Genomic DNA, 57,295 nt, shown 5'->3' with positions numbered 1-57,295 from the left:
AATAATGGATTGGATTTATATGGCGCTTACATCACATTATTGTATCACATAATTATATGGATCTTAATTAAGTTTCTGTGGATTTTGCTGCCGTCTGCTGGTGATTTTAAGTATCGACACAAAACCACCGCCATTCAGTTAGCAACGAACCGAGAAAGCTGTCTGTAGCGGTCACTTGTTTAAATGTGATGACATCTCTCTAATGTTGGATTGAAACTCATATACATTGTTTATTATAAAGTATTGATGATTGACTTCGAGGCCAAGTGGATGTAAGTTAATAAAGCAAGTTATTAAATTGTATAACTCCCGTTATAGTATTAGCTAATTGGTTTTAGTATTAAAATAGTCAACAGTGTTTATAAGTAACATATTGCAATTAATGTATTACTATGATTTAACCTGTTAACTTATTAGATTAAGTGTTTATGTTTCGATCTAATTAAAGAGACAAGTTATGATAATTCATGGCAGCAATTACATACTGAACTTAAATATTACATAAATATAAAATCTCAACACAAATACTGGAATTCAAAGTTTATAATGATTTGAATCTGTTGACACAGTGTTTTAGAGACTTACAAAAATAAAAGTGTACACTTTATTGTTTGATCATAGTCATTTAGGAAAAATCTGTAAAATAACAGTGTCTCTCTACAAAACTTTGAATGGCAATGTATTGTTTTTCAGATTATTAAATTAATTTTATTTGTTTACAGTGATGGCAGCAGTTTGATCCTTAACTTTACATTACTTTACCTAAATTCAATTAATGTCAAAACGTATTTGTTAGTCCAAATCCATTCTTAGGGGCTACATGCAGTCTGGAAAGGTTTCATTGTGTTTTTCACATCAGATAGTCTGTTTAAAGTGACCACATACCAAACAGCTGATCAATGCTGATACTGAATGCTGACATAGCAGCCTTTATTTGCAGCTGCTGCGTTCAAAGCTGACCAGATGATCATCACAACCAGGACTTGAGCCTTGACTTGTGAGCCGCTCTGTCTTCAGGCGTTGTCAGAAGACAGATGACCTCGCTGCAGACGGAGAACTGAGCACAAACATCTTCTCTAACTCTGTGGACGGTTACACTCATCAGAAGTTTCTTTTACTCTCTGCTGTCTGAATTCTCCTAACTCTCTATATATCAGTCCTCTATCTGTCCTCTATATCTGTCACCTCTATCAGTCCTCTATCTGTCCTCTATATCTGTCACCTCTATCAGTCCTCTATCAGTCCTCTATCTGTCCTCTATATCTGTCACCTCTATCAGTCCTCTATCAGTCCTCTGTATCTGTCCTCTTCTGCTCTTGTGCCTTCAAATGCATCTTCCCTCTTTATATTCTCGACGTCCTGCCTCCACGTATCCTCGATCAATCTCCATCTTCTTCTGCCTGCAGTTAAACAAAGACGGTAAACCTATTTGCTTTCCAGTCACAGATGATTGTGATTTGTGTTCTTGTTCTTCTTCTATAGTGTGTATTTATAAATACTGTATGGTCGTTGTTTTATCTCAGAAAATGTAGCAACAAAGCAGAGACTTTGTGGACTAACAAGTAATCAGTAATAAAAGTAGATCAAAATAAATATATAAAAAAAGGAAACTATTTATCTGTGTCTTGATTCGGTTGATGGATTGTATGTTAGTTGATTGAGCTGATTTGACAAAAATTTTAATAACAGGTTATTATACTGGGCTGCACTGTGGTGTAGTGGGTAGCACTGTCGCCTCACAGAGAGAGGATCCCGGGTTCAATTCCCGGGTCGGCCCGGGTTCCTTCTGTGTGGAGTTTGCATGTTCTCCCCGTGTAAGCGTGGGTTCTCTCTGGGTTCTCCAGCTTCCTCCCACAGTCCAAAGACATGCAGGATGGGGATAGGTTAATTGATGACTCTAAATTGCCTGTAGGTGTGAATGTGAGCGTGAATGGTTGTCTGTCTCTACATGTCAGCCCTGTGATAGACTGGTTACCTGTCTGTCTCTACATGTCAGCCCTGTGATAGACTGGTTACCTGTCTGTCTCTACATGTCAGCCCTGTGATAGACCGGTTACCTGTCTGTCTCTACATGTCGGCCCTATGATAGACCGGTTACCTGTCTGTCTCTACATGTCGGCCCTGTGATAGACTGGTTACCTGTCTGTCTCTACATGTCAGCCCTGTGATAGACCGGTTACCTGTCTGTCTCTACATGTCGGCCCTATGATAGACCGGTTACCTGTCTGTCTCTACATGTCAGCCCTGTGATAGACCGGTTACCTGTCTGTCTCTACATGTCAGCCCTGTGATAGACCGGTTACCTGTCTGTCTCTACATGTCTCCCTGTGATAGACTGGTTACCTGTCTGTCTCTACATGTCAGCCCTGTGATAGACTGGTTACCTGTCTGTCTCTACATGTCAGCCCTGTGATAGACTGGTTACCTGTCTGTCTCTACATGTCAGCCCTGTGATAGACTGGTTACCTGTCTGTCTCTACATGTCAGCCCTGTGATAGACTGGTTACCTGTCTGTCTCTACATGTCAGCCCTGTGATAGACTGGTTACCTGTCTGTCTCTACATGTCGGCCCTGTGATAGACTGGTTACCTGTCTGTCTCTACATGTCGGCCCTGTGATAGACTGGTTACCTGTCTGTCTCTACATGTCAGCCCTGTGATAGACTGGTTACCTGTCTGTCTCTACATGTCAGCCCTGTGATAGACTGGTTACCTGTCTGTCTCTACATGTCGGCCCTATGATAGACCGGTTACCTGTCTGTCTCTACATGTCAGCCCTGTGATAGACCGGTTACCTGTCTGTCTCTACATGTCTCCCTGTGATAGACTGGTTACCTGTCTGTCTCTACATGTCAGCCCTGTGATAGACTGGTTACCTGTCTGTCTCTACATGTCAGCCCTGTGATAGACTGGTTACCTGTCTGTCTCTACATGTCTCCCTGTGATAGACTGGTTACCTGTCTGTCTCTACATGTCATCCCTGTGATAGACTGGTTACCTGTCTGTCTCTACATGTCAGCCCTGTGATAGACTGGTTTCCTGTCTGTCTCTACATGTCAGCCCTGTGATAGACTGGTTACCTGTCTGTCTCTACATGTCAGCCCTGTGATAGACTGGTTACCTGTCTGTCTCTACATGTCTCCCTGTGATAGACTGGTTACCTGTCTGTCTCTACATGTCAGCCCTGTGATAGACTGGTTACCTGTCTGTCTCTACGTGTCAACCCTGTGATAGACTGGTTACCTGTCTGTCTCTAAATGTCTCCCTGTGATAGACTGGTTACCTGTCTGTCTCTACATGTCCGCCCTGTGATAGACTGGTTACCTGTCTGTCTCTACATGTCCGCCCTGTGATAGACTGGTTACCTGTCTGTCTCTACATGTCAGCCCTGTGATAGACTGGTTACCCGTCTGTCTCTACATGTCTCCCTGTGATAGACTGGTTACCTGTCTGTCTCTACATGTCAACCCTGTGATAGACTGGTTACCTGTCTGTCTCTACATGTCTCCCTGTGATAGACTGGTTACCTGTCTGTCTCTACATGTCGGCCCTGTGATAGACTGGTTACCTGTCTGTCTCTACATGTCAGCCCTGTGATAGACTGGTTACCTGTCTGTCTCTACATGTCTCCCTGTGATAGACTGGTTACCTGTCTGTCTCTACATGTCAACCCTGTGATAGACAGCGAGAGGGGTCACATGTCTCCCTGTGATAGACTAGTTACCTGTCCAGGGTGTACCCTGCCTTCGCCCAATGTCAGCTGGGATCGGCTCCAGCCCCCCCCCCCCCCTACGACCCTGAACAGGATAAGTCGTAGACGATGGATGGATGGATGGATGGATGGATGGATGGCTATTATACTGTAAAGCTAAAATGTGTCTTAATTTAACAAGGTTAAAAAATAATTAAGGTAATAATTAAGGTGGTCATATAACATATAATATAACAGTAAAAGAAAGTTGAAACAGCAAAAGAAATATCGAAGTATTGAATTAAAAAGTTCTCAAAGAGGTCGAACCAATTCTGTGTTTCAGATCGTTTCGATTTTTAAACGAGTATACTACTTTCAAGGAAACGGCCTAATTATGGTCAAATACTTTCAGTATTTATGGCTGTGGCGTCACCAGATGAAAGTGTTAGGGAATGTATTGTGACCAGGTTAACATGGAGAATTCACACCTCTGTGAGTAAGACCAGCTTCCCAACGAGAGGACAGGATCATTCTGACATGCTGGACACTGTAGGAGACAGCTACCTCCAAAAGATGGCAGTAGTGCAACATCAAGGAGGCAAGCTGCCGTTGAAGAAGAAGAACTACTGTGACGTCATCAAACGGCGCCCGTGTTGTGTCAACAAGAACTGATGCTAACAGCGAAAAGTGAACTTTGGACTCCAACTCCTCCTGCCGCTGATGTTGTTGAGTAATTGGTAGGAAACTCAGGCTTATTTCGACCCATAACACGTTAGGGCATTGATATAAGTATATTTATATGTCTCCTCTGTAGTGTCTTTTTTATTTTAATTATTGTTTATGTGCAAAGTGACGCTGTTCCTCTTTAGCAAACTGCTGATGCCAAGATTAGCAAGTGGTGTTTGAATATTGAGGTTTGTTGGTGGATTGTATCTCAAATTATGTATGTTTAATATGTTTTAAAAACTAAAGTAATGCTACTGTTTACCACAGTGACGTGAAAATATTAGCTTCACAGTTACTGCTCAGTTGGACGTTTATACATAATGCTAAGTTGGGCTGCAGCTCCTGCGAGTATCTTGTCCTGCATTTTGGTTGTTTAGCTGCGTTTCCATTAACGATTAAATCCTAAATCGTGTTTAGGAGATTAGCAGAGATGTTGTAAACTGTGAGTTAGCTGCTAATTATCTGATGTGACATGATGCGTTTGTTCAAGTTAACGGCAGTTAGCTAACCAGCACGGTTGCTCTTTCACATCAGTTAGCACCTGACTAGCAAACGTTAGCTTAGAGATAAAACGATTAGTCAATCATAGAAACATACGATTATTATTATTATTTATTTATTTTCAAGTAGAAATAAAGAAACCATTTTGGCTATTTAGCTTTTGATCGAGCTAAATAGGACCTTTTGAAGACGTCAGGTTTTCTTAAGTTGTGATTGAAATTTTATTTTATTTGTTGCCGTTTTATAGACCAAATTAAAAATGAAATATAGCCCTAACTCAGTTTAGCACGGGTTCAATGCAACCGTTGCCTTGGCTTAATTCAGTGTGATTGTACTGTGGAAACTAGCAGGTTGAGATGAACTGAACCCACTAGATCAGGAAATACTTTGCTCTAGCCATAAACTGTGAGCTATGACAACAATCACACTGTGTGATTTTTGGTCTGGGGCTGGTTTCCAAGGGTATGGCCGGACCCCTTAGCTCCAATTAGAAATCTTAAAGCTGTCAGGTATACAATCTTTACAGCATGACATCCTCTGTCCTTAGATTTCTGATTCTACAAGGAAAACGAAAGGAAGACATTGTAAGTTAACGTTTTAAGAACTTTATTAGCCCGCACTTTGGGATTAACTATGGCATGAACAGGAATGCAGACTTTGAGCCAAGTCTCATCACCATTCATATACACTTAAATGAATGGGAGCAAATCCCTGCATCCCCTCCAACAACTCATCATAGTGTTTAATCAATTTACTCAGCAACATAATCAGTTTGTGTTATGTAATCTGAAATGCAGTGCTTTTACAGTTTCCAGACTCTAGCCATGAAATGTGTTTCGTAAATACAGTGTTTTGCTTGTTTTGAGCTTCATCATGGAGTGCTGCAGGCCAATCCAGAAGTAAGATTGGTTCCCTTTACAAACAGCCAATGAGATTTCTATTGGAAAATAAACTATGTGGCAAACACGTGTCTCTACTCGCACGTTTTGATCAGTAAGATCATCTTCACAAATGACCTCTACTGATAGGATTTTTGAATTTGACATTTTGTTATCAACGGACTATGGACCACGGTGGTATGACTTCAACTTCACCATCACTAAGCGAAAGGTGGGGTCGTGTTTGGTGTGATGACATTTTTAGGACTACAAAATACTTATTATTCAGCCACTTGTTAGCAACTGCGTTTTTTAAAGACAACTGATAGCTTCAGAATTCATCAGAGGGGTATTTAATAACATTAGACATTGAACAAAAAACCTGTTTACCATGAGACGAGGGAACCAGAAGTGCAGGGATACTTATTTTGTGGTTTGTGGGACTCTCTCTGCAGCACTCTGTTGACTTTGATCATCTTATCCCCTTTCAGTGACAGCATTGTTGTTTCCTGTAGTTTCATTTTGATTTGGCATGGACGATCTCTTATCTATTATCTGACTGTAGCTTGTAGCTTGCTCTCAAAACGTATTTTAGCAGTCAGGTGTTTAGGATCTGACAGCATCTAGTGGTGAGTTTGCAGATTGCAACCAACTGAAATTTCTCCCGTGTGGGAGAAACTACTGTGGCCAATACAAAAACGCATAATGGCCCCTTTCTAGAGCCAGTGTTTGCTTTGTCGGTTCTGGGCTACTGTAGAAACATGACGGCAGGCTCTGTGAAAAGGACCTGCTCCTTAAATGAACGGCTCATTCTGAAGTAATGAAAACGCAAGAGTTCTTATTTTCAAGTGATTATACACACAAAAAAACCTACTGATTAACATTATATTTGGTTTCTTCCAAAATTTACCTAAACTCTACACACTGTACCCTTGTAAACAAGGAGTCTAAAAGAAATTGTGTACACAGGGAACTACATCAATACACATAGAAGGGTTTTGACTGTTAAATGCGTGTATGTATCTGCTAAATAATATAACTAAAGCCTTGAGCGTACAATGTACCAAACAATCTAATACTTTCTCTTAGTACATGGGCCCGTTGAGTCAGTATTTTCTTCATGAAAGACGAGGGCAGTGTGAAGTTATTTCAGGCAGAAATATGACATATTCCCCTCAATATTCCACCTGGACTCATTGTAGTTGAGTCATTCTGCAGTTTAATTTGAATGCGAACACACTGTTAAATCTCCATAAGGGCCAACTCAGGTCTCTGATGTGTCATATTCAATGTCCTGGCTCTGTTTTGAACACTTCATTCTTTATGTAAATTAACAGTATGTAATACATCTACACTGTTTTGCTCCTTTGTGCTACTGTTGCTGCTTTATTGTCTACAATGTTTTTTTTAATCTGTTACATCACAGCTATAACCGAACCTCACCTACATCAGAAAATGGTGAGATAAAAAATCGGTTTTGGTTTAGCAAATTTGTTTTCCAGTTTACCATCCTAATTTAGTAAGAAACTCACAACTGTTAATATCAGGATGACACTTCATACTTGCTGTTCAATAACAAACTCTAGCCTGATTTTGAATAAACCTCTGTCAAGGCAGCAACAGTGTTTAGACTAGCTAGACACAGCTTCTGATGAGAGAGCAGTCAGATTCAAGATACTTTGTTGAAATGTATATCGTTCCTAGCCTGGTTTCGGACCTTTCGATCACATCTCAGATGTTTTCAGTGATCCGAATAAAATGATGAACGAGTAAAGGCTAAATTGTCATGATATAGACTGTCGCATATAAGCAGAAAACAAACATTTAACTGTTTAATTCCCACCAGGCTCTGCAGAACTGAATGAGGTGCAGCCTTCTGCCGGTGCAGTTTTGTAAGTGCAGCTGCTGCCAGGATGGGCCAGCAGCTCTCAGGTCAGGCGGTGATGACCCATCTGCCTGAGAAGCTGGTGAAACACGCGGCACTGGTGCGTGACAGTGGCTACCTAACCTACGAGGAGTTTCTGGCAAGGGTGGCAGAACTTAACGATGTGTAAGTTACAATCTGTTCCGGACAAATAATAATTTGAATTATTCAAAACAAAGTCACAAAGTGCTTCACATGGTTGAACCAAAAATAAACATTACAAATTAAAGCTGGCAAATAAAAAAATAATTAACTACTAAAATGATCAAACGGCCTTTTTGAAAAGATATGTTTTTAGAAGCGATTTAAAAGCTGTCACCGTTTTAACAAGCCTCAGACCCTCAGGCAGTGAATTCTAGAGCTGAGGGGCATTGACTGAAAAGCCCGGTCATCTTTGGTCTTGAGCTGGGACTCAGGAGCACAAGAAGAGTCCTGGTCTGAGTATCCCAGGCTGTGTGGCGGCTCATAGAGGACCGGCAATTCAGCAATGTCGCCCTGAAGTGCTTTAATAGTGATCAGTAAAATCTTAAATCCAATTGTCAAATGTACCGAGTAACCAGTGAAGTGTGACGAACACAAGGCTGATGGGATCTCGTCTTCAAGTGTTCATTAAAAGCTGAGCAGCTGCAGTTACCAGCTGGAGGCTCAGATAGCTACATAGTGAAGTGAGTTACAAAAATGTAAATGAGTAGCGGTAAAGCATGGATGAGAGAGAAAAGACCGGATCTTTGAGATGCTCCTTGATTGATTAAGAATAAACAGGATTAATAGATGTTCAATTGTGCGAACATAAAGCGGTTTCCCAGTTGCTTTAATGTTGTTAACGGACAGTTGAAAGTCAAATTGTTGAAACAAACAACTGAGGAATGTCGACTTCATCTCAATACCTGGAACTAAACCCTGTCTAGTCTCAGTACTAGTCTACCATCGAGTATCTTATTCCCCTCAGACTAGGCCCAGGTTCTGCCAGTTTCATTTGAGCTCACTAACTCTCAGAGACTGTAACTGTAATTTTGAGGAATGTGTACTGACTCCAGAAAGCCCAGTTCACAGCAAACGGCACCTAAACTGAGGAGTGCCCCATAAAAAAGAAAGACAGAAACACTATTTAAATTTAGGTAAAACACCCAGCTAAACACAGCAATGTTTAAATAATTTGGCATTACTTTGTGTGGGTTTGAATGTGTAGCTGTGTTCGTAGCAAACAGCAGGACAAATGTTGCATAACGGTTTATTGAGTTTGACATTCTCTCCCTCCCTCTCCCCCTGCTGGATCTCCATCAGTACGGCCCGGCTAGCTTCTGGACAGCAGAAGCACCTGCTGTTTGAGGTGCAGCCAGGATCTGATGCCACGGCCTTGTGGAAGGTAGCTGTCAGGGTCCTCTGTACCAAGGTGAGACCAAAGAAGCTTTTCAGACGCATCACACGCCAACTAGAGCATCTACCCACACCTGGGATGATGTGTAAGAGAAAGACAAGTGTGGGAGATGTTTATGTGTGTCTATTTATTATGGTTACACCAGTTTATCAGTGTGGAGATGGACCTGTACCATGCAGCTATTTGCTCTTGAAGGCCCCGACACTCTAAGACGATTATCGGCCGTCGAACAGTCTGCCGACGTCGGTAACACAAGTCTGTTCGGTGTCTTCTGTGTCGTCATCAAAGCTGTCGGCATTCTTTTCACCCGATTCCACATGTCCAATCAGCCACGAGCAAGTCGTTCAGTCTGACCGATCTGATTGGTGGAGTACTTGACTAGCCAATCAGTGAACGAGAAGACCGGATGTGACGATGGCAAACAAACCAGATAAAGCGTAGACGATGGCGACACATGTGCATGCATGCTCTGTGTTTTGGTCTCGAGATGTTCCGTCATTTCCAGGGGTTTTTTTGGGCGACAATTCAGATTAACGCCGCCTGCTGGAGACATTATGTCTCACACAAGTGCAGAACGTACGCTCACGTCGGTAGTCGTTCAGGTGTGTGCGAGACGCTTTTTGACCATGTCAGGGAGACACTGCCCGCCTGCCTCTTCTGACGACGATCGGCCGTCCAATTGGTGTGTCAGGGCCTTTAGAGTCATTATCAGAAGCATTATGTATTTTAAATACATTATTTTGTTTGTTTTGAACTTGTATTATGACCTTTTTTGTTTGCCGTTGTTTATTTTTTGTTGTACCTCATTCTCAAAACTTGTTATAAACAAGGCATATACAGTATAAAAGTGTGTACAGGGAAATGCAGCAATAAACCTATCCAGTAGGATTTTTTTTTGCCTGTTAAAGTGTGAACGCGTATGGATTCTAAAGTATATAAGTCTTTGGGGTAATAAAAGATGAGCAGCCCTATCTAATACTTTCAGGATGTAGTATTTCTCCTCTTGGAGCACAAGGGGGTTTGAAGTTAAAATCATATTTCTCTCATTGTGGCTGAGTCATTTTTCTATTTAATGTTAATGAGAACACACTAGTGAGTTGTGGAGCACTTGAGTAATAACTTGTATGGCAGCTATAACTAAACCAAACTGTACTCAACAGAACCAGAAACTGAGCTATGATTTTTTTAAACACAACTACTTCAAAACAGTGTGTGTTGGTGACTGCATGTTGATGATGAGCCCAGATTGTCCCTGTTCAAAGCTAACGGCAGTGCAAACAAATATTAGTGTGTTTTTTTGGCCAGGCAGTGAACATACAGTATACACTACCAGTGCATTGTGTGCGTCATGTGACTGACTTTGCCTCCCGCCCAGATCAACAAGGAGGTCGGTACGATGGAAGCGTCGCGCATCATGAACCTGTACCAGTTCATCCAGCTGTACCGTGACATCACCAGCCAGGCTGCTGAGGTGCTGACTGCAGAGGGCGCCACCGAGGGCCCGTCTGCCCAGCTGCCCTCCACAGACTCCTGCCAGGCCAGCATGTGGATGGGCAGGTGGGTGCACACAAAGTGGTCCCTCAAATGCTTACTTTTAAAGTTGTGAAATGGTGTTATAAATGATATACAGGTGTATATTTAACTCTGATGGCTCGTTTCAGGGCACGGTTTCTGAAAATGTTTGCAGTACTACAACACTTGGATCTGCTTTAGAATAAAAAAATACATAAAAATCACTTTTTACAATACCTTTATTGCCTTTTGTATTATTGTATTTGATTATACATTACATTTTCCAGTCTCCTGGCGTTGAGGTTCACACTACTCCTGTCTTAGTAGGACCAGTTTCTTCAACCATGACATTGTGATTCCAAAAAGAGCTGCACTAATCAGTATTTTTATTGATAAGAATGTTTCTTGCTGAAGTCCGAACCAAAGTTTGTGTTTTTCTGATTTGATTTGATCTGGTTAGTTTTTGTTTCACATAGTTATTATGCGAGCGACAAACTGAAACCTACAGTGTTATATTTATTTATTTATTACCCAACGACAACAGTTGATTTATACTGTGCTGCCATCTGCCAACAGCTGTCTGTCTGTCTCTCTCTCTCTCTCTCTCTACCCCCCTCTCTCTACCACACACCTGCTCACCAAAGCCAGACAGTACTTCCAGTAATTGATCCGACAGTCAGAACCATCCAAAAAATGCTACAAAAATAGGACAAACGAACCGAACCTTTGAGTAATGGCCCCACATTTCCGTCAGGAGTTGGTGGAGACCAACTCCTGTGGGTAATGGGGGCGGGACTAGATAAGCCTCGGCTTCTCCCGCTTTCACTTTCGGCCATGTGTATTCATGTTTACTGTGTGAGCAAGATGTGCGATGATGACTTAACGTACATGCCCGAAACAAACAAATAAATAGATAAATAAATAAATACAGAGCTGTCATTCATCAGGTGGCCAGAAACAGAACTCCAAATGAATGCTAATTTAGCTCCATGTCTGCTGGACACATCTGCCATAACATATTCATAGCCTAAGTGGCCAACGACATAAAATGATGGATTTAAGAACTTATTTTGCAGCAGACTGACTGTTTATCCCCCTGGATGAATTCCCATCCATAGGCTTACATTTTCATGCATTTTTACTGAAATACTGAAATATGTTTTTGTCAGACAAATCCTTTGAAATGAATCCATCAAAATGCATCCAACATTTAATCCCCAAATAAGATGTATGTTCTGCTTGTGTGCCCATGCAGAGTGAAGCAGCTGACTGATGAGGAGGAGTGCTGCATCTGCATGGATGGAAAGGCTGACCTCATTCTGCCCTGTGCACACAGCTTCTGCCAGAAGTGCATTGATAAATGGTAAAATGGCAGATTTAAATGTGTAATGTTGTCACTGTTTTAGTCACCCATGATATGACAAACAAAAACTGAGAGTGATGATTACACACTTCTGTTTCTGCAGGAGCGGGCAGAGCCGAAACTGTCCCATATGTCGCCTGCAGGTGACTGCTGCCAACGACTCGTGGGTAATGTCTGATTTCCCCACGGAGGACGACATAGCCGGCTACATCCTAAACTTGGCCGATGAGGCCGGCCACCCACACAGGCCTTAACGCAGAGCACGTTGAGCCAATTAGATGACAAGAGAAATCGACCCGCACGCAGACGAGACTTGTTGCACCACAAAGTGTCACTTTCACCAAGCCCCCGAAAATGACTCCATGTCTCCTTCAAAAAAACAAAAAACATCCCACGATGCTCTTTGTAAGCCTAGTATTGTAGATGTGCAGCTTAATGGGAACTGTGTGTGGTCAAACATCGTCTGAAGTGAAATTCTGTATTTGTCCTATGTTATAATAAATTATAATCTATTTGTTTAACACACAGAATAACCAAAGTTAAAGGTTTTACAGTAATTTCCGAGCTCAATTGAATCAACATGGGAGAGGACGACCTATGTTGGGATTAACCAGGCACTTTATGACAGGAATCCTTTCATGTTAATGTGAATGGGACAAAGCTGTGACAAAGGAGGCGGACGAAGTTTAGCCCTCCTATTCAAAGGAGGGTGACTCAAATATTTGTTGGGAAATTTAAATGAATGCTTGACATTTGGGTAAAATGTGCTTGTGAACTTTCTCAGAGAGAGTTGGATCAGATTGATACCAGAGTGGCATCAATATCCTCTTCTAGCTCTCCTCCAGGAGGTGAACAAGCATTTTTACCAGAATGTCAAGTTTCTGGTCAGAACTGTAAAACCACGTTTATTTTTCACCGATAAAGCTGTCCTGTTGTCTGTGCAATGTAACCCTGCATGTTTATATCCCACATGACACAAGCTTTGTTATGTGAACCCGTTACAAACAGTCCAAACCTGACGTAGGAACTGATTATAGCCTTTTGGATGTACAGAACTAAATAGTTTTATATGATTTTAAACGGCTTTGCTTGCTGTGGTGACTTCTTCACTGTTGGAAATAACCACTATTTATTATCCATCCTATTCTCATCTTTTTACTTTGTGTCTATGTATGTAAATATATATTTTAATTTACCATAATTGATTAAGATTATATTAATCCAATTGCTGTAGAAGTACTATAGTTTACACTCCAACGTGTCTTTGCTTTGCTCTTATGCTCATTATTAAAGACAACTGACGGGTGGCTTGTCAGTTACAATTTAACTCTTGTATAATTAAATTTATGTTGAATTTAAAATCCAAAATAGTTTTATTTTGAAGTAAGTAGTTCTGACCTGGTCTCCAGGTCACATAAATCACAGTCAGCACTTGTAGTTTAAGAGGACGATGGTTGTGATTCATAAGAACTGATTCATGCTGACGTTTTTCAGAAAATGTGAAAATGTATTAACCTCAATGTTCATTTGTGGTCATTTTTTATTTTACTGAAATCTAATGCATTATTAAAAGTTGCAAAGTTATGGAATTTAACATTTTGTTGCGTGACAACAACAAAACTTAATCACATTTGATCATTTAGATCATTTAGCAGATTTTTTACAAATATAACTCAATAACTCAATTATTCAAGACTAATATGATTTTTCTTTCTATTTCCCGAAATTATATTTGATTTGTGTTAATATAATAATATATTATACTTTTTTTGTTTTTACTTTGACCAAAAGTAATGTTTGGTTGTTGATGCTGAAATATGTTATTTTTGAAACCTCACTGTAGCTTTCTCTGTTTGTCACCACGGCAACAGGTGACTTTTATCTCCATCTCTGCGGTGAAATATATGATCTGACACTGTAATAATCCTTTTACAGCAGTGGGAGACTTTCTATGTTACTGTGTGGTTCCTTCAAAATGTTGAAAACAAAGTTGTAAGAATAAGAAAATGTTCAAATGTAATAATAGATTTCTATAAAAAAAATTATCTACATGCATCTATTGTATGTGAATTTGCTGAATGGAAAGAGATGTAAATTGAATTGATTCATACTGTATTGTACTATCCTTAATAAAGATACTCACGTTTTGCACTTTATGACTGATGTACTTTATCTCTTGAATTTGGTCACAAGCAAATTGTATTTCTGATTAAAACTCATATATCCATCATCTCAACCTAATCGAGAAGGTTATGACGAGGTGAGCAAGCTAACGTTCTCCTGCTGTATCCATGGATGAGTCAGTCTAAACAGGTAACATGTCCATGAGCTGTATTTAGCAATTTTACTAGATATTCAAGCAATAATCACTTTTATATCGGGGTGCTTTGTGCTGTCCGATTTGCTAAATACCCAGTTGTGACTTTCAGATTAACACAAAAATATATCATTTTCAGAGTTATTAGTTCAAATAATCGTCAAAATATGAGACAGGATTTCAAAACGATTCGGCCCATTCATGTACATTCAATTGTCCACTTTGTGTCTGTCTGAGAAATGTCTGTCAACTGTGTTACCCATTGAAAAAAGCCCTCTAAATCTGTCAGCTGTGTTTGTTTTGGTGGTCACCTGTCATGTGGTGACAGTGTTACCCGTCAACCCTGTTAGCCATCAGCTGTGACACATTGACATGTAGGAACACAGCTGACAATGTTTGCAGTTTATTGTCATAGTTTATGATGATATTGTTATATTATATGGAGTGAATTGTGTTTTCAGGATTTGGGTTTGTCTCAGCCAGTAGAGGGCTTGGCGTGATGCTGGTCCTGAGAGGAGGGCTGCATGTTTATAGACACCGTGAGATGTGGCAGCTAGAGAAAAAAAAGGGAAGGTGAAGACTGTGAAAGATTTAAGTGGGAGGAAGAAGAGAAGTAAAACAAGCATATTGAAAAAAACCCACTGGGCAGATCATGGCAGCCCTGGTGTCTATAAGGATCTTGGGAAAAAAAGTTTGCTATGCCGTAAACTGCTCAACAAAGTTCTGTCCATCTTGACAAGGCATGAGATAAACAAGGGAAGATTAAAAAAAAACATTGTGAAAAATCTGCAGGATCATATTCTTTGTCCTCATCCATTGCACATGGACCTGCCTTTGCAAGGTACATGAGAGTTTTAATTCTCAGAGTCATTGGGGGGACGGACTGGGAGGAAATGGCAATTCAGTGCAACATAGATTTATGTTGAGAATATATCCATCCTCCAATGACGGCATCCAGAATGTCCATGATGAAACTCAAAATGTATATTTTAAAACCAGTTAGAAAGCAACCTCAAAACTTCATTAGGGGGCTTGAGCTTGAGCCCACCCAAAATTTGCCTTAGCCCATCCTATCGTTTACTCCTCAAATCGTTTTTCCCGCAAACCTGTTTTGTTTGGCCAGTAAAATCAAGCACAACATCTCTTGTCTCTGATTGGTGGGTGGGGGTCTCGTGTTTTACAAAACAAAAAATGCAGCGGGATCCCTGGAGCACAAGACGACGCGGATCCGACCATAGATGGTTCCGAGAGGCAGGGCACTGAGGGCAGATAACCTGCAGTGCAGCTGAATAATACGAGCAGTGTTGTAACACTAATCACCAGGTAATGCTTCTTTTTAGGACCTTGACATAATCTGTCAGATGTCTATTAAGTAAGGGATAATGCCTGACGAGGTGTCCATAATCAGGAGTTAATGTAAATAGGACGGACTTGGCAACGGGAGATACCGGTATTCTAGTCCACTCAGCGATGAGCCAGAAAGCTAACGCTATGCTAGCAAGATCAAAGTCAATAACACTGCGTACGGTTGACAAAGAGTAAATATAATTTGACAGTATGTTTAACAATAAGACCAGCTAGCTACCCAGTCATGTCCCCAAATCAATAGCAAGGTTTTCACGAACAATGAGCGGCCGTGTCTAACGTTACTGTTGAACAGCGAACGGGATGTGAGATTATTCGCGTATCAGTAAATTTAAAGGGGAAGTGTACTTTGTGCAGCTTGTGTGTTACAGTCGCCATCCTGTGGTGTTCAGACACAAATATAAAATACAGACACTTTATGCAAAAGTCATGTAACAGCAGTATTGCATTCAACAAAGTTATTGCACATTGCAAAAAGACCACCTTGGCCGTCCTGTAACATTAAACCCTTTACAAATGCCTGCTTTTCCATCGATGGACATACGTTATTTCTTTAAACAGCCAGGTGCAGGTGAGAGAATGTAATGCCATTGAGTAGTATAGCAACAATACATGTTAATGAGTTAGCATTTATTTATTTGTTGTTTTTGGTGGACAGTACAAAGAGGGGGAGATGAGGATAGAGAGAGAGAAAAGGAGAGGGAACAAGATGAAACAGCTAAGAACATAAACAGGTAGTCAAGAAGGACATAACAATAAGCATCTTTTTGGCCACAGTAATTGCATTTGCCCATATTTATTTACTCAATCTTTTAAAACTGCTCTGTCCCACTGCACATTGACAGGTTATAATGAAGGCCTACATTTGCTGAATTTACCCCAGGAAGTGGCCCACTGGGCTTGTTTGCTTTATGTATTATGTATAATTATAAAGGTTTATAACTACTTCCTTACAAAATGTTTGTATGTAAAGAGGGAGAGAGGAGGATGGAGAGAGGGCAAGAGCAGGATGGAGAGAGAGAGAGGGGAAAGACTGATGGTGCAAGACCTGGAGGAAGCAGGTGAAAAAAGGGCATTTATTGTTAACCACCTCACTAATTACCTATAAAAAGAAAGTACATTATATTTAGTGCTTCTTTAAAGATGAAGTTCTTTTAAATATGTTTTTGAAGTATGAGTGCTTTTCCACTGAATAACTCATCAATAAGTACGACATATACATATCTGTAACCATCTATACGGCCTTAGTAAAGACCTGAGACGGATAAAAACATTGTTCCACATAATCAGCCTCCTAATTCCTTGTCAAGAGCAGATGTCAGCTGCTTCCTGGGGGCTGAGCCCACCCAAAGGTCAGATCCTAGAATCGTCCCTGGTTGACATCGTGGCGGGATCGCTGTCTTTACAGAGCTAGTTCCTCTTGTTGGGTTGTAACCGCCGAGCGTGTAAAATATATTTTCTACAGGATATACATATCTTTGAACACAAACCTTAGCAAGCTAATGTTATGATAGCATTGGCTAGCATTACCTGGTTGCCAGGTTGGCCACTCAATATCTGGCAACACTGGCAACATGGACTTTGGGTATACATATAAACCATTTTTTAGTGAATTGTAATTGAATAGATAAATTCCCTCTGGAAATTATGGAAAAGGCCACGGGGGCTACTGCCGGAGTGTGTAAACATTATGATGAGATTCTACAGAGATTTCAAACGAAGTTGTTTTAGAGGCAAATACAGAGACTGCTTGCTGAAAAACTGTCCCTGAAGGGAACGCTCATCAGCGGTTTTGCATGAATTTACCTCTAAAACGGCTCCGTCTCGTAACGTATTCTTGGTGGCGTTTCAGCTGGAATTCCAGCCTGTGGTCTTTCTGGATGTACGACGAAGGCTTGGCTACATTGAGGTTGTTTTGTGGCTCTCAGCAGGCTTAGGTGTTGTGGAGAAGAAGCCATCGTGATCTGGGATTGGTGGACTTGGTTGGGCAACTTGGTTTCAAGAGACTAACTCTTGAGTTGCGTAGCACTGCCATCTATTGAAATCCTGCGTGTTTTTAGTGAGGCAGTTGCGTAGCACTGCCATCTATTGTTTGCAAACAGCAAACAGCTATTACATAGCTGTAGGGGCCAGTGCTCGGTGCGATTGCCCCGTGGCCCTAACTATGACCACGTTTCAAAGCCCTTATTCTAATGTACTATTTACAAATATCTACTTAATTTATTAACTTATACAAGAATCCTGCTGTGGACCATTTCAGCTAGCAAGTGAATTGCTACAGTTTTACTTCCTGTCCCCTTTATGCCATTCATATATACTGCAAGAGGAAATATTTAGGTTTGCCTGTGAAATGGTTCATAATCACAATACTGAATTTAAATCACACAGAAGAAGTGTCAGACATTTCTAGTATATGAATTATCCATTAGATTTTGAAGTGAACTTTGCCCAATGACAGCTGGGATGGATAGTTTGAAGTGAACTTCTGACAAAAGACTAGTTAGTATTGGTCTAGCTAGTTTTCCGTTCAGTTTGAATAGAATAGGAGTTAGGATGCAGTGAAAAACTGAGATGATGGAATCATTCTTTGCTTGTATTTAGATGCAGTAAGCGCGTGTAATCAAACTAATGATTCACACTCATAAAAAATTACAGGAGAAATTTGTGGATGGAGTTAAACTGTTTCTAATTACAGATGTCTACTCTAATTGTTTTAAAGTTCTGTTTAATTTCAGACTTGCTATTTGTAACCTCATGGAAATACCTAAGTTAGAAAAACAACAGCAGCCTTGCAGCCTTTTATTCACATATGAATATTTATCAGAAATGGCAAACATAAAAAAGTATTTTCATAGTTGTGAGTGTAAAAGCAGTTTATGATACTGATTTCACCAGAATATTACAACATTTATTTTTCAATTCATTTATTACAAAATCAGTTTTAATGCTTGTTCATACTTGAACCTGTCTGTAATATTAGCTCGGCCTCTCGTTCGCATCTGACAACATCTTGCAATTCACTGAATTCAGCATGCAAATCTGACTGTAGCCTTACGTGAATATTTGTTCCCCTTCTTTTAGTTTCAGACCTATAAGAATTATTTTCAGTAAAAATAATTTTATATTCTTCTGACTGAATGTATCAATACCAAATCGGCTTTTGTGCCTTACGCTGTTTCATATATCCAAATCCACAAGCGCACTTTACTTCACTTAAAATAAACCTCTTTCCCAATAAAATGAGGCAAACCGACAAAGTTCATATGGTGCAGCATTAAAAATCAAAGTAGGCCATGGCAGGTTTCTGCAACATGATCATCATGAAATACAAGAACCCTTTCATTCAAAGTTTTATATGAACATGTAAAAAAATGTATGTGCTGTCTAACCTATGCCTCTTCATCCCCGAGGACATATTCAGGCACAGTTTGAGCCGGCGTGTTAAATCACTCAGGTGGGTTAGGGCTGACATCTGTCTTCACTGCTTCCACTAGAAAGCTGAGCTCGTTGCACAGCGTCTCGTGGCGGTAGGCCATGCGGATTTGTGCCACGTTTGTTCGCCCAATGTCATTGCCCAGAGGTCCGTCTTGTAGGTAGTTGGAACCGATGAAGTGTTTCTTCTCCTGCAGAGTAAAAGGTAAAAAAAATGTTTAAATTGTTAACCTTTCTCTTTGTGGACAACCAGTCGGCTATATGAGCTATGGGACAAGGTTTCCTACCAGATCCTTCCAAATGTACTATGTTATATGTTATGTCACAAAGACAAGAGGAAGTGCTTCTCAGTGTAGATTGTGAGAGAGCCCAACCACTAAGTTTGGATGGGCCAATATTAGTTTATTACAGATATATCTGTATTAACAAGAGAAGAAACTGTTATAATGCCAAAATCTAGTCAAGGCCATTTGGAAATTGTATCACCATTACCTAGTTTGTCCACCAGAGGGCAGTGGTTTTTTAAATATCTTTGAAATATCTCACACCTTTTTCATTATAACCAAAATATGTATTACTGGGGCTGCACGGTGTGGTGTAGTGGGTAGCACTGTAGCCTCACAGTGAGAGGGTTTGATTCCCGGGTCGGGTTCAGTTTCCTTCTGTGTGGAGTTTGCATGTTCTCCCCGTGTAAGCGTGGGTTCTCTCTGGGTTCTCCGGCTTCCTCCCACAGTCCAAAGACATGCAGGATGGGGATAGTTCATTGATGACTCTAATGAATGTGAGTGTGAATGACTGTCTGTCTCTACATGTCGGCCCTGTGATAGACTGGCAACCTGTCCAGGGTGAACCCTGCCTTCGCCCAATGACAGCTGGAATTGGCTAACTTTTCAGCCTGTAAGTACAAGTTAGTGGGGGAAATACGTAGAAAAGTGTCTTATATAGCTACCGCTATAAAGACTGAACTCTGACCTGATGTGCGAGTCCACTCTGTAACACGCTGTTTCTGGCGATCTCGCACAAATCACAGGTGCTCAGCTTCCAGAGCTGGGCTGCAATGGCGTACTCCTCCATCAGTGCCTCCTGAAAGGGTTAAAAGGAACATTATTTTAGGATAATGTACATTTAGGATCTGTGTTTCACTTTCTAAGTTGCTATGTAATTAAATTCCCTACTATAATTGAAATAATGGACAGATAATTGATTATTCCGCCATTTACATTAATTCATTTAATTGTATTTAGCAATAAAAGCGACACAATTTCTTATGTTTCCCAGGTTCCAGCTGTTCCAAGCTGCATACTAATCTAATCTAGTCTAGTCTGCCTTCACAGCCCCGTTGTATATACGCACGCTCAGCAACGAGGTGTAGTTCTATCATAACCGAATCTAAGTGATTGCATTCACGCTTCAAAGATCATGAAGTGGTTTTCATTTCTGAAGATTATCTTGCTAACCAAAACTTGTAAGTATCATTAACTTTTGTTTTGCCATAATGATGATTGATTGTCATTCCAGTGGTTCTGACCTTGGTGTAATGGAACTGCATGGGGTCATCAGTGGACAGAGACACACACAGGCCCTTCTGGAGGAACTCTCGTAGAGGGTTCTTGGAGTACTGCAGGAACAGGCTGTTGTTGCTCAGCGGAGACATAGCGATTGGGACCTGGGCCAGGTAGTACAGGTACTGCAACACTGGACTCTGTGGAGGAGGAGGAGGAGGAGGAGGAGAGGGTGTAGACACTAGGGCTGTTGAAATGAACTTCGGGAATCGAATATATTTCCAATAGTAAAGAAAAAATGTACTATTTGAATGCTGAAATTAGTATTCAACGTGTTTTCTAATGTTAGCAAATATCGCCCTCCTCGCCCTGGCCTACCCACATAAACGCATGGAATGCAAGAAAAATAAAAATATGGGATGATATTCTAGAGTGTTTTAGAGGAAAATTGACAGCTAGTAGACACCAGAGCAATGTGAGCTATGCTACTGAGGTAACTGTTGAAAATTCATGACTGCTCTTGTGCTGGATTTTAGCAGTAACGGCAGATAGTTTTGAATTGACAGCAGAACTGTTGCAAGTTAGATAGTCACCATATCTGAACATAACATGCAGATCACATTTAAACGTGTTAATAAGTAAATCAGTGACTCTTTTCAAACTTAGAAATGAACATGGCCTTTCTCATAAACATTTCAAAATAATTTCAAGAATATGGCCTTTGTCCAGTGGAGTGATGGGTCATAGAGTGATAGGTGACCCGATACCGAAACTGTTATAATTACATGCTTGTCATCATTCAAAACACCTCGAGTATATCAAACGCCAGTATGAATTCAGGAATGCACCTTCTTGAGGTTTAGTCCATGGGAGATGTTGTCAGCCACGAGGAAGGCAGAAACCAGGTGGGTGATGGAGCCGGCCTCACCACAGTGGGGGCGGAACTGGAAGGTGTTGAGTCCTCGCTCTCTGGGGAGAGACAAAAAATCATACTGTTGACTTGAAAGGCAAAAACATTTCTTTTAGCATTCTGGTTTTGTTGCAGATGCAAAAGACATGTAGATCAGGATGGAAAGGATTCATTTTCACTAAGGGGTCAGTGTTAACATGCTTGTCAGGCTGTCCCGGTCACCTCACAACCTGGCCTCTGAAATCAAGTACATTACCAGGACGGTTCTTGTTGCCTTGCAAGTAACCCAAGGTGTTAATTGGAAGGCTTTGGATGTTATAAAACCACTTGGAAGATTGTTGTTCGGTCATGCAGGGCTTACTTGCGCAGGTTGTTGAGCACCATGATGTTGGCATACATGTAGAACAGGTAGTAGGTGTAGGGAGGGTTGTCATCGGTGGTCCATGCCTCAGGCTTTGGGCTTTTGTAAGAGAACATGTGATCGCTGTGTTTGGACTCATCATCCACACTGTCGAATCCAGTCACCTGCAGGACAACGAAGATGATGTGATCACCTTTCCATACGGAAATGACACGATCCTGAATGTTTGTTCATCAGCAGGGCTCAGAATTAGCACCAGCCACCACCCTTAAGATGACAAAGGTTCTAGTAGATTTGCTTCACGCACCACCCAATAAAACAATAGCAATCTGTTAAGTGGCTGGTGAAATTTGACTTCTTTTGTCCACCGTCTAAATGGCCAGTGGATGTTACATTTTGCATCCTATTCATCAGGTTTTAATATTTGTGCCATCAGTCTGTTTCCAACGAAGTGTCACCAAATATCACAGAATAATATGAGCTAAACAAGTAGATATGAATGCCATTTCAGTTTCAAAGAGTCTTGATAGAAGGACTTACGTATTTCAGGAATACATGTATTGCTTTGTGCTTTTGCGGATTAACTGTAGCCTCAAAGAGGGGGAGGAAAATGTTCTCGAGCATCCGGGCATAGTGTGGTACTAATTTCTTTGACTTGAAAATGTCACTGCAAAACAAAAGAAATTAAATCATATTCATGTTCATATCATGATTTCCTGTGTCATAGCTTACACTGAGCACTTACTAGATCCTGGGAACTTGGATCATCCATCTCATGTTGGGCGAGTGGACCTTATGCTGGATGAACCAGGTTGCCAGGCCCTCCCACTCACTGGCAGAGCGGCCGTAAATCGACAGTCTAGGCTCCGCATATTGGTACTTGCTCTCCTCCAGCTCTTTCGCCACTTCCTGAAACGAACAAACCACAGAGATGCTTCTTGAGAAAGCAGAAGGTACTGTTTGGCAACTGTTTCCTGGACAGATAACAAAATGACAAAACTTCATGTACTTGAGTAACGTTTCAGTGGTCCACCACCAGTGGGTGCAAGGCATCTGCAACCTATCCCAAAGCAATTCTGACAGATGGTTCAAGTCTTTTTTGGTAAATCTCCACAAAATACACCGAAGATAAACCACGTTTACACAAAGACACACACATGTTAGGAGGAGAAAAATAAATGATATGCTGGCTCTGTGTGGAAACTGGTTATTGCAATCAGTTTTATTATGCACCCATGCACTATTGATTGTTCCATTATCTTGATGCATTTGTTTGTTGTGCTCTGTTCCTGTAAAAATAATTCATCTCAGCTGTACTTTTTTTTCTTAGTTAAATAGGGTTGAATTAAACTTTGTACATCCATATATATATATATATATATATATATATATATATATTGTATATATATATTACACATTTCTTCTTTTCCTGCTGTGATGTGTCAAAATTGTCTTCAGTTGAAAAAGTCTATTCTACCTCTTTTCAAGACTTTTATAGAAATTGAATTAAACCACATGCATGATTACACCATTGTCCAGGGCTTTACGTGATATTAGTACTTAAACTCATACTACACCTTGATGAGACGTGCAAAGTATTCCCCTTTGATGTCGTTGTCTGTTTTCAAGTAAATTTCTCGCAGTTCGCTGGCTCCCACAGGGTTGTATTTGGAGTTGAACTTGTCAAACCGATGAAATGTTTGTCTTCCCTAGGAGAGTAATTCGTGAGAGAGGGTGAATCTTGTGATCACATTGCCTTTCCAACAAAATGACTGTATTGATTATTGTCAGATTACACATTAAGAGTACCTTGCGTGAAACATAAAAAATGATTGCATAACGCCATGTGAAATGCATGAACACCCATAATTGCATCCTTGTGTCAGTGAGAATAGGTTAGTGAAAACTTCTGTAGTTATTTGAAAAAGACAAATGAATTCTTGGCAGGCACAAGGAGTTATTATGTGATTACCTGATCTATTTGCCTCAAGGACGTTGTCTTTTTGGATAAATTATACATAGCAGACGTGATGTATGATGATATGGCAGAAATGTTAGTGGGATATTTTCAGTTTGACAGTTATGAATTTGTTCTTACAGCATGCACGTCCAGGGAGTCTACGGTCAGGTTGTAGGGCTCCGTGTTCAGGCTGTTGAAGACTTCCTTGAGCGTCATCTTCTGACCGCCCTTCTCCAAGACCACGCGATCTTCCTCCGTCTGGTATGTGGTCTTTATGAATTTCAGTAGATGCTTCTGGTTCATGCAAGCAGCAGCATGTATGTGTGTGTCCACCTGTGTTGGAGACAAACACGGTGACCATGTGTGTGACTCCATTGTTACAGGGGATCCATAAACTTTTATTTAGACTCAGGGCACTAAAGTTCTAAATAACTTGCTCTGTAGTGAGTTAACCCTTCAGAGTAAAAGCTTGGACTGAAACAGATCATTTGTGTTGCATCATTTTGAATACAGAATTTCTTAGTCATTAATTACTGAACTAGAAGGAGAAATATCAACCAACCTTTCTGACATTGTAGAAGTCTCTGTGTGGAACACATTTCAGCTCTTTTAGCTCTGCCATTTCATTCATCATTTCGTGGAGGTAGAATTTAGAGGCCAAGAAGTTCAAGCGTCTGTGACAGTAGGTTTTCCTGTGAGGCATGAAGGAAAATGTAACATGTCAATTTAAGAAACTGCTTTTCAGTGCCACTCTACTGAGTGACCCTCTGCTCCAGGCATATTTACCCCCCGTTCAGGAAGGGAAAACTTTTCACACTATGTTGTGAAATATCAGTTAAAATCTGTCTAAAATGTCCATTGTTGTTAAGAATATGTGAAACGTTTGTGTACTGACGTCGGGCCATCGGCTATCATCGCAAGGACGTGGCTCAGGTCTATGGCAAAGGTCTCAAGGTCGGGGTAAGGGAGGTTGTGAGGCCTCTCTTGCAGGGTCTCGGCATTGTCGTAAACATGAACGATGCCATCCTTCATCTGCAGCTTGTAGTTCAGGTCCTCAGGAATACCCTCCATGGAGTATGGGTCCTCCCCTTCACGAGGGAAAGGCCAGATGTCTACAGACGAGGGGAGCAAATAAACAAAATGCTAATTGAGGAATAATTGTGGTCACTTAAACTAGAGATAATGCTTTCTAATAGGCGTTCAACGGCATCATAACATCTTGAGACATTTAAATTTACATTATCATCATTGTCATAACCATTATAATAATAATAATACATCGGTTTCATAGAGCGCTTCTCCAGATGCTTTACAAAAGCAACTACATCACACAAAACAGAACAATACAAAGCAGTTTTGAGGGCTGTCTTGTCTTTCACAAGCCATATTGCAACCAACGTCATTTGTATTGCATAAGGGCAGCTGTGCAATGATCTATGCATATACATTTAGATAACAGTATGTGACATGTGCTCTGTAAGTAAGGTCATGAATGCAAAAAATCACTGTTCAGGTTTGAGGTATTACAAAAAGCTATATTTTTGCAAGGGGTCCATTATGTTGGAAAGAACTAAATATATGTTCTTTTTCTTTTTACATTTTTGTCACTGAGGTAAGATGATGACCAAATTTGGGAAGTTGCTGAAATTTCACATTGGTTGTTGAAATAGCTACCCTGTTGCTAATGCTAACTATCCAGTAATCTGTTTGTTTTAAAGAAACTAGACTTTAAATGTTAACTTTTACCAGTCATTAAAGCTGTGGAATGGAGCAGATTCTCTTTATTCTCAGTTCAGAATGGAGTTGGCTTTTCAGAGGGTTTAGTCGCAATTTGTCGACGAAACAATAACAGCTCTAGAAGTAATGCTCTTTTGTAAACTGTTTATTGTAACCTTTTGAGCTTATAAACCGAATATATCTGCTTCTCACAATCTTTGACCTACTCCAAACAAAGTTTCATTCCTTTCCCTGGTCCATTAACTTTTGACGCACAAGGTAAGATTGCATACAACCGGGCGGCGCCGGCGCGAATGACGCAATGCTAATGAGCCGAATACACAAAACAAATCATACTGACGTCATGATGTTGCTGAATCATAAATGGAGGAAACAAATGTTGTCTCCTGTGTCTGCGGCCCCTCAGAAAAATCTGCATCATTATTTAGTTATGTTTTTGTATTTGTTTATTGCTTTTAAATCACAGCTAAATAGTTTATTTTGGCTTCATCCAGCTGTAGTAAACCAGCCGACGTGTGTCTTGCTAGATCCAGTGAATACAGCTTGGTGAAATTCACTGAGCACCTCTGGATGATGTCATGACCTCAGACAGGACGGTGTTTAGTTTCCTGGTGTATCTGGGACAGTCGTGGTTATTTCAGCCATGATGGATGAAACATTGTCAAACACAAATTATCTTTTTGATTTTTGCATGTGATATGATCATAGCCATATGTGTCCATATAGGACAAGCTTCTGGAATCGTATCATCTGTAGTGAGGAATGGTTCGACAGACCACGGCTTCACACTAACACGGTGAGGTCTTAAAAATAGACATAGAATAGCTCGGATCACCATGCAATTTACTACTAAAGGTATGCACCAGAGGTTGTTCCTAACCTTTGACATCATATCACATTAATCTTTTAAGTTATCTCTGCTTGTTTCTGCTCTCAGTCTGTGTTATTATACCAACCTTGGATGTGTGATGGTGCTGTTGCCTTGGCTAATCATCGCATCACAGGACCCATCATCTTTACTCAAAGACAGTGTTATGCTGGTTGTTTGAGCTGGAAATCGACTCTAATAAATCATTTAAATAATGGAGAGTTACATATTTATCTGTAAAAGTTAGTGCTGGACCATATGGAGAAAATCCAATGTCACAATATTTTGACCATCGATAATGTAGGGTTAGGGTTACTTTCACAATACATTATTTACACAATGAGATTTTTGATGAATAACAATCATTAATGTGTAATGATGACTAAGTGGGTAAAGGGGGGAAAAAGAAAGGAAGTTCATGTCTCCTACTGTATCGAACAGTATCTATGGAAAATGTTAAGTGGGCCTTTAGCTTCTGGAAGCTGGACCTCCCAAAATAGCTTATCCCACGTTGCTCTATATGGTGCGCAAAAGTAAGGAGGAGTATTAACCTGTGAAGTTTTTCCAATGAGGATAATAGGAAGTTCTATGAATGCCCCTACCTGGCATGATCTCATCCTCCTCCCGCCACTTCTCATTTTGGGCGTTGCGGAGGAATTGGGCAGCCGTCCTCGGGAAGTGATGGAAGGCCAACCTGCAGTATTTCTCTCTGATGAACAGCGCCCCAAGGAGACTTTTGGCTGCCTGCTCATAATCCTCAACTGTGATCTGGAAAGGTCATGGAATAGTTAATTCCATTTAGCATTTTCGTCTTCACCAAGAAGCTTTTTTTAAATCTTTAAATACTCCTTTTAAATAAATGTAAAATTGTAATAATTAATTGAAACTGTGGTACACAGCTAAATGCATGCTCTCTTGTCTCGTGTGTTACCTGGCAGCCATACTGGAGGTCTTCAGCTCTTGCGCAACTGGCTCTTAACAGCAGATTGTATTTCAACAAAAACACAAATGGTCGTTTCAGCTACATCTTACCCCTGCACAGTAATCTCCACTGATGGTTACTCTCTGGAAGTCTGGAAAGTCCTCTGGGGGAAAAGGTTCTGGAGTGGGCATTGGGGGAACCCCAGGCCGGGCCCCGTCAACATCGACGGATAACTGCATAGATACTGACTGTGAACGCTTCAACATGAAGCTCTTCTTCCTAGTGACACACGAGAGGACAAGCATTACTCTCCCGACAAACTAAAAGCTCACGGATTTAAGATGCAAAGACTGTTTAGAAAGAGAGGCATATTTGCTCAAACGTATTTCCTTTCTCCTACTTCTTAACAGAGTCCTGAGACTTCTGTGCAGCCAGCTCCTTCTGCAGTGCCCTCTGCCTGTCTTCATGCAAACCGATAGGACAGTCCTCCGGCACGTTGAACAGCGACAGCGCATCCTTGGTGTCTTCCTCTTTCAGGGCAGAGGCGTACACCTTCTCTGCTTGCAGACGTACCGTCTCATCCAACTCACTCATTGACATCCTTTGAAATAAACGTGGCATTTCTGAGGGAGTTGGGAAAGATTTGAGTTTTAGTATGTTCCTTTTTCATCTTAAAAAGTAATCTCTGAAGAAAGTATATATTATAAATCAACTTATTACAAGACTACTTAATCAAATGTTGATTTAAAAGTATTTTTTATTGATTTAAAATGTTTTTATTGCTTCCACTTAAAAAGAAAGCTTAGATCAAAACTGTGTCCATGGCAACGATCTGTTGTATCAGTCAATCAATATCAATATAAAGAAATAACAGACTGTACACAAAACATTATAATGTTAGCGGCGGCAGTAAATACAAATAACAGCAGTGTAAACATACAAGACCTACAAATGAGTTTGACGTGGGTGAGCAGGAGCCAAGGAATGCCTCATCATTACTCTCATCAGTAAACATGTCTTGAGTGGCTCCATGTTATATGTTCATGTATGAGTGTCATACAAGTTACAGTTAACACAGTAAATCCCTGTCCCAGTCTCATAGACTGGCAGTGTGACCTTTCAGCCCCCCGTGGGACAACAGTTCACTCTTTCTGGGATTACACAGCACTGGGAATGGTATGCAACACAGAGGGAACTGGAAACATGAAGAGATCTTGCTCTCACAGTCTGTTATTTATGTGCTGGTGCATCACTGTGTTTAGTTTCTATGAGGTGATACATAGTTAACCCTGTGGGGAGACTCAGTGACTTCGACCAAGCATGAGTAGAAGAGCTACGAGTAAGGACAAGTCTGCTCGCTGCTAGGCAAATTCATGCCTAGCAGCGAGCAAATTCATGCAATGTAAAATGCATGACAGGAAGTGCCTTTGAGCTATGTGGAACCGTATTTTTGTAAATAGAACACAGTTGTAATGCACTGCAGAATGAGTTGTGTTATGTTTATGTACTGAGGTGGCTCACACAGAATGCAGCTTACATTATAGACTGAATATTGACTTGAGCATTTTCTAAATAAAAGGGGAGTTAAGATCTGTCTGACTGCATGTGTTAATTGATGAAAAAGTAGTCATGTGCAGTAATTTAGAAAAGGAGATGTGGAGATGCATTTGAATCGTTGACCGGTGAATCATAATCAAAATGTGAAGCCAGTGAAGATTTACACCTCTATTAATGACTTCTGGGCTGCATGACTTTTAGAATGGCAGACGTTTATTTTGAGTTTCTCATGCTTTTTGTCGTTGCTTCATTTTGCCAGAGTTCTCTTTTAAAGTCAGTCAAGCTTATATTTCTTTACGTCTCATTTAACGTTTGTGTTTTTGCAGAAACTCCAGATCAGTTTAGGAACAACAAACTAAGCAAACATTCACAAAGAATCTGCAAAAAAGTATCCTGATAAACTCAGCTTTTACTTTAAATGGAAAATGACCCATTTTTGTTGTTATAATGGTAGTTATTAGCATACCATTATGTTGGTTCTCATGACATTGTGGTTGGGAAAACTAATGTTTATTTGTATTGACCTGATTCTCCAACATACCCTTGGCACGAGGGTCTAGGGTTCTATTTTTAAACTTGAGACTCTGGACAGAGTTGTTTTTGTTTTGCTTGCTGGTTTTATCCCCCTGGCTTTAAAACTTCATTGCTATCCAATACTCCATTGCTACTGGAGCGGATGTTTGGCTATTCTGATCACCGTTTCATCACTGTTACTATTAATATTGATGACGTGGTGTAGATCAGTTCCACCATTAATCTTACCTGTGAAAGGTATTTGAATCAACAAGTGTGTTGCACTTCTTTACATGCAACTCTAGCCATCTGAGAACTGTGAGCAATCTTGATGACACCCTCACAATTCTCCGGTCTGTTCCCCGGCTAACATATTTCATAAGCCGGCATTTCCAACGAGCCTCTCAGCATATGTGGGCTCTCCCAGCTGAAACAGCTGAGCAGCCTCTTGGATGACCTTGACCTACATCCCTCTATTATAGAAACCCACTGGCCCACTTAAAGCAGCCTGGGTATGTCGGATGGGTCTCTTAACAATAGTAATTCAAATTTTAATGACTATACAAATCTGTGTTTTGGAAGAAAATAACTTTTACGTAGCCTCAACTATTATACAAATAAGTTAACATAAATAAAATGCTTCTATATTAGTTGTCACTTTTGGCTAAAAACTGGTGTACTTATCTACACAAAGTGAATCATCCATAACATCTCCGAACTTCTTAATAACGGGTTCTCATCATCACATACGGAGCTCTACAATCAGCAGAGAGGAAGCTCTATCCGTCTCTTACCTTCGGCTGTGCTTTTGGCCATGTTTGGCTCTCTGCCTGTTGAGTCAAGTATTCAAGCTTTCATGTGTCTACTTCGGTCTCTCTTGGACTCCCTAAAGCTCTTGTTGTCTCTCTGTAAAATGTTCCAGAAATCTCTTGACACTGTCGAGACGGTGTCCGTCTCTTTCTTGGATTTACGCTGCTTTACTTCAAGGTTTTCACTCCAACTGCCTCAGTCAGGCTTTGCTCTGCTGTTTGTGTTGTCCACTGTCTGTATGTATGATGCAGCTGCTAGTTGTTGCTGTTGAGTGTCCCTCTCTATCTCTATTTTAGGGTGTTGAGAGCGTCATGGCAACAGGGGCCGCTAGTCCAAGCCGGTATGTCACAACTGGCTGCTATAATGTGAGCAGCTATCCGTGAGATGGTGGGGGAATGAGGAAGGAATTAAATACTAGGGCTCAAAGGCAATATTAAAGCCATGGGGAATCCATGAAAATATTAAGTTTTCCCAGAAGACAGTGTTTTGTATGGCTTTATCCACTCACCATGCATTTATATACCAGAAAGACCTTTTATGGAGGCAATTTGAAGACTCCAATATTCACTAAAAGCAAACAGTCCTAGTAATTATCCATGGTTGAGCTTGGTTAGCAAAACAAATTGTGTTTTAATTGAGATGGCCCAAAATGATGTGTTCACAAAGCTGTTGCTCCAGGCTTTTGTTTCTGCCACAAGTTCTATGAGGATTCACTAACAGTTCTTAAATACAAGCCAAAACCCCGTACTGATGTATGCTGGACTGGAATTAAACTATTTTTAATATAGCTGGCTTCAACTTTGATTTACACTGGAACAACATGTAACTTATTATATTGGTGAAAAGTCATTGTAGCTCTTCTGTTGGCAACTGATGACACTCAAACTGTTTCCTGCTCAGTGTTGTGTGCATAATAAGCCAGTGCAACAATAATGTTAAGAAGGGTTGTACACTTTAATCCTCGCCCAGCATTGATTTAAGCGGTAGACTTTTGATTTATAAACACTGTTAACAGGTGTGTGGTGAACTGTGGAACTCAGTGTTGAAACCACTGTTAGTTTGTTATTCTATATAAATGTATATATGCTTGTGTACTCTACTAGTTGAACAATTATTTTATTATTTACATTCATCAAGCCGCTCTTAAATGTTTGCATTGTAAAATCATATTCTGTAAATCAAGAAATTTGAAATAATGTTAAAACTATTATATTCATTCACAATATAAAAAGAATAATAAGATTTTTTCTTTTCTCTTTTTCTTTTACAAATATAGAGAAAAAGCTTTCTAATTGTACTACTAATAATAACAATGGCCTATATCCTGGACTGTAGGTTCCCAGTTCCCCAGACCTGGAGACACCCCTACCTTCCCATGGTCCAGTTCTCTCTGCTATAGCAGCCCTGAACCAGCTGATGCTCGAGCTCCGAGCCAACATTAAGGGATGCTGAGTCTCATCAGGTATGTTCAAAAATCACCCACTTGTTATGCTTTCACAGTGTATAGAAAATTAACGTTGACGGTGTAACCAAGGCAGCCTTCTTGTGCTTATTCGCCAACTACCTAGCTATGTGGCACTGGGGTTAGTGTGATCAACATTTGTCCACAACCAGCTGCGATGCATTATTCCAACGACCGGCCATGACTCATATTTGGGCAGCGTTCATTTCAGTTCCCATGTTAACAGGTCGACTGGCCGATGATTTGCTCTCATCTGCATTATTATGTGCTCCTTTAGCAGGATATGAACACTGTACCCATATTATCTTTTGGTTCACAGAGAATGGGCCAGGGAAATGGTGAGGTATTTACCCACCTTTCCCAAAGCAGGGTGTAGACTGCTGCTTGCAGAGGGGTATATCCATTCTCTTCATTGTGGTCTGTAGTGAGAGAAACAAAGCTTTAATTAACGACTAATCCGCAGTTTAGTGATGGAGTAACACCCATGTGACTTCTCAGTGAGTTTCAAGTCTACAGAACAAACATAAGGTTTGTGCGTGTGTCTGTGTGTCTGTGTGTGTGTGTGTGTGTGTGTGTGTGTGTGTGTCTGTGTGTGTGTCTTGGCTACAATTATGAGGTATTTTTCTTATACTGCTTCTTCTACTCATTACTCCGGAAGTATTCAAAGCAAATTGCAATCGATATTGTCTCCGTGGGTTGAGATTGAGACAGCTTTTTATTTAGGTCATGTTGGGCTGATGTGAGGAGATTCAGATTGACAAAAAATAAAACTATAAAACAGGAGCAGAACGCAGCCAAGTGTTGTAAGAACAACAGATTTATCCCATGCAGGCGGGTGCTAGTGAGACATGTTTGGTGTAACAGTAGTGTTAAGTTGCCAAAATACTAACCTAACTGCCACGATTCTGAGGATTTACGTGACACTTGCCCATGCAAAACATGTGTTTGTAATGATAGACCTGCTGGAGGATTAGTGGATTTAAAAGAGGTGCAGCCCAGGCAGGCTCCCAGATTAACTTTACCACTAGTAGCACTGCAGCAATGAGAAAGTTGGTAGCACCGGGACATGACTTGGTGCACCGTTTCTTTGTGGTGCATCACGGTATTAATCAGTCAAGTTTGATGTTACTTTATACTCCACAACATTCAGAGGTATACAGTGAATAACCCTTTTTTTAAATAACCAGCTATAGCCCACTTAATCTTTGGTTCTGTACGTATAGTGATCACAAAGTGAATTTTTTCACACGGTCTACACAAAGACACAAATTTGCTTCATGCGGCGTGAATCAAATAGTTTAGATATTTCAACTAGAGCAAATAACACTGACATGAAAGCCCATCAGCATCCGAACTCCATTCAGTAAACAAGCCGTATTGCGGACCGACCTAACAAAGCATCTTCAGACTTTTTAAAATTGTCGTTGGTATTTTTCTGCATTCTTTTTATCCATTAATTGCAATATAATTACAACAAAATCGTGTATTTTGAGTTTTTCCAGCTGTGGTTACTGAAATTCACTGAGCACCTCTGGATGATGTTACGGACATAGTTTGTCTTCCCGCCTTCTCAACACGTACAAAGCAGCAATGGGGGTTGTTTCAGCCATGAGTGATGAAACATTGTCAGTGTCTGCATGGAGGGGTGGCACAAATAAACACAACTGATGCTGCGGTCACACTTCATATGTGTGTGTGACGTTTAGAAAATGAGGAACAAACACGCAATTTGCCTAACCTGCATGTGAAATTCAAGCCTTGCTAATCCCTTTAACCCCATCTCCACTGGTGCAACTCAATTATCATTAAAAAGTTGCAGCTGATAGTTGTCTGATCAGTTGAACAACTTTGAGGTGACCAACAAAAAACGTGTTACATTTTGAACTTGTAAGATTGAACTAAGTTGAAAAAAAGAAACCCAGACTGGCAGTTGGATGAGAATGTTTCACAATAGACCATCTGTTGGTTTTGGCCACAACTATGGGTAACATATCAATGTGAACAGGTTTGTGTTTATTTAGATTTTAAAATATTCTAAAATGAATGTAATACCTGGTAGCAGTCGAGGTAGAATGAACCCCTCGTGTGGAAAACAGATCTTCCTGTTCCAGCCTCTAAATGAGTCAATCCTCAGCACAGGATCTCACAGACGTGAAATGTAAACATGAAGCTACAGATAACACAGCATGCACCAGTTTCTGTTGTGACTTGTCCACCCAGTGAGGCAGACCAACATAACCAGGCCACTCCTTCTCATGTGTGCAAATGGTTTAAAAAGGCACGTTGAAGCTTATTGCATTTACTAACCGCACAGCAACTTCTGTGTCTGAATAATGGAATGCACTGTGTTTGCTTCCTTGTCTATGAAATATGATAAATAATTAAACATGTATATGGAAACCATAATGCCTGAGTGTAGGTCTGTAACTGCCTTTTTCAAAGCTTCAAAATTCTTGAGAGAGCAACTTACTCGCAGCATTAAAACCCCTGAAGCTTGTCTTATCCGCTACCATCGGACATCTAACCAAAAACCCATTCAACAAACCTATTCACTTTGAGACGAGAGAACCAGAAGTGTAAAATGGTAATTGTGCTAGTTGTGATTCACATTATTATCCCGATAATCAACAAAATCATATTGAGTCTTAAAATGGCCCAAAAACATACCGGAATCATTCCGCCTTTCATTAGGTTAATAAACAAACATAACAATACAATATTTGCTTCCAAGGCAAAGTACAGCCAAGGTATTTCAGTTACTAGAAACCACAAGAAAGTAAGGTAGTGCTAGAAAGAATGCAAGAGTGATGGAAAGGATGAGATGTGACTATTAAGGAGAGCTGAGGTAGAGTACTTACTGTCTTCAGGGTTGTGCACAATGTTAGCCCCTCTGTGGACTGTAGAGATCCTTATTAGGCGTCACAGGACAGAGGATCCGTCTTGCCTCGACTCACAGCAAGTCTACTCTCTTGCTGCCAGTCCAAACAAGTGTAACAAGTTTTTAATGCTTCCGATACTCAAAGGCAGTTTCAGGAAGTGATCTGTACTGATGTTGCTCAGTGCAGTGGAGGAAGTGCTGGAGGAAGCTGGTATTAGTATCAGCACTTCACTTTTTTTTTCAAGAGCATGGAAACTATTTGTGGCTCACACCCATCTTTTGTTTATTCAGGATGTAGTCTGCATGCAGTTCATTGTGAAGACTAAATGTCTGACTGCACAGACATGTGCATAAAGGACTTGTGTTACAGAGAAATAGTATGTTTTATCTCAATTTAAGGCTGAACTAATGGTCAGGGTTTCCCCTAGCCACTAAATGAGAGAAGGAGGTATTGATAAACGCAGGAAAGGACGTCAGATTCACTTAAGTTTGCCTTGACCTTTGTGCTGCTGTGAGCAGGTCAGGGAATGAGTCACCCTGGGTCGCCTAATGTTGAAAGACCAAAAACATCCCATGATATCTAGTTTCAGTTCTGATGATGAACAACTCGTTATTAATGACACAAGGCCAGATCTGCCTTGTCTAGTTACATTATCATATCAAAATTATACTATTATTACTGTTGAGAAGATAGGTCTCATCTTGTGGCATTTTGAATTCTCATCTATTTTCACTACAAGTCATACTGGTGCTTCTCCTTTAGAGACATGTGGGAGGGGAAATAGTTCACTAATCAAAGAGGAAAACGTTTACAGAATCTATCAGTGGTACACATTTGTCAGTGGACAACACAACATATCTGATGCAAATTGGGGTCGAGGTGGAGTGAGAGTGGTGGAGTGAAGCTTACACCACGTAACAGTCAAGGCAAATCTTCCCTCTCATTGTCGCTGGATGAGAATCGGATTTCTGCATACCTTCCACTTCCACTTTGTTTTATATTGTTACAATATTCCTTTAATAACAGTGTTTTACATCACATTTGAATACATGCAAAGACAGTAACTACAGCATGTGGACACACTGTTTCTTGTTGCCTTCTACAGTCTGTCAAATAAAGGCACATCAAATATTCAATTTTCATAACACTCATGTTAGTGCGTGTTTCATTAGTGCACTTATTTGTTCCTCCTACTTCAAAGGCTAGATTTTACATATGAGCAGACAACTGGAAAAATCACACTTTCAGATGTAAATATGAGTCCAACCCAACTAATGTAGTTTAATGTTCAATAATGATATTTCTGTTTGAGGGAGAGAGAAAAAAAAGGACTAGCTTACAAAGTTTATTTTTAAAAATTGTCAAAAGATACATACTCAGCATTTTGCAGTTGAATAATCCAACTGCCAGCGCTCTCTGGTGGACAGTTTAATGGAGACAGTTTTCAAAACCGTCTAAAGCCTAGTATGGCATACATGCACTGTAACTCCTTTTTGCTTATCTTTATATATCCTGATGTAGATCGATACATATCAGCCTAACTATAATTATGAGATGGACATGACTGAAATTTCTGAAGGCTACAACTTCTCATGCTAGGCAGAAAGAACTTGGAACTTGTTGAAAATATATTGCATTAAATGGTGCCCTGTAGTTGATACTATTTGTGTGATCCGGTGCGCTGTCATCTACCTACCCCCCAGATACAATAAAGGACTTTATGAATGATTTTTCTGACTTTTGGCTGGAATCATGCCTAATTATGATCATGTCCTTATTGTTGGGGATTTAATATGTGTGCTGTCCAGATCAAGCGCTGGTGAAGTTTTTTTCTTATTGACTATTTTAATCTGGTGCAGCGCGTGTCTGGCCCCACACAACATGGACACACACTGGACCATATGCCTGTATTATTTGAGGCTGGTGTCTCCGGCGCTGCAGTTAAAACCTGCGCTCCTGCTCGTCGTTGTAGGATTTTTAACCCCCCCACTGCTGGACAGTTCTCCACTGCTTTTGACCAGTTACGTGTCCCCCCCCCCACTCAACTTCTGTTGATACAGAGGAGCTCAGTTCCTGGTTCCACTCCTCCTGCCAAACCACCCTAGACTCTGTGGCTCCATTAAAAACCAAGCAGCCTAAAGCTAAGCCTGAGCCCTGGTTTAATGACAGAACTCGTACAGCTAGACAGGAGTGCCACAGAGCTGAACGCAAATTATTTAACTTTATTTTATTTTGTTAAACAGTATGTTATATGTGAAAAAAGAATAGAAATAGAAATACATTTTAGTAGCTTCTGGTGTCAGGTATTTGCAAATAAATCTAAAATTATCAAGGTGAAATTTTGTTTTTGCAACAACTTGTTTTTTGAAGCTGAGAGTTGAGTCTATGATGACACCAAGATATTTAAAATGGGAAACCACTTGTAACTTCACCCCTGATACATAAATTGAATCGTGTTGAGAAATATCACTTGCTCTTTTTGTGAAAAACATATGTGGCAGGGAGGTAGAGAGGAGTCGGGCACTAGGACCCAGGCAGAGGGCCAAAGTCTATAAAAGGGGGCGGATAGCTCACCTGGGCCCTTCACTTCAATTGATTCACCTGAGTGAGAGCAGCTGAGGTGCCTGTGATTCTGCATGTTCGGTGGGAATTCAAATTGTTTGAAGTGGTTGTTTTATATCAGCCAAGAAGCCAGTCACCTGAAGCTGCAAACCACTGTTTTTCCCATGTTTTCAGATTTTTAGTTTACTTCTTAGCTGGGGCCATTCATTATTTTCATTGTGGGGTTTTCGGCCATGTCGAGGAGGGCAGTGCAGATAGAGTAGCCATCTTGTGTGGGTGTTTTGTTGTAGTTGTAGTGGTTAAGTCCCATTAGCATGCTGGGAATGAGTAAATTGGGGTAGCTCTGGACTAGTTGATTTGGTGTGCAGTGGTGACAACGTCCCTTATTTAGGCAGCCCCCTCGGCGTGCAGTTTACCCCACCTTGGTTACTTTTTGTTTGCTTTATTTTTTTGATTTGTTTTCATTTATAAGTATACTCAGTTTATGTTAGTCTATGGTCTTGTTGTTCACCGAGTCTATGCAGGCAAAATAAAATATATATTTTTCTATACTCAGTCTCTGGTTCCAGTTTATTCTGGGTTTTACACCGAAAAGTACCTGGTCATAAGTGGCGTTGTCGGCAGGATTTGTTAATTTCAGAGACTGCTTACTAGCTGGGTTTTGTTTCGTTTTGTTGTTGTTTTGTTTTTGGCCCTGGGTTGTATAGTGGTAGGCATTAAGTGTAGTGGGAAAAACAGTGGTGGCAGCAGCAATCAAGACCCACAGAGGATCTGCGTTGACGACTTCAGGACGTTTCAAAGCCTCTACAGTGAATAAGTCTGTGGTATGGAGGACATTCAAGCCATCATGGATCAGGTACGGCAGCTACAGGCGGAAAATGAACAATTAAAGTCACAGGTGGCAAACCAAAGTACTGTTTCACCTCAAGCGGGGCCATCTAATGAACCTGAGGCCTCCACCTCAGCAAGTGCCCGCATACCTGTCCCTGTTGCTACTCCAGTACAAACTCAATTTATGTATGTGCCAAGAGAGCGAAAATGTCCAAAGTTTTCTGGTAAATTGTCTGTGGATTTGATAACTGTTGAAAAATGGATCGAAGAGGCTCGCAGGTGCCTGGCAGTTAGACCAATGTCCCAAGCTGAACAAATTCTTTTTTTGTACGATCATTTAGAGGGGGGTGCTAAAGCAGAGCTTGAGTTTCACAGTCCGACAGACAGAGATAGTCCAGAAAACATATTTCTAATACTCACTGAAAACTATAGTTGCTCACAGTCTTATGTTGCTGTACAGCTTCAGTTTTTTCAGCGCAATCAGAGGGAAGGGGAGTCTCTCAGAGATTACTCTCATGTTTTAAAATCCCTTATGGATTCATAAACCACCTGGTGGCATTACTAACTCTGACCAAATCTTGCGTGATCAGTTTACAGAACATGTGTATGATGATATGTTGCGGAGGGAGCTCAAACAGAGAGTTAGTCAAAATCCTGCTATATCATTTACTATGCTCCGTAGTGTAGCCATCAGGTGGGCGGAGGAGGGGAGAAATGGGAATAAGCAAAGGGCTCAAGTTTTTTCCTGCAATACATACATCAATCGCGACGACAGGGAGGTAGGGGAGTCTAATGCTGTGACTTTACAACCTCATAATGACTTAGCAGAGTTGAAAGAGAGTCTTAAAAAACAGCAGGCAGAGCTAGATGCTATTATGAAACATATAGGTATCTCAAATACAACTCTGCATGTGCAAATTTCCCTTAAGGAAGCGAGAGACTCCAAACCCTATCGTTTTCAAGCAGATGGTCGACCAATTTGTCTCCGCTGTAATAAGGCAGGCCACATAGCACGGTTCTGTAGGGTCATATACAGTCCGCCGCAGGCCCCATTAGAAGCCCAGGACATCAAACAACAGTACAAATGAACGAGGCTGTAACTTCCCCAGACTGGCCGCATCTTCTGGTGTGAGGAGTCAAACACCAGGAGGGGGACTTACAGGCTCAAGTAACCAGGATAAACATCCAACTGAACTTATAGGGGAATGCCAATAGTGGAAGTAAATATAGGAAGTTTCAAAGTCCCATGCTTACTGGACACGGGGTCTATGGTATCTACTATTACAGAAGACTTCTTTAGAGAGCACATTCAGTCACAAGGCAACGATAGGTTGCAACAGTGCAACTGGTTGCAGTTGAAAGCTGCAAATGGACTGGGAATCCCATATATTGGTTATTTGGAACTTGATGTCAATATCCTGAGTAAGACCCTTCCCCGAATGGGGGTACTGGTCTTGAAGAGCCCAGAAGACTCTCGTCTTAGGCAGCAAAAATTGTCCGTGCCTGGCTTGCTTGGAATGAACATCATTCGACGTTGTTACGATGAGCTTTTTGTTCGGCTTGGTCCTGATCTCTTTGACTTTCCCCCACTAGAGTCTGCTGGCCCAGGCTGGAAAGAGGCCTTGGTAGAGTGCCACTCTATTGAGTCCCTTAATGAAAGAGGGTACTTGGGAAAAGCTAAGGTCAAAGGTTGACCTGTATTGATTCCAGCAGGCTCCATGAAATTCATTCCGATTGTTTGTCCAAGTTCTGCAAGCACCACCACTCTTCCTTCTGTTTTACTAGAACCCCGTGAAGATGGAAGTTGTCTGCCCTCGGGTGTGTTGGTCTCCAAGGCCCTGTTGTCAGTGAACAGGGGCATATTGGAGATACCTGTTGTCAATGTTGCTTCACAGGACGCATGGCTTAAACCTAACACCCTACTGGGTGTACTGCATGTTGTTCAAACAAAGTCCCCCCTGTGTTCAGTAACTTTGGAAGATGAAGATGGAAGCAAAGTAGCTGTGGTGCAATCCATGACTGCTGACAGTGGCTCAACTTCTGATTTCTCTAGTGTCTCATGGTCCACCCTTTTATTAGAACAAGAGCAACAGGGGAAGGCACTATTGGAGAAATATGCAGGAGTGTTTAGTCAGGGAGAAGGAGACCTGGGTTGCACCACATTGGTTGAACATGAGGTCACTGTGATGGACGATGCCCCCATCCGGCAACGCTATAGGCGGCTACCCCCCTCTCAGTATGAGCTGGTCAAGGCTCATATTCAACAGCTGTTGCATAGCGGCGTCATTCGACAGAGTTGCAGTCCTTATGCTTCCCCCATTGTCATTGTTCAAAAGAAAGATGGGAGCATAAGGCTGTGTGTGGACTACAGGCTCCTTAATGCAAAAACAAGGAGAGACGCATACCCATTGCCACGGATAGAAGAGTCCCTAGATGCCCTGGGTGGAGCAAAATGGTTTTCCACACTTGACTTGGCTAGTGGATATAACCAGGTTCCCGTTGCTGAGAAGGACAAGGCCAAGACAGCATTCTGCACCCCATTTGGACTTTTTGAGTTCAACCGCATGCCTTTTGGTCTATGTAATGCACCCAGTACTTTTCAGCGACTAATGGAGCGCATTTTCGGAGACCAGTCCTTCCAGTTGCTCCTCTTGTATCTTGATGACATTCTTGTTTTCTCATCCATCTTTGAAGACCATCTGCAACGCCTAGAACTGGTCCTGACTCACTTACAAGAACACCACTTGAAATTGAAATTTCAAAAATGTCAGTTTTTCCAAAGTGAGGTTAAATACCTGGGGCACATAGTGTCAGCAGCCGGAGTGGCCACTGACCCTGACAAGATCAGTGTGGTATCACAATGGAAACGATCCACCACTGCAACAGAGCTTCAGTCCTTTCTTGGGTTTGCATCTTATTACCGCCGCTTTGTGGAGGGCTTCTCCAAAATGGCCGCACCCTTACACCGTCTTGTGGCAGAAGTAATTGGAAGCAAACATAAGCCAAAGGGCAAGGGCAAGTGCTCTATTTTGGAGAGGTGGAATGAGGAATGTGAGCAAGGGTTTCAGTCCCTGATGGAGCGGTTAGTCAGTGCCCCCAGTCCTCGGTTATGCTGATTTTGCTAAACCCTTCCTGCTTGATGTTGACACTAGTCATGCAGGTCTGGGTGCAGTATTGTCTCAGGATCAAGAAGGACAGCGGAGACCTATGGCATTTGCCAGCAGGGGCCTTAGACGCTCAGAGTGTAACATGTCTAATTACAGCTCAAGGAGGCTGGAGCTTCTGGCCCTTAAATGGGCAGTGACAGATACATTCAGGGAGTACTTGCTGGGAAATAAGTTCACTGTTTTTACTGATAACAACCCCCTAAGCTACTTGAAGACAGCCAAACTTGGGGCTGTGGAACAGCGCTGGGCGTCAGAGCTAGCTGCATTTGACTTTGACATCAAATATCGTCCAGGTGCTACAAACAGGAACGCAGATGCACTTTCCCGACAGCCCACATGTGACTCAATCTTGTCAGTGACCCCTGGCATCCAAGTATCCAATACGATCCAGCAGCATAAGTATGGGCCACAGATGCCACCTCAGGACCTCAGAGGGGCTGATCGTCCCCCATCAGAGCAGGTCGTGGAATGCCGCTGTGGGTGTCGTGCACTTGAGTCAGCCTGGCAAGATATTCAGACGCCAGCTCGCCTTCCTTTTGCTCGCAGGAGGACAATTTTGTTACATCCATTCTGAGGCGGAAAGTGTCTGTGATGCGAGTGGCGAGCTGACCGATGGCCGCAACATAGGCGTGGTTGTCCGCATGGGTCCAGGTGGGGTCTGTCATTTTTAAGTCCTCGTCCGGGTAGCCATTGGCCACCTGGCCCCAGGTTGCCCCCATTTGTACCATGAGCAGCCTGCGCAGCTCCTGAGTGGTAGGCCGGAAGTGCTGGCAGAAAGTCAAAAGTTCCGCTGCATACTTTTGTCCCCCATCCCTGACCTTGGGGAACAGGGCAGCAGCCTCTTTCATGTCCGCAAATGTCCAAGGCCTGTGAACCAATTGCACCCCTTGTGCTCCGTCTGCTACCTCGACCATAGGTGCCTGGATGAAGATGGGTGCATCCTGGGAGTCGTGCTCCGTGTTGTTTAGGTTTTTACTCCTGGTGAAGTAGGAGTCCGGCTGATGCGGGTAGCGAGGGGGTGGTGTGGAGGATCGTGATCGCTGGTGGCCGAGCCCTCTGGCTCTGACTCTGCCTATTGAGGCCGTCCGGTGGCCCGGTCCCTCTCTCTCCAATGCAGCCAAGTCGTCGATGGGATACAGCACTTGCCGAGGCTGTTGTGCGGGTTGGGCAGCTGCCTGGGCCTGTGGCTGGGCTGGATGGTGGTTGGGTGGTTGATCGACCAGCCTAGCTGGAGGAGCCGAGTCGAGGTCCAGGGTCGCATCTAGTTTAAGACATTGAGAAGAAGGAGGGGGGGAGAGGTTGTTTTTTCCCTGCCTGCCTGTTGTCTCTTTTCCCTCAATTTGGCTTCCTGCAACCAGCTGTCGTAGGCAGCCCAATCAGCTTTAAAAAGCTCCCTTTTTCTACCCCTTCTGCTCTTCCTTTCCCTGTCATCTTTCTCCCTTTGCTTGAGGTTGCCTTTTAGAATTTCCAATTGCCTGAGACTAAAACTGCCTCTATCGGGAAAACCGCACTCAGTGACCCAAATTTCAAATTGATCGACGCAAGATTCACCGTAGTTTGTGATCATATACTGGAGGTTTGGGCTAAGAGCCAGGCCATTATCCCGTTTGCTTTGTGCTGACCCCATTTTCGCGTTTAATTTAGGCTTTCGTTAAAGTCGAACCGGTATGCCAATTGTTTGATTGATTTTGTTTTTGTTCTTGAAAACAGTCCGTAGGCTGAGTTAAAAAACAAACGGCAACAAAACTTTTGAGGAAAGGGTTTTTCCCTTTCTATTCTCTCTATCCTCTCTCTCTCCCCTGCAGCGGAGGAAGGGAGGGCAGAGGGGGAGCGCTGTTGATGAGACCTTGGGATACCACAAGGTCCCTATTCACAGTTAACATTACTTATAATATATTTCTCCAATCTCCACCACACACACAGACATACAGGCAAAGGATAATTAGAGATGGAAAACAATGAAAAGGGCACAAACGAGAACAACACACAGAAAATGACAACTAGGTCCTGGTCCTCGCAAGGCACCTACTTCACACAATGCAAGCTATAGGGTCCCTTCTAAAGAAAAAAGCGCTTATCACCCATTTGTTGAACCGACTTAACCCGTCTGGGTGAATAACACTGGCAGTGGCCAAATCTGCCAGCTAACTCAGCTGTCCTACTGGCTCGAAGATAGGGATGTGCTTATACCACTGTCTTCCTTTCGATCCAAATACCAGGTGATACCAAGGCTGGTATCACCGATACTAATACCGACACTGATACTGTTGGATGTCCATGTGTATATGAAAATTACGACTTTTACAATGCATTAATATTTCCTGCAAAAGTGGACTTGGAATCGATATTTTGATGTGAAGACTGATTCTAAACAAAACAGACTCCAAACTGGAAGTATCGATACTGGCGGACCGATATGCACATCCCCACTCGAAGACAACCAAAGAAAACGTTGCTGTAAATCCCTCCAAACGGAACTAGTCCGTGAGACAAACGTTTTTACCAAACCTTATACTTAACAGACTCGAACTGAAAAGAGCAGTTGATCAAGCTGCTGGCCGACCCTTGCACAGACTCGCACTGTACGTCAATAACAAGTGGACTCAAACCACTTGTAGAGGAGGGACTGGAACCCTCGTCTTTGGTACCACAACCAGACGTCAATAACAAGTGGACTCGAACCACCTGCAGAGGAGGGGACTTGACAGACTCGAACTGTACCTCAACCCTCGTCTTTGGCCCACAATTTGAAAAGAAACTCACCGGAGAATATTGAAGAGATCCCTCCACCAGGTTCGCGGGCACCAACAGTGAGAGAGCACGCCCGATAGTTGGACGTTAGGCCCCCACGTCCCAGCTGGATTTTATGCCGAGGTTGGAGTAGGAGCGTCGCTCCACTGTGCACAGATTTCACCGTCAGTCCTGTCCGCACGCGCCTCTCACTCTTGGTGCCCACCCAGGGATGCCAATTGTTGTGGAAAAATGAATCTGCCCAATAAAGATCAACAACCAGGATCAGCTTTTTCTCCGAGGTTTATTCCACTAAGTATTCTCATCTGCAGAGGAGAGTTCACCCCTGCCTTCTGATGCAAAGGTTCAGAATCAGCAGGAACGACCCTGAGTCCAACAACAATCTCCCTTTTAAGGAGGAGGAACCAAAGGACGGATCATGTCCTATCCTACAAAGACAAGATGTACAGGCAAGGTCAAGATTTACAGAACACAGGCGTCATAGTCCTGAAATTATCTTATGTCAATGTGGCACTCATGTTCATATTATCTACAAACAGGCATTCATTTTCGTCATAGCATAACAGTCAGATGAGGAGATGCGGATCGACGTCTGGCCTGACAAATATTCTGATTATAAAGTACAGACATCCAAAATTCCCATTACAGCTCCATCTATGATCCTCTTGGTATCGTGAGTCCTGTCGTCTTGTCCGCAAAGAAGATCTTAAGGGATCTGTGCAGGAAAGAACTTGGCTGGGACGATGTCATACCCCAGACCGTGGCTCAGGAGACGACAAGTTGGCTGGATGAACTTTGCCATCTGGAGAAATGTAACATCATGCGGTGTCTGAAACCATTGGATTTTGGTGAAGTGACTACAGCACAATTACATCATTTCTGTGACACAAGCGAGGATGGCTATGGAGCAGTGACTTACCTGCTGTCACGAAATGCACACTCACACGTGCACAGTGCTTTTGTCATGGGAAAGGCAAGGGTGGCACCATTGAAACCTGCTACCATCCCCCGAATGGAGCTTATCGCAGCCACCATGGCCAGTCGCATTGTCTTGTGGAGGAAAGAGCTGCACATTCACCTTCAAGACTCTGTGTTTTGGACCGGCAGTACTTCGGTGCTCAAATTTATCAGGAATGAGACCACCAGGTTCAGAGTCTTTGTTGCCAACCGTGTCACACAAATTCGCACGGCTTCACAACCCTCTCAGTGGAGGTATGCTGGAACGGCAAATAATCCAGCCGATGTCGCCTCCAGGGGTGTGAAAGGTGATGCATTTGTCAAGGATGGAACATGGGTGTCAGGGCCTCGTTTTCTCCTTCAACCTGAGAATGAGTGGCCTGTCAACCCTGAGGATGTTCCTGGACTTACAGCAGATGACCATGAGGTCAAGAAGGAAGCCACAGTGAATGCTGTACAGACCAGTGAGGGGGCTGATGCAGTAACTCGCATGATCCACCACTTCAGCTCTTGGATGCATCTGCGAAAGTCTGTAACTTGGATCTTGAGATTCAAAACTTGGCTCTCATCTCTCTGGCAGAAGAGGAGACAATTGAATATGGCTCTTGCACAATCTGGTTTGGATGTGGAACAACGACAACGTTCATTGGAGAGAGATATGGAAACATTCAGGAGAAAGATGCTTTCAAGTTGTCTATCAGTGGAGGAGTTGGAGAAATCAGAAATGGAGATCATCAAATTTAGCCAAAGGAGGGAGGAGGTTTCTAGAGGAATACATCATGTTGAAAAAAGGCAAAAGTGTCAAGGGTCATAGTAACATCCACACACTCTGCCCACTAATGGAGAATGGGGTTCTGAGAGTTGGTGGTCGGCTCAGCAGGTCATCTATGCCAGCAAAAGCTAATCATCCCATAATACTGGCAAAAGATTTACATATCTCGACCCTTCTGCTGAGACACGTCCATCAAGAGGTGGGACATGGTGGGCGAAACCATATGTTGTCTAAGCTCCGTGAGAGATACTGGATCTCAGGAGCTAGTACAGCCATAAGGAGTGTTCTGTCAAAGTGTGTGAGCTGTTGACGATTGAATGCTCAGCCAGTGTCTCAGCTAATGGCAGACTTACCATCTGAAAGGGTGATTCCAGATGAACCTACATTTACTCGGGTAGGAGTAGACTACTTTGGACCTTTCGAGGTGAGGAGCAGAAGAAGTGTCATAAAGAGGTATGGGGTAATTTTTACCTGCATGGCCCTAAGAACAATCCACATTGAAGTGGCACCTTCACTCGACACGGATCCTTCATTAATGCTGTCAGGCGCTTTATAGCAAGACGTGGTCAAGTACAGGAATTGCGCTCAGATAATGGGACAAATTTCAGAGGAGTAGAACAAGAACTGAAAACATCCATTGAGCAGTGGAATCAGGCACAGATTAATGATGTCCTTCTTCAGAAAGGGATAAAATGGACTTTTAATCCCCCAGCTGGCTCCCATCATGGAGGTTCTTGGGAGAGGTTAATTCGAACAGTCCGTAAAGTCCTCAACTCCACCCTGAATGTACAACGTTTGGATGAAGAAGGACTTCACACAGCTCTCTGCGAAGTGGAAGCCATTATCAATGGCTGACCGATTACAAAGGCTTCTATGGATCCTCATGACCTGGAAGCATGGACGCCTAATCACCTGCTGCTTTTGAAGACGTTACCATCTTTGCCATCAGGAGTCTTCTAGGAGGCCGACATGTACGCACGCAGGCGATGAAAGCAGGTCCAGTACATGTCAGACCTGTTCTGGAAAAGATGGGTTAAAGAGTACTTGCCTCAATTGCAGGAGCGGCAGCGATGGTCAGGAGCAAAGCGCAACCTTGTTCCTGGAGATCTGGTGCTTATAGTGGACAGCACAGCACCTCGTAACTCCTGGGTCATAGGACGAGTCCTACAAACCTTTCCGGACAAAAGGGGCTTTGTGCGTCAGGTGCGCATCAAAACTAAGAGTAGCTGCCTGAACCGGCCTATAACTAAGGTCTGTCTGCTGCAGGAGGCCGATGGTGGATGTGTGGCGGCTGTTACGGATGATGGTGCCTAGACCTCTGACTAAACTTTGACACTTGACTGATAATGACTGTGGCGAACACAGATCACAGGGCTATGTGCTGGTAACCTCTGGCCCTACTGACTAACTTTTTCACAGGATCATGAAGACCGGAGAAGACAAGGAATGTAATGTGATTATGTTGACTGTGTAGTTTTAATTATTCCATCACTCCTACTGTGCATAATTATTGGGTGATAGATTAATAATTAGGGGCTGGTGTGTAGGAGCCATGAAGGCATTTAATATGATGAATGGAAATAGATAATTTTGTGGTTTATATTTTGGTTATTTGGGTTGTTATATTTTGTTACCTTTTGTTGTTGTTTATTTGTGATATCGCAGTAATTGGGTCACGGGCATATGGGCGGTAACATCTAGTTAATATAATCACCAGCACTGGTACGGGGCAGTAACTAGAGAGAGGGGGTGAGTTACGGGAAGGCCGTATTTTTTGTTGACCGCTGTTTTTTGCTTTGATCGCTGTGATTGATTTTGTTTTATACTTTCAACACGTTATGATAGTGTAACCAGTGGGTCACGGACAACAGTACTTCCGGGTTACTTCCTGGGTAACTGTTTACGTTAGCAACAGCTGCTAGCGGGAACGCAAGCCCATGCATTACACAGCTGTTTTGAGTTCACAATCACGCTAATGAGTATAAGACCAGGAAGGAAGTTTGTGGGACGTTTGCTCTTCGTTCGCTCTGACATCCAGTTGTGGAGAGTGTGTGGGGATCCTGGTGAGGTGGGTGAGCTGATGGTTGTTGTGTGTTGTACGTTAAACTGTTCTAAATTAAACCTTGTGTCTGCTACAGTCGCCAGGTATCCTTTCTCCTGTGTTTGGGCTACGGTGCGGGTACGTGTGATGAACAGTGATTACGGTATTTTCTTTTCTTAAACATATTTTACGATCTCCTCGCTTTATGTATCCAGATACTTTTAGCGTAACGATAATGTGCTCCCTTTGTAGATTCACGCTGTCTGAGGGCAACGGGTATGTGTCTACGTGTGTGTGTGTGCTATGCTGCAGGTATGCTGAATTTACTGCTGGTACAGTTTATCGCTGGGATTTTATATGGTTTAATACCATTACTAATTTTATGTATGTATTTGCAGGAGTCTGCCATTGCTGTTTTGCCTAGGGTTAATTTTATGTATTTGTTTTGCTTGCCTCTGTACGCAGGTTATAGCTGTTGTAGGTACTTTGCTTTCTTTGTTGTTTTTCTGTGACATTGAGATGTTGGATTGGGCAATGTTTGATGGCTTGTCGCTCATCTTATCCTAGCTGCTTTTCCTACTAAGCTCTGCTTTGGGGTACTGGCCGGTATACTAGCTTAAACTTAAAGTAGCTTATTGACCTTGTTCTTCTTTCTATTAACAGAAGCCAGTGAACGTGGTTCCAGCGTATTGGGGGTGTTGGGTGCTTCCTTTTTCCCTTCACAATATTTGCGGTGGACTAAGTGTAAGGCTAATGAGCACCTTCACCTTATTTTTATTGCGGTTTGCTGTGCAGCCTACGCCTTGTGGTGTGTGTGTGTGTGTTTTTGATTCTCAAAGATATAGGAGCACTCGGAGTGGTTGCCGTGTGGAACTCTCTCTCTCTCTTTCTCCCCCAGTATGCCAGGTAACTACGCTCATTGATCCCAATATTAACCTGCCTATTGCTGCTGTTTTAGTGCCGCCAGTACCCTCGGCTTGCTATTTTACGGCCTTTATCCCTATTCGTGGCTTGTGCGTGTTTTTATCATTCTCTGCTTGTTGTAATAAAATACATTTACATTTTTTTATATCCAAGGGATTGTTGCTTCCGATTTTTATAGCCATTGCTTAATATCAATAAATATTGCCCAGTCAACTGGAACACCCGTCTCTGTCTTGTCTATACAATTGAACCAAGTGTGGGGGAAACTTCAATACGGTGTGAATTGTTAAGTCTTAAGGTGTAAGGCCTTAGGTGGCGTTGTCTGGTATTTGACCATTCCTTAATGTAACCTAGGGTTACAAATTGGCGTTGTCGACAGGATTGTATCTTAGCAGAGATGAGTGTTCCAGTTGGCACCCAGTGTTAGTTTGTTTTTTTTTCTTTTAATTTATTTGATATTAAGAGGCAAAACAGCAGTGGCACGGCGTGGGACGTTCCAGCTCGGGAAGTCTGCATCCAACTACATTTAACTCCTATTTTCTTTCCGTTCTTGAGACAGCGTCCCATGAACTCCAGCCGCCCAACTGCAGTCATCTGCCGTAGGTGCCAGCAGCCAGGGCACTATGCACGTGAATGTGACAACCAACGGGTTGGTGTACTGCAGCCTCGAACCCTAGTTGCCCATACCAACAGCACTTCCCAACCAGCACTGAAGCAAACATTGGAAGGGGGCAGCATTGGCTCCAGTCTATCTACCCTGGTAAGCCAGCCTATTTCCTCTTTGTTAGGTCAGTGTCCCACAGTAACCATCAAATTGGGTGGAGTTGGGGTAGATTGCCTGTTAGATACAGGATCAATGGTGTCTACCATACGAGAGAGTTATTTTCGACAGTACCTGCAGGGTCAACTCAAATATTGCAATTGGTTGCACCTGCAAGCAGCTAATGGCCTGGAAATACCATATATTGGGTATGTTGAGCTAACTGTTGAGGTTCTGGGGAAGTCTATGCCCAAACGGGGTTGGTTGGTGGTGAGGGATCCCCCTGGACCCACTACCCTTAGTACGCCAGGGGTGTTGGGGATGAATGTCATAAGGGAATGCTATTCTGAACTATTTTCTGTGCATGGCCCTGCTCTTTTTGACAGCCCAACGGTCTTTCCGGACATTAAACCTTGGAGGGAAGCATTTCAGTTATGCCATCAAGCCCAGGGTCAGGCCCCTCGTCCTACTGGTTTGGCAAAGGTAAGAGGCCGTAAGGCCGTCACTATACCTGCAGGTGCTGTTAAGTTTGTGGCGTCTACATGCTCCCAGCAGTTCTGTGAAACCCCAGGGTTTGTCCTATTTGAGCCCCCCCGTACTACCCAACAGTTGCCTAGTGGGTTAATGCCCCTCCCCGCTCTACTTAGGGTGGATAAAGGCACTGTGTATGTCCCAATTTTCAACGTGAATGAGTCTAGCACTGTCCTCCACCCACGTTGTCTGGTGGGAATCCTGACACTGGCCCAGATAGTAAGCTTGCCCCCCGAGGTCACAGAAAGGGTTGAACCATTCGTTGGGGTTACAGATGGGGTGGGAACATCCCAGGGATTCACTGTTCCCGTTTACACTCAAACCGGTAGCTGTAATGCTGTCTTACAGCAAATTCAGGAGTTTGATCTATCAATGCTTCCCCAGCTAGAGCAGGAGAAGGTCAGAGGTCTTCTAAAGAAATATGCTTCAGTTTTCTCAGAAACTGAGGGTGATTTGGGCTGCACTACATTGCTATCACACGACATACCCCTTATAGATGACAGGCCAGTGAGACAAAGGTTTCGGCGCATTCCTCCTGCAGATTATGAGGCTGTTAAGGCCCATATTAGACAACTATTGGACAGCCAGGTTATCAGAGAGAGCTGCAGCCCTTTTGCTTCTCCCATTGTGCTGGTTAAGAAGAAAGACGGCAGCCTCAGGATGTGTGTAGACTATCGCCAATTAAACAGCAGAACCCGTAAGGATGCCTTCCCGCTGCCTCGCATTGAGGAGACGCTAGATTTGCTGTCTGGTGCCCAGTGGTTTTCAACCATTGACCTGTCCAGTGGATCTCACCAAATCCCAGTAACTGAGAAGGACCGATTCAAAACCGCTTTTTGCACACCCTTTGGGTTATTTGAATTTAATCGCATGCCCTTTGGGTTATGCAATGCTCCCGGCACATTCCAAAGGATGATGGAGCGTATATTTGGCGATCAGAATGGACAGTCCTTGTGGCTGTATTTAGACGACATCATAGTCTTTTCGTCAGACACAGCTGCACATCTTAAACGCCTTGAACTGGTGCTGGAACGGTTACAGCGAGAGGGGATTAAAGCCAAACTGGAGAAGTGTTGTTTCTTTCGGAGGGAGGTTCGTTATCTGGGCCACCTAATCTCCCAAGAGGGTGTGTCCACAGACCCGGGAAAGATCTCTGCAGTGGCTAATTGGCCTAGGCCAAGGAACTCTCAGGAGCTGCGATCCTTCCTAGGTTTCGCCAGTTACTACCGCCGATTTGTTAAAGGTTTCTCAGCACTGGCAGCACCCCTACACAAGCTGGTGGCTCAACAAAGTGTGGGAAGAGGTCAACGGGGAAACAGGTCGAGTCTGGAGGATGTCTGGTCCAGAGAATGTGAAGGGAGCTTTCAAGACATGAAGGTACCGCTTGTCAAGGCTCCAACATTGGCGTTCTCTCCCCTTCATCTTAGAAATAGATGCTAGCCACCAGGGATTGGGAGCCGTCTTGTCCCAGGAGCAAGATGGAAAGGTGCGTCCGGTGGCATACGCCAGTCGGAGCCTCAACCCTGCTGAGTGGAAGTACGGCTCCATGAAGCTGGAGTTCCTGGGTCTGAAGTGGGCGATGGTAGAGAAGTATCGTGAATACCTTTGGGGACAACAGTGTGTGGTATGGACTGATAACAACCCGCTAAGTCATTTAAACACAGCTAAGCTGGGGGCCACCGAGCAAAGGTGGGTTGCTGAACTAGCAGCATTCAACTTTGCGGTCCGATATAGACCCGGTTGGACCAATCAGAATGCGGACTCCCTTTCCCGACAACGCTTGGATACCACCCCTGATACGACAATTCCGGCTTTTCCTGGAGTTGTGCTTCCGGCTATCCTGCAGGAGGCTGTGGGAAGGGGATCTCAACCAGTGACTCAGTCAACTATCATGGCCCTTCCCGGTCGTTCATCTTCAGACCTGAAGAGACTGCAGGAGATGGATCCAACCATTGGTGCCTTGCTCCCGATCTGGCAGGCCGGACAAATGCCAAGTCGCGCCGAACGTGAGGAGCTGCCAGCAACTGCTCAAGCACTGTGGTGGGAGTGGGGTCGAATAACCCAGGTTAACGACCTCCTGTACCATAGGATTTTCAGACCAGATGGAGGGGAGGAGGTTCTACAAATCTTGCTCCCCGAGTGCCTAAAAGAAGAAGTGCTGACTCAGCTCCATGATGCACAAGGACATCAAGGAAGCGACCGTACGGCTGAACTGGTCAGACAACGATGCTTTTGGCCAGGAATGGCGAAGGACATTAAAGAGTGGTGCCAGTATTGTGGCCGATGCACTCTGTCTAAAGTCCCTCAGCCACTGAGTCGGGCACCAATGGGTCATTTGCTTGCAACCCGGCCAAATGAGGTGGTTGCAATAGACTTTTCATTTCTAGAGCCTTCCAGAGATGGCTTAGAACAGGTGTTGGTACTAACGGATGTTTTCTCTAAATTCACTCAGGTCATACCCACCCGAGATCAGAGAGCCTCCACAGTGGCTGGCGTCGTTCTCAAAGAGTGGTTCTACCGGTTTGGAGTACCGGCCCGGCTACATTCAGATCAGGGTAGGTGCTTTGAGAGTGCAATTGTCCATCAACTCTGTGACCTCTACCAGGTTCAGAAGACTCGCACTACACCATACCACCCTCAGGGAAATGGTCAGTGCGAGCGCTTCAACAGAACAATGCATAATCTCCTGCGCACTCTATCCACTGAACAGAAAAGGTGCTGGCCCCAATATCTGCCCCAACTAGTGTTTAGTTATAACACCACAATCCATCAAACTACGAAGGAGTCTCCACACTTTTTGATGTTTGGACAGGAACCCCAACTTCCTGTTGATTTCCTTCTGGGTCGAATCCCTGAACCACGGAGTGGCGCCGTTTCAGAGTGGGTCCAGGAACATCAAAGGCGTCTCGAGGTCGTTTACTGCAGCGTGCAGGACCGGTTGAAGCAAGCAGCCAAACAACGGAAAGCAAGACACGATCCAAAGGCACAGTGTGGATCGTTGGACGTGGGTCAGTTGGTGTACCTACGAGACCATTCGACACGGGGCCGTAATAAGATCCAAGACGCCTGGTCCCCCATAGTATACCAAATACTACGAGCTCCCAGCCCTGGTGGTGTGGTTTACACGGTGGCGACAACTGGGCCGAACACAACAGGTGCATCGAACCATGATTAAGTGTGTTCCACCTAGTAGGCACCCCACCCTCACACCAGTGATTCAATCTGCAGACACACTATATGGAGACCCTCCCCAGGTTGACTTGCTACACCAAGATTATCCTATTTCAGGTGTAGTGGCGCTAGTACAACCTGCACCGGACCGGGATTCACAAGTGCTCCCCTTGCCATCCAGTCTGCAGGCGCCCTCTGCACAGGAGATTGAGGTCGGGACCAATAACCCGACATTAGATGTGGGAACGAACAGCCTACCCGATGTAGGTCAACCTATACCTTCCACCAGTACTGGGGTTGCCCGCCGGACTACCAGACCAACAGCAGGACAGCATGGCAACCCCCACCGTCTTCCGGTCTCAGTGGTGAGTTCTGGCATTGGGGCTGCAGCTCTTCCGGTACCTGGCAGTACAAATCCCTACATTAGACCCGAGTATTAGTCTGGCACACTGTGTTCACCCTTTTGTCATGAGATGATCGACGGGACGTCGATTTATATGGGGGGGGGGGGGGGGGTGGAATGTAACCAGTGGGTCACGGACAACAGTACTTCCGGGTTACTTCCTGGGTAACTGTTTACGTTAGCAACGGCTGCTAGCGGGAACGCGAGCCCATGCATTACACAGCTGTTTTGAGTTCGCAATCACGCTAATGAGTATAAGACCAGGAAGGAAGCTTGTGGGACGTTTGCTCTCCGTTCGCTCTGACATCCAGTTGTGGAGAGTGTGTGGGGATCCTGGTGAGGTGGGTGAGTTGATGGTTGTTGTGTGTTGTACGTTAAACTGTTCTAAATTAAACCTTGTGTCTGCTACAGTCGCCAGGTATCCTTTCTCCTGTGTTTGGGCTACGGTGCGGGTACGTGTGATGAACAGTGATTACGGTATTTTCTTTTCTTAAAGGAGTCATCACCTGGTTTTATACGTATCCAGCCCCCCTTGGATCGCTTTGGATCAATTCGTAAAACTTATTAGAAAAAAGAAAAAAAAAATTTAATCAAACATTGAGCTTGTTCTGACCCTTTTTCGTACCGCGATTTTATCACGCGAGATTACGCGCGAGGTTTTGACTGGTCCGGATGTGCATTGTATAATATGTAATGAGGCGCGCGTTGATTCGCCGCAGGAAGGACAGAGCCGGGGGGGCTTGCCTGCATGCAGACTCCAAAACATAATGGCGGCGCTTCGGCGATTTCAGGTAGCGGACGGGGCGGGGTTGGGTGGTGAAAGAGGGGTGGGCTTATGCAAGTAGCCGCCACGGTGACGTCACCGAAGGCGCAGAATCAAAATCTCGTGCTTTAGGAATGCACACCCTTGTGTGCTATTCCTGTTCGGAAAAAGAGCAGAAGCGAAAAAACGGCGCCACTTTCAAACTCCAGCCTTTCAGGCAAGTTTCAACTGAGGTCAAACACAGATATGCATGTTTTAACAAGAGAAATTGCGATTTCCAGGTGATGACTCCTTTAAACATATTTTACGATCTCCTCGCTTTATGTATCCAGATACTTTTAGCGTAACGATAATGTGCTCCCTTTTTAGATTCACGCTGTCTGAGGGCAACGGGTATGTGTCTACGTGTGTGTGTGTGCTATGCTGCAGGTATGCTGAATTTACTGCTGGTACAGTTTATCGCTGGGATTTTATATGGTTTAATACCATTACTAATTTCAGGTATGTATTTGCAGGAGTCTGCCATTGCTGTTTTGCCTAGGGTTAATTTTATGTATTTGTTTTTCTTGCCTCTGTACGCAGGTTATAGCTGTTGTAGGTACTTTGCTTTCTTTGTTGTTTTTCTGTGACATTGAGATGCTGGATTGGGCAATGTTTGATGGCTTGTCGCTCATCTTATCCTAGCTGCTTTTCCTACTAAGCTCTGCTTTGGGGTACTGGCCGGTATGCTAGCTTAAACTTAAAGTAGCTTATTGACCTTGTTCTTCTTTCTATTAACAGAAGCCAGTGAACGTGGTTCCAGCGTATTGGGGGTGTTGGGTGCTTCCTTTTTCCCTTCACAATATTTGCGGTGGACTAAGTGTAAGGCTAATGAGCACCTTCACCTTATTTTTATTGCGGTTTGCTGTGCAGCCTACGCCTTGTGGTGTGTGTGTGTGTTTTTGATTCTCGTAGATGTAGGAGCACTCGGAGTGGTTGCCGTGTGGAACTCTCTCTCTCTCTCTCTTTCTCCCCCAGTATGCCAGGTAACTACGCTCATTGATCCCAATATTAACCTGCCTATTGCTGCTGTTTTAGTGCCGCCAGTACCCTCGGCTTGCTATTTTACGGCCTTTATCCCTATTCGTGGCTTGTGCGTGTTTTTATCATTCTCTGCTTGTTGTAATAAAATACATTTACATTTTTTTATATCCAAGGGATTGTTGCTTCCGATTTTTATAGCCATTGCTTAATATCAATAAATATTGCCCAGTCAACTGGAACACCCGTCTCTGTCTTGTCTATACAATTGAACCAAGTGTGGGGGAAACTTCAATACGGTGTGAATTGTTAAGTCTTAAGGTGTAAGGCCTTAGGTGGCGTTGTCTGGTATTTGACCATTCCTTAATGTAACCTAGGGTTACAATAGGTTGTCATATTCTTTAATAATAAACGATAAACGGACTTTTGATCTCAGCGAATACTTTGTTTAGTACAGCGGGTCAGACAATCAGCTTACACCCTGTCCTCAGCCTCTCAGCGACTGCTTTGTTTGGACAATAGCCGCTACAGAAATAAAAACAGGTCTTCAGTTCTTCCTTAAACGTAAATTCTCGCTTCAGTGTACTGCACAAAATACACTTGCAGAATACAACTGTCTTGCAATAGCGCTCTCTGCGCACTGAGGTATCTCCGTACCGCGAGCGTGGTCCAAAAGAACAACAGTCCCTTCAGTAAACCCGCCCCCGTCTGTCGATTCAGACAGACGGTTCCTACGTGAGTTATGACTCACTTCAAGCCCGTAAGACTTGTAACTTCAAAGAAAACGAATAAAACAAAGCAAAGGCAGCTTGACATTAAATTGTTTTTATGTCTTAGTATTTATGTGTATGTATTACAGTTTTTTTCAGTTGCTAACAAGCGTTTGTCCAACCAGTTGTCACATTTTCAAAACTCTAAACACAATAAGTACAGCATCGGTCTTCTGTGGCCATACCATTCACACATTTCATGTCGTTTTCACACAATATGCAGTCAGTGAACACACGTCCACAATGCTTACATTTTCTTAACAGACAAGCTATACCTCCCAACAAAATTATGCATTGTTTTTGTATTATTTACGAATGTTAACACACAACATCCCACAATAGCAAAAACAATATTCCAAACCTTAGATACAGTATAAAACCTCTGATTCTGCAATGATATCAGTTCAAAAACAATATATCTCAGCTGATAATAAACAAACAATTGAATAATTGACACACAGCTGATTTATGTTGGCTAAATTGGGCTGGTTTAGACTCAGTGGCAGGGGCTATTTTTTCTATTACACTGACACTTATACAGTGAAAGGAGGACTTTGAGGAGTGATGTCTTCGGAAACAGAAAAAGACAAACTTTTTATCTGGGCTTTTTGCTGTTGTTTTTTTGTTCAGAATGCTCTTGTGTGTTTCATGGATATTTTGTTCAATGTAAGCAATACTGTAAAACTTTTGAAGTGAACATTACATGTAGACATACAGTTCCCAACCAAGAAATGTAGTGTAAAAACGGTGGATTGCATGTTTTGCATGCAAATACCTGTAAAACCGAAACATAAAAGTCTATGCAGTTTTTGTAATGTCAACAATAGCCAGTATTTTGAAACCTGGTGTACTTTGATTGACTGCATGTACCTTGTGAAGTAAAAACAAGTGTTATTCTTTGACAGAATAATTTCATTTTGAGTCAGATTTCCAGTGTTTTGGTTTAAGTAAGTGTGTGCAGAGAAAGATGTGTTCTATTTTGAAATCAAGAGTTAGTATATATTTAACAAAATGTGTTTTTGAGTAGAAAATTATCCATTTGGCCAATTCTGTTTTGTAGGTGTGAGTCTGTGTTAAGAGTTTAGAAAAAGTATCTGATGTATGGGTAAGTGCTTGTTAGCGATTGGAAAAAAAACTGTAAAAAAGTTACTTAAAGGTTGTATTTTATGGATGGACTTTGAAGAAGAAAATATATCTACAAACAAATACAACGAAAATATTTATTCTCATTTGAAGAAATTAGGTCATTGATGTAAACCATGAATTAATAGTTAATCTAGTTATTCCAAAAGGGAGATTTAAATG

At 42.6% G+C, this 57,295-nt stretch overlaps 2 protein-coding genes and 1 long non-coding RNA gene across 4 annotated transcripts; 2 read left to right on the top strand and 1 right to left on the bottom strand.

Moving 5' to 3' along the window:
* The first annotated feature begins 4,312 nt into the window (after window positions 1-4,312).
* Window positions 4,313-14,128, top strand: rnf141 (ring finger protein 141). The gene is made up of 6 exons (XM_084016965.1): window positions 4,313-4,427; window positions 7,642-7,845; window positions 9,004-9,112; window positions 10,473-10,654; window positions 11,865-11,972; window positions 12,076-14,128. The coding sequence occupies exons 2-6, from the start codon at window positions 7,709-7,711 to the stop codon at window positions 12,224-12,226; spliced, it is 687 nt and encodes a 228-aa protein (XP_083873091.1). The 5' UTR covers window positions 4,313-4,427; window positions 7,642-7,708; the 3' UTR covers window positions 12,227-14,128.
* A 4,311-nt stretch (window positions 14,129-18,439) lies between these two features.
* Window positions 18,440-34,738, bottom strand: ampd3b (adenosine monophosphate deaminase 3b). Of its 2 annotated transcripts, XM_084017846.1 has the most exons (16): window positions 34,547-34,738; window positions 32,044-32,107; window positions 27,747-27,969; window positions 27,457-27,625; window positions 27,027-27,192; window positions 24,715-24,931; window positions 24,382-24,511; window positions 23,958-24,152; window positions 23,437-23,568; window positions 22,605-22,768; window positions 22,400-22,526; window positions 21,860-22,023; window positions 21,437-21,557; window positions 20,615-20,788; window positions 20,059-20,169; window positions 18,440-19,277 (listed from the first exon to the last, which is right to left on the bottom strand). In XM_084017846.1, the coding sequence occupies exons 2-16, from the start codon at window positions 32,099-32,101 to the stop codon at window positions 19,101-19,103; spliced, it is 2,328 nt and encodes a 775-aa protein (XP_083873972.1). In that variant the 5' UTR covers window positions 32,102-32,107; window positions 34,547-34,738; the 3' UTR covers window positions 18,440-19,100. The 2 variants fall into 2 exon arrangements, with proteins under 2 accessions (XP_083873972.1, XP_083873973.1); XM_084017847.1 differs by lacking the exons at window positions 32,044-32,107; window positions 34,547-34,738 and adding an exon at window positions 30,211-30,449.
* An 18,824-nt stretch (window positions 34,739-53,562) lies between these two features.
* On the top strand, window positions 53,563-55,380 carry LOC311018344. Its single transcript, XR_014597712.1, has 3 exons — window positions 53,563-53,801; window positions 53,856-53,914; window positions 54,570-55,380. It is a non-coding gene; the product is annotated as an uncharacterized lncRNA (long non-coding RNA).
* Window positions 55,381-57,295: the final 1,915 nt, after the last annotated feature.

Source organism: Eutrigla gurnardus (genome assembly GCF_963514095.1).
Source record: "Eutrigla gurnardus genome assembly, chromosome: 9".
Taxonomy (NCBI): Eukaryota; Metazoa; Chordata; class Actinopteri; order Perciformes; family Triglidae; genus Eutrigla; species Eutrigla gurnardus.
This window is presented reverse-complemented; position numbering and strand designations above follow the sequence as displayed.

Coding starts and splice junctions, on each gene's coding strand:
- rnf141 (XM_084016965.1), top strand. CDS start 7,709: ATGGGCCAGCAGCTCTCAGGTCAGGCGGTGATGACCCATCTGCCTGAG. Junction 9,113..10,472: donor TCAGGGTCCTCTGTACCAAG/GTGAGACCAAAG, acceptor CCTCCCGCCCAG/ATCAACAAGGAGGTCGGTAC. Junction 11,973..12,075: donor CAGAAGTGCATTGATAAATG/GTAAAATGGCAG, acceptor CTGTTTCTGCAG/GAGCGGGCAGAGCCGAAACT.
- ampd3b (XM_084017846.1), bottom strand. CDS start 32,101: ATGAAGAGAATGGATATACCCCTCTGCAAGCAGCAGTCTACACCCTGC. Junction 27,193..27,456: donor GTGGAGATTACTGTGCAGGG/GTAAGATGTAGC, acceptor TGACCTTTCCAG/ATCACAGTTGAGGATTATGA. Junction 21,558..21,859: donor GTGCTCAACAACCTGCGCAA/GTAAGCCCTGCA, acceptor GTCTCTCCCCAG/AGAGCGAGGACTCAACACCT.